General features: G+C 44.2%; 3 protein-coding genes across 11 annotated transcripts in view; all 3 read right to left on the bottom strand.

The window, feature by feature from the left end:
* The window catches only part of LOC104364287 (cystathionine beta-synthase), a 23,705-nt gene extending 10,708 nt beyond the window's left edge, over positions 1-12,997 (bottom strand). Inside the window, exons 1-7 of the mRNA XM_009970888.3 lie at positions 12,986-12,997; positions 11,039-11,193; positions 7,297-7,403; positions 5,174-5,308; positions 3,683-3,762; positions 2,346-2,477; positions 985-1,054 (exon numbers count right to left, since the gene is read on the bottom strand). Of these exons, the coding sequence (XP_009969190.3) occupies positions 985-1,054; positions 2,346-2,477; positions 3,683-3,762; positions 5,174-5,308; positions 7,297-7,403; positions 11,039-11,193; positions 12,986-12,997 (691 nt within the window). The remainder of the gene's footprint in view (positions 1-984; positions 1,055-2,345; positions 2,478-3,682; positions 3,763-5,173; positions 5,309-7,296; positions 7,404-11,038; positions 11,194-12,985) is intronic.
* A 9,082-nt stretch (positions 12,998-22,079) lies between these two features.
* LOC104364286 (cystathionine beta-synthase-like protein) lies at positions 22,080-51,834 on the bottom strand. Of its 3 annotated transcripts, none has more exons than XM_042788799.1 (18): positions 51,690-51,834; positions 45,657-45,777; positions 44,414-44,625; positions 43,716-43,822; positions 42,607-42,741; positions 39,915-39,994; positions 38,454-38,588; positions 37,826-37,895; positions 36,157-36,248; positions 35,169-35,294; positions 34,472-34,556; positions 34,176-34,281; positions 33,270-33,344; positions 32,454-32,588; positions 31,386-31,494; positions 30,591-30,620; positions 27,869-27,953; positions 22,080-26,171 (listed from the first exon to the last, which is right to left on the bottom strand). In XM_042788799.1, the coding sequence occupies exons 2-18, from the start codon at positions 45,690-45,692 to the stop codon at positions 26,062-26,064; spliced, it is 1,728 nt and encodes a 575-aa protein (XP_042644733.1). In that variant the 5' UTR covers positions 45,693-45,777; positions 51,690-51,834; the 3' UTR covers positions 22,080-26,061. The 3 variants fall into 3 exon arrangements, with proteins under 3 accessions (XP_042644733.1, XP_042644731.1, XP_042644734.1); XM_042788797.1 differs by having other exon boundaries at positions 51,695-51,834; XM_042788800.1 differs by lacking the exon at positions 30,591-30,620 and having other exon boundaries at positions 51,695-51,834.
* A 7,758-nt stretch (positions 51,835-59,592) lies between these two features.
* U2AF1 (U2 small nuclear RNA auxiliary factor 1) overlaps positions 59,593-71,169 on the bottom strand; it is a 17,937-nt gene continuing 6,360 nt past the window's right edge. For 4 of the 7 annotated variants that reach the window (XM_032994437.2, XM_032994444.2, XM_042788342.1 and 1 more), the window contains 6 exons: positions 70,887-70,953; positions 67,496-67,545; positions 66,789-66,887; positions 65,466-65,599; positions 65,034-65,126; positions 59,593-62,616 (listed from right to left, as the gene is read on the bottom strand). In XM_032994437.2, coding sequence (XP_032850328.2) covers positions 62,478-62,616; positions 65,034-65,126; positions 65,466-65,599; positions 66,789-66,887; positions 67,496-67,545; positions 70,887-70,953 — 582 coding nt within the window. In that variant the 3' untranslated portion in view covers positions 59,593-62,477. The remainder of the gene's footprint in view (positions 62,617-65,033; positions 65,127-65,465; positions 65,600-66,788; positions 66,888-67,495; positions 67,546-70,886; positions 70,954-71,169) is intronic. The other 3 variants (XM_032994445.2, XM_032994438.2, XM_042788341.1) reach the window with 1 other exon arrangement.

The raw sequence follows: 71,169 nt of genomic DNA, 5'->3' as shown, positions 1-71,169 counted from the left end.
GGGAGGCAGTATCTCAGCACTTCCAGACCTTTCAAACCGCACCATGTGGAAGCAAAACACGCACATGAATAACAACACCTATCAATAACAGGCACAGCTTTTCAGCTAGTGTCAGCATCCACAGTGGAGAGTTGGCAGAGCTCTGCCCTAGCACCTGTGTCAGTCAGGTGTAGCCTCACTGGCATCAGTGAAATAATACTGATTTAGGACTGGTAGGAGCAGAATCAGTCAGGCCTTCAGAGCCCTCTGCTCCAACTGCACTGGGGAAAGGGGACTTGTAATTCACTGCTGGCAGCCAGTAAGAGCAAATCTAAACGTTGTAGTGGAGGGAAGGCTGGGATTCTCCTGTTCCCATTGCTACCTAACTGCTTTACTGTTACAATAACTGCTCTCCAGTTAAAACCTTTGAGACCTGTTTACATTTTGCAGTGCTCCCAGTACTGGTAATAAATTTCACTTCTGTCTATCTGCACAGACACGGACTGGGATAGTCCTTTATCCTCCCCCAGCTGTCATATCAAATGTCATTAGTCTGTGAAGTTTCAGTCTATTTTGATTTGCAAATGAGTGTGCTGGATCAGATGCAGCCTGCTGTACCCTGATGGATTTATATTCCCCAGTGAGGCCTCTTGGGCCATCTTGTGTTCCCAGCTGACAGCTCGCAGAGATGTAGTAGCCACCAAGAGATGGGTTCTTCCTCCTTGGGTACAGCCTGAATTTGTTAAGCCTCTGGTCTCCTCCCTCAGGCTTTTGAAATGGGAGGCCATAGCAGGAAAGCCCTGCAGGCTCAGGTGTATCTGGAGTGGATTATGAGAAGTTGCTACACTCTGTGTGTCAGTATAATTAAGGGTATCTTCTTCTCCAGAGGCCCTTTTGGTTGTTTCTAGACATTTAGGTTAGTAAATGATGTAGAATAAGCCTCTCAGAGGGGACTATGGCCCTCTGCACATCCTTAGCACGTAGAAACAACAGCTCAGATGGTACCTTCACACTGCTCCAGGATCTCCTCAGCTGTGGTGTCGTAATGAGCCAGGGGGTTGCTTGGATTTCGGTACTGTTTATTTCAACAGAGAACAGCATGAGTTACTGTGTGAAGCATAGGTCAAATACCAAACTAGCAATAGCTCCTGACAAGCTTTACCCAAAGCATGCAACTGCCCCCTCCTCTCCCTGGCGAGGGGTGGACTGCAACCCAGCCAGGCCAGGTCACAGGTATTGCTCTTGGTTGTCACTTTGGGACAGAATTCCAAGGACACTTGGGATTTGTTCACACTGGAAGATTAAATGTGCCCACAAACAGTCACTCATTCTCTGGCACTTGGTGCCCATTTGGTGTGGGGAAGGTGTGGCTGTCCCATATATTGCATTGCCAGGTTTTGTGGGATCTGATGGCTTTGTTAAAGCCCTAGCTGCCATAGGGAAGAGATCTTCTCAGTATTTTAGCTATTGCTTAGATAGAAGCATTTTAACTTTTTCTGTTGCCTTGAAAAAGTTGAAAACACAGCCCCGCAATACTCCTAAAAAGCTCAGAAAACAACAAAAAAAAATCCCTTGTCAAAAACCATATTAGAAAACTTTTTTCAAGTAGCTCATAGATACCTAATTTTGAGAGCTGCTTTGTCATTTAGGGGAATTTGTTGTTGGCAGTGCAGCACGTTAGGTGGCTGGGGACTGTGGGCCAGAGTAGTTGTCCTACCTGTAGAGAGGGATTTAGCAGAGGGGGTACACAGGTACGGCACTGAAATGTCTGCGGCCCCATGTTCACACCTGTAGACCAGGCTGCTTCTTAAAAGCACATGCAGGCACTGAGCTCCCTTTTTCTTAAAAGCAAGGAGCTTCCCTGACTTCTCTGCACTATAGGGCCTTCCTACTCACTATAGGGATGTCTTCCTGCAGTGGGGTCAGACTGGAGGGAAAAGTGCCCTCCTCTACAAGACCCAGTGCTGCAGGAAATGCTGAAATGAATCGTTGGTGTTTGTCCTTTACAGCATGAAGCTTACTTTTGAGGCAGAACAGAGGCTGCTAGCCAGGCATAAAAAGCGATTTTTTTTTTTTCAGGTCAGAGTTAAATCTGAAGCAAACTGAGGAGTCTTTGAATTGTGCAAGAAAACCCAGCCTCACCCACATCCCGGCTTTGGCAGAAGTATTACAGGTTTGGAAGTGTCCCTTATTTTGTTTCTGTCACCCCATGATTTACAGAGAGGCGATTAAGTTTCAAACGCCGTAAAACACTGATGAAATCTGCCTCCGTTGCCAGTTTGAGCGAAGCCCCCAAACACTGGCACACTTGGAGCACTGTTATAAACAGTGTTTGGAAAGACAGTCAGAGAAGGAATGGTGTTTACCTGGTCCAGTATGTGAGAGTTTGGGATTTCATTTTTCAGCTTCCAGGCAACACGAATGTTAGACTCCGGGGCATCAAAGCGGGTGCAGGGAGTCCTCACAATTTCAACACCCAGCGCCTTCAGAATATCAACCTTTGGTAGGGAAGAGAGTAGATGTAATGCAACTGATCCCACGTAGCAATGGTAATCTGAACCTGCAGGCTCATGGCAGCGCCAGATGCCAGAGGAGCTTTGCATGTGGGAGACATTTAGCATTTGGAGATACAATGTCCAATTCTCGGTTATACTATCTCTGACATCCTCCTGGCACCCACGGCCTCCTGCCTGAAGCTGGCACAGGGATTCAAGCCTGGCCTTGTGCCCTGTCCTACTCGGAGGGCAGGCTGGGGACACGGCAGGGGTAGGTAACACTGTGTTGCTCCTTGGTGCCTGGGCAGAGGGAACCAGGGTAGGGAGCAGCGTCTTCTATCTGCATGCAGGGACAAGGTCCTAAAGCTGTTTTTGCCCCAAGTCCCTTCTCTCCTCTCACCAAGCATGGCGAAGGAGCAACTACAAATCAGCCCTAGGGTATTAATCCATGGGGAGATGCGGATGTCGGGGGCAGAATGGGTTAAAAAGAGAAGGATAGGTAAGTGTCGGGGCACCTGGAGATGAAGCCCATGGCAGCTGGAGGTAGCTTCTGATCCAGACTGAGCCTGAGATTTAGGTTAAAATGAGGGTGGTGCTTTGGAGAAAGGCTCCATTTTGAGCCAAGTCAGACTCCAGATCTGGCTTCACTGGCATGAGTTCAGCTGAGAAGTTTGTGAGACTTTAGGGTCCCCAAGGTGGAGTTTCTGCCATCTCTGGGACAGCAGCTTTACCTGATTGTCAGCTCTGGTGCAAGTGACTTGACTTCCATCATCTCAGGAAAGCAGCTCAGACAACCATAAATGTCTTCAGGTTAAAGAAAACCGTAAAGACAGAGAGACCAAGTTTTACAACAGTTGTCAGAGAGGAAGTTAGAAGGACCAGCAGCTGAGCCCTGGCACCTGCCTGCCTCTCCTCCACTCCATCCAGCCCTCTCCCTCGCAGACAGCAGATATTGCTCCATTTCTGTGCAGCCACACACCATGTTTGGCTAACACATGACCCCAGCATCACCACTGGCGCTAGATAATCAGCCAGGCCACCACAGTGTGCTTTTTTTTTCATCAAGAGGAAATCTTCTGAATAGCTACAAAAGTTATGTCAGTGTGTGCGGTGAGGCTCGTTACCCTTTAAAGGAGTGGGCACTCTGTGAGAGAGGCAGGAAAGGGGATGTTCCCCAGCTGTGGGGTAATACAGTACAGAGCTCTGACCTTCTCCATGCTCATTTTTTCCGGCAAGACGATGATGCAGCGGTAACCCTTCACTGCAGCTACCAGTGCCAGCCCGATTCCTAGGTGGTGGGGAGGAAAGGGAATCGGTTGACAACAGCATTTCGCAAGGCTGACTGACGTGCTTTGCTTCCTACCTTCCTCCCTCCCGCCAGCGAATGGAACCTAGAAATGTTCACCAATGAGCTACACGTGAGGGCACCATCCGCGAACCTCTCGGGATGTGCCAGGGAGCATGGTGGGGATGCACTAACCCGAGAGCCAAGCTGCAGCACCCCTCCTGCTCGCAGGAGTCTCTTAGGGTGGCACAGAGCAACTGGCAAGGCTGGGGAGCCTTTTATTCCCCTCACTGAGGGTCAGGCCAATTCCTTTGTTTTCCGAAACACAGGAGCAAGGTGATTTTGCTTCAGGAGTGCCTTCCCGTCCTCCCTCAACCGGTCTCACTTGGGGGACACACACACATGACATGTCACCCCGTGGCGAGCAGGCGAAGGGGACCTCTGCTCCGATGTCACTGGGGGTGATGGATGGAGCCAGCTGCTCCCCAGCTAGAAGAGGAAGGTGAGGCTGAAGCAGCGTGTCCCTGCAAGAGGCTGGACGGAGTGTGGTGCCGCCCTGACTGCCCCGGGTGGGCCGGGAGCCAGCGCAGCCGCCTGGGGAACAGCCCTGGGGGCACACGGATCCCCTCACCCCCGTGTCTGGGGGGGTGGCTGGGGCAAGGCGGGGGCTGGCTTTGGGATGCCTGCATCAACAGTCCAGTAAGGAGAAAAATTCCTAGAGATGAGCCCCGTTCTGCATGGCTAGAGAGGGGGAGGCGGCGAGCACAGTGAGGGACCTGGCCTCAACCCCGTCTAGACCCCCTTGGCAGTCTCCTTTTGCAGGAAATCACGCTATGCACACACACATGTCCCTGCCGTGGTGGGGCTGCTGGTGCACAGAGCAGCAATGGGACATGGAAACTTGCACTGGTGGTCCTGTGCAGGCTGCAAAATAGGGGAGAGGCTGAACTGTTTTCCCCCCTCATCTTGTACCCCACCATAATCTAGTGCCTGAGTATCATGACAGTTGGCAAGATAAAAAAAAAAAAACATGATTTATCTTCTAGCTCATCAGGGAAACTCTTTCTGGGAACCTCTGAATAATTCAAGAGCTTCCCAGCCTGAAAACACCCGGGGTTGCCCCAGCTCCTGAGGCTGTCTGCCTTGCCACAGGGTAACCTGCTGGACATGCCTGTGAAGGTGTGGGACCCCCATAGGACCCCAGGAATTTCAGCAATGAGGCATCTCATCACCCCAGGATGCCCGTGGCCACCAGGAGGGGGGCCGAGGGGACAGAGCCAGGGCTGTGGGTCCCCAAGCTGACTTTGTAACTGCACATGCAAGAGCTCCTTTTCTCCCTGCCCCTCCTGCAGCCCCTCGGAAATGCCACCCTGGCCGCGTACCCCGGCGGGGGGAGCATCCCTGCCCTTCCCACCTGTGTTTCCTGAAGTGGGTTCAATCAGTGTGTCTCCTGGTTTTATAATCCCAGCTCTCTCTGCATCTTCCACCATCCTCAGGCTGATGCGGTCCTTCACACTGCCCCCCGCATTGAAGTACTCACATTTTGCCACTGGAAATGTAAAGGGAGTCTCTGTCAGGGACAAGCTGCAGCCGGGAGCACCAGTTCCTTGCTCCCCCAGCCTTCATGGCAGTCATTTTAGGACACCCATTCCTCCTCTGAGGGACAGTCCTTTGCTCAGGGGAGCATCCACCACCTGCTGACAGGGTGCTACAGCTTGTCATGGGATTGCTCACAAGTGTAACCGCTCACAGTTCATCTTTCCCTCATGTTCCATCTACCTGCAGCACTCTGAAGGCAATGGGCAGGCCTAGTAATTCCTGGATGGGTTTAGAATCAACTGGCCATACAGCGATTGCTAGGTGTAAAGTCCCACACCAGTATGATACACCTTGCTGCCCTGCCTTGAGGCCTTTTCTCTGAGCAAGGCGCTGTCAGGGTTAACAGCAAGGTCTCACAGTCTTTTCTGGGGCATGGCACTTATTAATAGGTATCTAAAAATGTGCCCTTCTGTAGGGATGATCTGTAGTCCTGAATCGGGTGCCATAAAGAAAAACAAACAATAGAAAAGGCACTTTCAAGCGTCAGCCAAAATTATGCTTTCTTAGCTGAGCTACCAAAAGCCAAGTAACGGAGACTTCCCAAGGTTCACTCAAACTCTGTTCCTAATCGGCCCTCCACACTCTTAATGCTCAGGGCAGGACTCTTCACACCAAGGTTTTGATGAGCATCTACATCTGAACTGATGGTACTGAGCTCTGTTTTACAGACAGCAGGGAGAAATGGGTACTTTCAGGATGTCTTTCACTTCCTCCTAGCAGAGACAGCTACTTCAGGCTGACAAATCAACCCAATACCCAAACAGCCAGAGCAATGGGGAAAATCTTGTGCTCATCATTACATTTTATAATGCAAAACTGTCAAAACTTTGGCTACTCAGACATCCCTGGAGGCACAGAGGTTACAAGGCAATTGTGTCCAACTGTAACTGCTTCCTTGACACAGCACTGCTGCAAGCAGTTTCATATTTGCTTGGTAAGAGTCTCTGTGCTGACCTGCAGCTCGGAGAGGCCCATGCAGCTGCTCAGGCTGTCCTGCTCTCCTTCCCCTCCTGCGCCAGGGGAGGGAGACACCATCCCAGTAAACAGGGTCTCTTGGGCTTCCCCACTGCCTTTTGCACCAAATCCCTCCGCTCCCGTTAGGTGCTTTCCCCAGCAAGACATCCTCCAAGGGACAGACTGCTTCAGAGGGGGACCAGGCACTGCAGGCCTGTCCTCCCACCTCTGCCAACCCTGCCCCACCGTTCCCTGAGGCCTCATTCCATGCAGCAAGAAGCCATGCAATGTGGAGGTTGCAGGGTTTAGGGCCTGGGGATCCCAGATCCCGAGAGGGGACCTGGTCAAAGAGCAGAGCCGGCTCCGTGTGGCTGTGTGCCGGTGAGGACTGGCTGCCAAGTGGATTCCCGGCTGCCAGACAGGACCACAAGGTCCCGCTGTGCCTTTTTATTGAAAGTGAACTCTCATCGAGTCTCCTTCCTACCCAGCTATGTGGTGCTCGTGAGCCTTATTGCCTGAATCCTGCTGTCCTGCTCAATTTGGCTGAAATTAATCAAGTAGGGTTAAAAATTATAGGAGAGGAGACTGAAAAGTCCATATACACTGAGACAGCCTAGTCATATCATCCTTATTTCTGTAGGTGAGCAGGCTAAAAGAAACCTTAATGGGAGACAGCACCAGCACTGCGCTAATATCCCCTCAGGGGAGGACTGGGGTCCTGCTGGAAGCTTATGCTGCAGTCATTTGGGAGGAGAGGTGCCTCCACTACTATTATCCCTCTGCTCATTGGACCTTGAAACCATCCTGTTTGGTCTGACAAATGACTAGTGTAACCTAGTAAGCAGGAGTAACCAACACGTGCCACATCTGGCCTTCCACATCTATCCTTGCTTTCCACAGAGCCTCTTCTGAAGCCCCCCTCCAACATCGCCCCTCACCCTCACCTCATGGCATGGAAAAACCTGGTGCAAAGGGAACACTCACAGAGCTCACACTTGAGCCCATAGGACTTCCCAATCTTGTTGACTCGGACCATTGGGGTGCAGCCAATTTTCTTCAGGATGTTGGGCAAGATCTTTGCTTCTTCTGGCCTGAAATAATGCAGAGAAAGAACGACAACAACAACAAAAAAAAGTCAAATCAAAGCAACAGTTATGCAACATGAACCAAGATCAAATCCGAGTGAGGCTTCAGCAGCTTTAGCAAGGCCACTGAGAGACACCCCAACTCCAAGAGAAAAGGTCCCCATTGACAATTAATGGCAACAGGAGCTAGTTACCATTTTCCATCACTCTTACAAAGAATTATTAATTCTTTTTCATATAAAAATAAGGTAATTAATTTTCAGGGCTGTTCTGAAATGTCTTGTTCTGCAACGCCCTGGGCCAGGCCTATAACTAAGTGATGTGAGAAGAGCTGACAAGCTTCAGGACTTTATGTAGTGGGTGAGAAAGCCAGGAGGGCGTGCACAATACAAGGCTCCTGCTCTTTCCTGTGTCCTACCCAGAACCGCCTCTGCTTTTCACAGTTTCAGCTATCTCTGGGCCAACTGTTGCTTGCCTGGCCAGGACTCCGAGACTTGCAAGGATGGCTTCAAGTCATCAGAAAGGCCCAAGCCACAGAGGACTCTGCAGGGGTTTTTTTTGCAAATAATTAAACCGAGCTCTTGGATCAGTGCAATCCAGCCTCCTGGTTTTGCTCATCTCGGTCAGACTCCAGCAGAAGCCAAGAACCACGTCACAGTGATTGCAACCAGAATGAAAAAGACTTGTTTGTCCAACACACAGCTGAACACATATTGCCACGCAGCCAGGGAACTCGTGTCCTTGCACTTTTTAAAAGATGGAAGGAGAAGATTGATGAGGGCTGCATTTATTTGGGCCACATATGTATTGCCCCTGGTTGTTGGCCAGCACGTATCTTTCTTGAGTGTGGTGACAAAGCCCCACTCCTTCGCCGCTCAGCTCTCCTTTCCACAATGCTCACCTACTATCATCCTTTGAACCTTGAACCCAAGTTATCCTTGTCTGTTATCACAACCAGGCAGATGGCTGTCTGCTGACAGCAAGTCCATATGGTGCAGGGTTGACATGTTGATTTACTGAAAGACACACACGCCTCCTTCCAGGTTTTGCAAGCGTGATATAAACACATTTTTTGCTTTGAAAGAGTACAGGGGTAGTGGTTTAGTGCAGTTCTTTACTACCAAAAGGAGCCAGCCTCCTTACATCTCAAGTCCAGAAATGATGGAGTATTACACATGTGCTGTTACTTCTCCCTCCATGGAAAGTGTTACCATGCACATCGCAACCTCTATTGAGTGCTGATAAATGTGAGGCAATAACTCAATAAATGAGCTTCCCCCCACAGCTTCAGCCATTTTCCATCTGCTCTAAAAGCCACTGAAAATCTCAGGGATTTCAGTGGAGCTGGGCCATGACATGGGGAGACTCCAACTCCTTCAGGCAGCATTTAACTAGAGCCTGGCTTTCAAGCGAGTGACCTGCGTATTACATTACACATCTAGATTGCAGGAAATCAGCTGGAGAGAAGAAAGAAAGGGCATTTATTTACATTCAGCTAGTAATTGTGGCAAATGAGATGCTACTGTGTCCTTTGAACCCCAGCAAGGTGTGATGTGGCATGTCAAGGTGCTGTGCAGCTCCGGGGTCTGCAGTGGTGGAGCCTGGCAAGGGGATGGGGAGGGGGAAGCCAACCCATGCTGCCTTGTGTGCCGGGGTGAGCCTTGCCGGGAGGATGAAGATGGGAACCAGAAACTGGACTGCTCTTTTGCATTGCCACCAGCTACCACCCCCTAAAAAGAATAACCTTTCTCTCACTCTGGGACAAATTTTCCGCAGTTTCTATCCAACTCCTTTCCTAATCAATACCATATTTTGCTACAGAAATGAGAGTAGCATGGTCAGCTTCCTTCCCCAGCTGTGTGAGCTCTGTGTGTGTGCCTGAAGGCAACAGGTCTATGAGGATACAAGGTTCTGTGGCAACTGCCTTTGGTGCTTCTAAAGGATGTGATGGGGACACTCTAGTCCTGCAGCTGCTGGTGTTAGTTTGGGTTTACAGTGGACCAGGATGGCTTTTCTCCAAGATTCCTGCTTTTACTCCTGGCATTTTATTCCATAAGATGTCCTGGCAAACCAAGCAGTTCTTACTGAGGTTTTAGTGGATCAGAATTGGCTCAAGGGATATCAGAACTAGTCTACCTCTGTATCTTTGGAAAAAAATAAATCATTAATATTCTTAATTAAAATAGCATCTTGTATTCTCCCTCCACCCCCATTCACTGCTTCTACCTCCAAAACTCAATCAGGCTTCACATGGGAATCTCAGAAATTCCAGAGATTTTGGCTACATTGCCTGCCATCTGTGGTTTACTCAGAGCAGAGAAACCAAACACCCCCCTCCATGCTCTGCTGCAAAGTAAAAGAAACGGTGTGATGTGTCCCAGTGTATTTTCCTCACTTCTGTACAGTGGATTATGTTTCAGTCCCTGCCCTAGCGATGCTGCATGGGCCCCATCAGCCAGACCCCATCCCCAGGGAGGTGCCCGATGCCCGGGGTTGGGGCTGCCCCAGTGACCCCCTTCAGCTGCCCAGCTTCTGCCGGGGGGATGGGATGGGCCCTGGCACTGGACCTGCCTTGCTGCCTCATGTCACCCTGATGCTAAATTGCTAAAAACTAAGAATGTTATCCTGCTCAGCAAGGTAACTGAGAAAAAAAATAATAACAGTTTGACTAAAAGCAGCTGATCCTATCTTCAGTCGCTAGCTGCAGGGATTGCACCGTGCCTGCAGGATGCATGTTTGCTGGGTCAGCTCTGAGGCTGTGGAGCCCACTCCTCCCTCCTTCATGGCCCAGACGCAGAGGCTGTTCTGGGCTTCACGCATGCTGGTGGCTGTGCTCTGGCCATGGCCTGCCTGGCATGCCGAACAGATCTCCCCCAGGCAGGCAGGCAGGCGTCCACGCAGAGCAGTGACACACCTCCCATGGGCTCCAGTTCCTCACATGCTGGAGCTGAATTAATGTTTTACATCTTTAGCACAGCAGGGACGTGACCACAGTTCCCTTGACATTTATAGAACAGCCTTATCTTTAATAGCTTGTGTGGGTCTGGTTTGCTGGACCAATAAAGCACATCCCATCCAGTCTAGTCTGGACACTTTGGCAGGCTTACCTTACCCTGGGAGGAAACCCACTACACATGACTGCATGGCTGCTGCTGACCGTGCTGTACAACAAGATGGGTGCAACAGCTTAGGGTTGTACGCATGCAGCCGGGAGAGACATTACTGCATTTCCTCAAGTGCCTAGGCAGTTCTGTGCAGCACCAGATCTTGTGAAGTCAACTTTGCAGAAATGTACAAGTTCCTGGTTGAAATCTACCTGTAAATCATGTTCATCTTAATTCTTCTAAAATGAGATACCCCAAACTGTCAGATGCTTTCAAATGTGTGCTGGAAAACAAAGAGCTGAGTCTTGAGCAAGCCACATCTTTCTGCAAGATTAAAGGGAGTGAGAAAGTTCTTTGTGGAGAGGAGATACTAGGTGAGTTTTCCCTTCTGGAAAATAGACCATCATTAACAGAACGTATTGTCAAACTACTGGCTTCTGGTCATGACCATCCTGGTGTAACAATAGTACTTAATCTTCAGAAAAAGATACCAAGCTGTCTGCAATCTGAAATAACCAGCATGAAAAAATCACTTACAAGGGCATATAGGAGTGTGGAGACTTGGTGGCAGGCGTTGCAGCTGTCCATGTGCACTTACTGGGCAAGTTGGGAAGAATCCACATGCTGTCAGTTTTGCTTTCCTGACTTTCCACGCAACTGCCATTCATGAGTAGACACGTCTTGGCCAGCTCCTGTGATGTAGAAATACAGACCCATAGTCACCTGGGAGAACAAGTGAGCAGGCAGGCACCTGGGTAATAATTGTTGAAGGCAAGGAATGACTTCCCTGTTTGGGTGTGAAAGCAGGTTGGCCAGCCTGCATGGGGCATCCCTACAGCGGCATTTCAGAAACCCAGTTCTACAGATGCATCAAATTGCTCTTTTCAGAATGGCATACTAGACCACATACATGGCAAATCATCACCTAACCACCACCTCCCGTAAGTCTTCCTCTCCTCTAATGTACATTAAAGCATCCTCTCCACTAGGAAATTTGGTGCTCTGTATTTGATTATTTGGTCAAGAGCAGTATTTTTCACCCTAGAAGTGAAGAAACTGTAGAGAATTCTACCCAGCAATAATTTGAGAATACTTATATGGTGATAGTGTGCCTCAGAGGGCCAGAGGACACCTCTACCCTGGCATCCAAGTGTATTAAAAGGGAAAAGAGGGAATTGGTAGAAACAAAACAACAGGGAAGGGCAGCAAAGGTGCTCAGGGGTACAGGGCAAGTTCCACAGCAAAATAGCTTAAATAGAGGAGGACTCATCAGACTGGAAATGGCATAGGTCGCTAGTGGTGAGAGTGGGCTGTAAATCCTGGGGGATCTGGAGAAGGTGACTGAGGAACACTTTTTTGTTTCTCAGCATCAAATAATAAGGCAAAATGAAATTATCGGGAGCAACTATAGGAGCAGAGCAGGTAAAAGTGGAACCAAAAAAGGGTTAAACAAGTTTGCAAAGGTCATGTTCATTAGTGTCTTTTAAACACACTGGCCCTGGTGGTACCTGGGCTCTGTGAACGTAGTAATTTGCTGTGCTGGTTTCTCTGTATTGCTTGTGCATTTACAGACAAAAGGAGGGGTCTGGTTTTATAGTTTATTCTTGGCATCTGCTACTGACCAATAGCAGGAACAGGGGTCACATGGAGCTTTGGTGTGACCCTCTCTGGTGTAACCCTCTCTGAAATTCATCAGCCACCTTTTTGTGCTAAGGAAACCAGCCACATGGAGAAAAGACACATGATTTTGGCAGTTGGAAGTTTCTTTTCTGGCTTGTTCACAGAATTGATTTGTCCTGATTCAGCCTTTGTTGCATACAGGGACCTTGCAGCTCAGTAGGGTCATGATTGGAGACTTGTGTCTTTCTTCGATTGATGGTGAAAGTTGATGTTAACCTGCTTCTTGTAGCATAGCCTGCCCTATCTTCCTACACTACTGTGGTGGTGCATTTTGCAACTAGAGCAAGTGTAATGCTCTCATTAACTTTACTGTAGTAGAAAATCTCAAGGGGATGATGTTGGACCTTCTTTCTACATTTAACTTCAGATTGAGAGCAAAGACGTAATTTTGAAATTTGATAAAACCAAACCAGTGACACAAAGGAGAAATACCTCTGAATGTCTTAATGCAGATGACTGCCTGCAGGAATACCAGGCCTGATGCCACGTGGAGGGGAGGGGATGTGAAAAACCCACTCTAGCCACTTCCCCGGGGAGGGAATTCAGACCACCGACAGGAAGATGCTGGAGCCAACATGCGAGCGCAGAGAGCGGTGGCCAGCAGGTCTGTGGAGCATCATCTACCTCCCAGGCCATAAAGCCACTGCTCTGCACCCCCCCGGACACCCGGGCTGCCTGCAGCACCCACGAAGCCCAGCTGACCCACAGCGGCCAGGCAAGCAGCTAGCACGCTCTTATGGCTGGGACCTGATTATCTAATTAATTTGTGGCTCGACATGTGAGTCCAAGAGCAGTCTTAATTACCATTTCTGCCATCCTCCTTCTGCTCACTTGCTCGTTTCATCCACTTGGCAGGAGCTTCTTCAAAGCAGAGCGGCACAACTACCTGAAGCCTGCGCTGTGGTTTCCCCACCGGCCGGGAGGACGGGGCTGCAGTTCGCTCCCTGACTGTTGGGCTGTCCCTGAAACACAGAAAGACACCACACTGTTATTCTAACAGCAGCAGAGGGAAGAAATGACCTGTGGCGTGCAGCTGAGCTTTCTTCTCAGCCAGAGGCCCTAGGGCATCTCCGAAGATGAAGGTCAACAACCTCATGTTGCTGCCTGGCCCCGTGACTGGAGCTTGAAGCAGGACGGAAGGCAGCAACACTGGGCCACCTCCACACTAGGCGCTGAGCCACCTTTTCTCCTCCAGAAACACTGACTCCAGTCTCATGAAGCAGTGAGAGACCACCAGTGCGCAGGGTGGTCATGCCAGAACAGCTTGGACCCTGCAGCCGACAAAACCTCTCCTGGCAGACTTTGCCTCCCAGTGCTCTTCCCCACCACTGCCAAACCTGTTGCTTCTTGGGAGGGATTAAAGGAAAAAAAAAATAGTATTAATTTCTTTGCGAGACAGGATTTGTGTCGGCCTTGAGTAAATCTCCCCAAGCAAATCCTTGTTTACCTAATGAATTAACTGGGAAGGAACAAAAGTCACTTGTGGGTAAAGAAGAGATAAGCCACAGTGTATCAGAGGCAATTAGCATGCTTTCACAACTGAGGTCACCGTTTACCAACCAAAATGTTGGCAAAATAGATTTTACAAGGTTTGGTTGCTTTTTTTTTTTTTTTTTTTCTGGTGTTGCCCATCTCAACCATTTGGTGGTGGGGTGGAAAGAGAGGAAAGGCAGGAGGCTGAAATGATTAGGGCTACTTTTGCTGGTCTTTTCCCCTCTTTGCTGGTATGTGGCTCCCTGCCCCGGTGGGTGCCAGCCCTGAGGGAGGCTGGCATCAGCTGCGGGGCCCCGCACAAGCCCCCTCTCTCCCTTCCATCCCCAGCTGAGCACAAAGGGGAGCCAACACCATGCGTGGGGCTGCAGGGACAGCCACCTGCCAAGCCCTGGGTGAAGGTGAGCAACCTCCCCAGGGGCTCGGGAGCACCCTGACACCCCTTGGGCACCCTCCTGGGAATGGCAGCTTCCAAACACCTCCCTCACCGCTGCCAAGATGTGCCACAGGCCCTGGGAGCAACCGACCTGGCCCTACAGCCAAGGGTTGGAGGCAGCGTGTCGTGCTCAGGTGGCTGGTGCAGGAGGACTTGATGGAAGGAAAAGCATTACTAGCATTCTACCTACTAAAATAAGGTGGCATTCTGCTCATTGTGTCTGGTTTCCTTAACATCTGATATAAAATAATGACAAGAATGGAGTTTTCATTTGTTCGCTCACCTGAAGTGTATACTGATGTATTTTCTAGATGCCCAGAGAACAAAGAAACAAGACCTGGCCCTTGACTAGAGCAACACCTACTTTCCTCTCTGCTGGGGGATTTCTCATATATGTCCTCAAGGGTTGTTTAATTCCTGGCGTGGTGCTGCAGGACTGCAGATATCCTTCCAGTTACAAATCACTCTAAAATCTCTGCATTGCTGTGCCAGGGTCTGGATTCATACTTAAATTAAGATATGTCTAAAAGCACTGTGGTTTTAAGATAACCTTAAAAACTGCCTGAAGTGTAGGAACCTCAATACCATCTATACAAGATGGCAGATGACCTGAAATGGTACCAAAAGATGGGAAGAATCTGACTTTCCAGTATCTTTCAGAGGCCTTGACATGACACCAGTGAGCTGCTCCCCTGCTGACGGTCTCAGCAGTCACGTCCCATGAACACGCAGCCTGGGTGGGAAGTGTGGGCAGAAAGGGGCATGGGGCCACTGTGGGCAGTTTGACTGCAGACAAGGATGGTTGAGGGGAGCAAAGTCCAGTGCAAACATCTATCCGTGCTGCCTCCAGTGCAGTTTTAAGTCACCTTATATCACAAAGCAAAGATACATCCTCTCTTGATTACCAAAACTCTTAACCTATGTCCCAGTACTCCCTCTAACCTCTGCCTGAAGCTTCAGCTATCATCTGATCAGCTGTCAAATACATCTGACCTATTGTAGGTGTCCTGCAATGGCCTTGTTACTCTCTTCTAAATAGAGAAGCTTGAGACGACACAAGATTGAGCAAAGGATAAATGGAAATATCCAGTGGAGCTGGGAGGCAAGCCAAGAGAACGGGCAAGCTAACAGTTCAGCAGCTGCTGCCACTTACTGAAAATATATGACAAAGAGCATAGGCTAATGTTTATAGAGTACTTTGCAGATAGGAGATTGCAATTATTAGGTTATCAGACTGCACTGATAACTTCAAAAGGAAGAAAATCAAGACACTCATTAAGTAGGCTGAAGAAAAATAAGATTAACTCATCAGGGCAGAGTTACATGCAAACTTGCCCCAGTCAAAGCAAAATGACATTTTCTTGCTTTATTTTAAATAAATGGTATTGCTGTCACTGAATAAGACAAATGCAACATCACTTTAACAGAATCACGGAGTGACGCAGGCTGGAAGGAACCTCGGGAGGTCCCCAGTCCAGGCTCCTGCTCCAAGCTGGGTCAGCACTAAGTTCCACGCAGGTTGTTCGAGGCTTTGTCCTCTTGGGTCTTGAAAACCTCCAAGGATGGAGACTGCACAAGCTCTCCAGACAACCCGCTCCACTGCCCGACTGACCTTGTAGCGTAAAGCCAGAACCTCCCCAGTTTTCAAATTCATTCAGATCTTTCTGAAAGCACGAACACTCCCCAGATCAGAGTCAACTTTTGAACAGGCTGAGAAGCAGGGGCTACCAGATTCCTCCTCTTCTCGAGCCTCTCCACGACAACAAAGTTACCTGGTTAGTAGGCATGGCTCCCACGCAGCCTGCCGTGAGAAAAGCAGCGCATTCAGTAAGAGATAAGCCATACTCACCACCTTCTGTGCATCAGCCGAGTGCCTCCGCTGCGCTCCAGCACGGAGCTTATACGCACCTGGCGTCAGGGGACACCAATGAGCGGCGGTGAGCGCTCTGCGCAGGGACGCTGATTGGGTCCTGCCCCACACCTGATTATGCCCAGCACCCGATTGCTCTCCGAGCGTAAATGGTAGGGGTATAAAAAAAAAAAAAAAAAAAAAAAAAGATAAGTGATTTATTGATCGTTTTAATTCACACTTAACTCAGAAGTGCTCTCAACCCACCCCTCACCACCCCCTCCCCCAACAGTTTTGTGGTGGTTTTAGAATTTTGTTTCTGATCTGATTTTGTGTCTCATACTTAACTTGCTGCTTAAACCTGCTTCATCTATGTCAGCACGTGCCTTGCTGTATCAGACATCAAACAGTGACAGAAATGACATATTACATTAGATGCTGTCTGATATGGCCGCCCTGTGCCCTCTGGGCACCTAGGGTTAGTCTCTGCATCACCTCCAGCCATAAACCTCTTTCTCTTCCTCATGCTAGCTCTCGCTCCTCATGCAACTGCTTTACTATTAAATCACATGAAAGCAGCAAACAGCTTCTGCTCTGCAGTGATTCCCAAATGTCAGCTGGACAATTAGGAAATTACCTGGGTCTAGATTTACTGGAAGAGGAAACACCCAAGGGAATTTTGGTTCCCTCCTTTTCCCACTTCTTCCCACAGCCAGGGCAGTGCACAGAGCCACTGGGCCCAGGCTGGGGCCATGTTCCCCCAACACACATTCACGAAGGAAACTCCACCGCTGTTCAGATGATCAGGCAAGAATAAGGTTTATTGGAATGCTTATTTTGGAATGAAACCTTTGAAAGACACAACTAATGTAGGTATTAGCACAGGAATGACATTACCTTTGGTCTTTTTGCAACAAATGAACTCTTTGGAAAACATTGCCAGAGGTAATCTGTTGTAGAAAAATCTTGTGGGCTATCTGATATGACGCAGAGCATGCAGGTCTCTTGTAAAGAGGTTGCAAATAACCCTAACCCCGAGAAGAATTGTGTTTTCTGGGCATTGCAGTTACAGAATAACCCAGCCACCCCTTCCTGGCTACCTCCCGAAGCAGTGTCTGCTCGAAGTGAAGACACAGTAAAAAGTAAGATTCTTTCCTGCAGTGACCAAACTGCAAGAAATGGAGATCTTTTCAGCCTAAAATGAAACAGACATCTGGATACGCACTTGGAGAGATGGAAGATCATTTTGAAATCAAATAGTTGGTTGGACAAAATTTTTTTTTAGTGAAACATTTTCTTCAGAAAAGATCTAAATGATAAGTTTGGGGACTTTGAAAGAATTTCCCCATGCCCTTTTATTTGGGCGAGGTTATTTGGGCTGTTAGCTAAATTTTATCCAAATGCTCAAGTAGCTTGCCCACCCCCCCCCCCCCCCGAACTGCTATGCAGTGGGACTCTGGCATCAGCAGCCATTTGGGCATACACACAGTCGGGTTTTCCCCCAGCAGGTGAGGTTGGCAGATGTTTTGACACGGGTTTTCCTGCTTTGCCTGTGCCCGGGTTAAGGGCAGAGGAGGAGCTGGTCTGTGGGGGGCTGGCTAGGGTCTGCACAGGCACCCTTGTTGTGCTTCCACACCACACAGACACACCAGGCACTTCACAGCCCATTGCACCTAATAAAAATGTGGCCTGTGGGTACCTAATCTTACCTTGCCGCTCTGCGGTGCTTGTGTTTAAGAGTTGCTAAGTCGAAAAAACACATGAGAACACATTGCACGGCTGTTTATCCCACAGCAGGCTTGCACCGCCCTGTTCTTTATCTGAAGCTACCTTGCAGCTTTTACCCTGCAGGATCTCGCTGACTAAATGTCAGTGTCCTCGGGCCGAGAAGCAACAACCAGAGAGAACCGGCCAGCCGGCCATAAAAAGCGATGAGGGCACAGGGAGCGACGGAGGTGGCTGAGAGCACTGGGACAGCTCCTGGCTCTCACACAAAGGTGTAACGGGAAAGTTCATGCACAGGGAGAGGGCCTCTGCTTTTAAAGCATCATCGTCAAGACTCTTTACAGTTTCACAGTATCCATCGCGGCGGGGTCGGGAGGGATGCAGCAGTCATGTTTAACTTCTGAGTGCTTAGGAGGAGAAATCGTTCATGACCACAGAGCCATCCTTCCAGTGAATTCTTCTCCTAGAGAAGACAATCCCGTTTTAAAATGTTGCTCATTCTGCTGTTCCAAGTGGGAAGAAATCCATGTTTTTCTCTCCCATGTAACTTAGTAATCAAAATGGCTTCATTAAAGCAGTTGAAGCTCCATGGCAAGGCTTGATAGGATGTCAGGAGAAGGGTTAGCAATGTTCTGGGAAGGCCCAGCAGATAATTCAGGGCAGAACAGGCTTTCCTCAGCAATTGGCTTGATCTTTGGCCACCAGAGCAAGCCATTTTGCAGCGAGGACATGGAGTCAAAACCTCTACCGGTCATGCTGAATAGGACTGTGAATTGGAATACTGATCAGAATACCTGTTATCGGAATTACATGGGTCAAGTGGGAAAAAAGGAGGATGCTACTTGCTGTTAGACATATTTTTCACCTGTTCAACACACATGGTGTAAATTTTAGTGCAAAACTATTCCAGCTGAAACATGACATGTGCCATCTGTCCAAAATATGGAATTTATGAAGCTCTCCTCTCCATAATTTAAGTCTTACCAGAAACAGATAAAGAACGTAATTGCCTGTGGCTAGACCTCACTGACAACTTCTGAGCAGCACCATGTTTCGTGACTGGTCTCACCTCAGCAGGGATCTGTATGATGGAGCGAGATACTTGATGTAAGATGCGCTAACTCAAGCCTGTCACAGTCCAAGGCAGAAATAGGTTAGAAAACTTACATTTTTGTTACTACGCTGAGGAAGCCATTTGCACCCACCTGTTTCAGGAGAGGTCAGCATTTGCTTGTACAACCCACAGATGTTTTCAGTGTCTCTCATGCGCCTCCTTTGATGGTGCATCTACTGCAGGCGGCTGTAGGGAGAGCAATGCTCCGAGAGACAGTGGGCAAGGAGCAGACCTGCCAGTTTTTCTTAGGAAGAGACTGGAAGGAACCCAAGGCATGAGCAGCTCCAAACACACTGGGTTTCCCACCCTTTGCAGGTCAGGCCTGCTGTGGTTGCCCCACGGGGCTGATCAGCACGTTCCCGTGTCTTGGTGGGTCCAAAAGGCAGTGGTCTCACTGGGATGAATTAGCACGCTGCCTTCACTCCCTTTTCCCCATGGACACGGAGTGTCTGCTCCATGCCCCGCTAGGCAGGTAATACAGGGGCGGTTGGTGCACGCAGGCCACTTGCCCTGTTTGTTTGGGCATACAAAGCCAGCTGGTTACTGCTAGAAGAGGCAGTGGCTTTTCAAAGCCTGAGAGTTGGCAGGTGCGTAAGAGGGAGGTGCATTGGTTTGAAGAAGCGATGGTGTACTTTTAGCTACTGAAAGGGGAGCGTAACCTGCAGTGTAAACAGCACTTGGATTTGCCCCTGAGTAAGGGTATATTTTTTTTCTTAAGACTAAGGTAGGGGTGCACACGTGGTGGCAGGTGAGTTGGATGTTCTTCTTATTGCCATACCACGGGTCAGGTCCTGCAAGCTCTCTCCTCGCTAACTGGCCTCCAACGCTACAGCTGCTGGGTGACTCTCAGCATTTGGCACCAAACAAAGTGGTTGTACGTAGCCATGACACGTGGCCCTCCTCCATCGTTCCCCCCCAAACCTGTGGAAGGAGTGGGGACACTCCAGATTTGCAGGAGCCGCTGTTGGATGCAGCGGCCATAGCCAGCTGAGCAACTCCTGCCTGAAGTCCTCCGTCCCACCCCGCTTCTAGCCCTCCCTATCATACATCGCCCTCTCCATTCCACACCTAGAAAACCGAACCAAAAAAAACGATTTCACTGATGAGGTAACACGGCGTGGGGGGAAAGCTCCGTTTCAGCTGGACGTGGTCTGCAATGCAGCTCACTGTGCACAGCTCTGAGGCCAAGCCGAGGCCCCAGAAGGCAGGACGGCAGCGTGGGTGGCTGGGTGCAAGGGTGGGCACGGGCCTGGACGCAGCACAGCCTCGGCAGGGACTGCGGGAGAGGGCCGGGGCTCTGTGGGGCCCACAGGCAGACAGAGCATCCCCTCTGCGTGCATTTAACCCTGCGAGCAGTGGGCCCGGCCCTCTGGCGCAGGCCCGGCTCTGTGTGCCCTGGCAGGGGCCGTGCCTCCGCACGCCTGCACAGCGCCACTTCCCTCTCCAAACCTCCACTTCCAATAAGCCTGTACAGATAAAGAATGCCTTCAGGAGGATTTCCTAAACAGAGCTCAAACACATTTGAGTGTACCACAGCAGTGGCAAAAGGTAGTGGCGCTTCCATCGGCAACACACATATGAGTTGGTGGTGGTTTTGGTTTGTTTGGTTTTTTGTTTTGGTGTTTTGTTTTTTTTTTTTCCCCCCAAGGGAATTTATTGCTTCTGTAAGATAGCTTTCTAGACTGAAGTCCTCTGTTTATCTCCAGAGCCAGTACATCAAACTGTACCCAGTAATTTTCCCCTCCGTCGGTGACGCATGAGGAGGGACACCCGCAGCGGGGGCCAGTTCAGTCCTGGCCGTGCCATGAGGCTTTGCCTCAGCAGTCAGGAAAGGTCTTGCCTCCTGCAAAAACAGGGTGCACGCAACACTTGAACCTGGGGGCGGCTGCTCCCGGGACACCCTTGGGGCACATTGAGGAGCTTTGGATATTTCTCTCAATAGCTGCAAAGCTAAAACCACCCTGATCTACCTTGTCAGGGTATTATTTAACTGGTTCAGCTCCCCGTTTGTGACTGGGACTCTGGCCCAGCGGCAGGAGCAGCAGCAGGGGCAGGCATGCCTTTAGCCTGCTACAGGTGGAACTTGATCCCCCGTGGTGCCTGCTGCTCTCCGTGCCTGGTTAGCCTTTGGCCTTTCTGCTGAAACGCTCTTTCCTTGCCCGGGAGTGACATTGGCCTTCTGTGTATCAGACTGTGGCATCAGGATTCTTTCTGCCTTGGAGTAGACTGCTAAAAGGTAAGGGTAAGGGCAACGATCTGCAAATGCTGCCAACAACGACAGCATTTCAACTAATCTCACAAAAAGGTGTGAGGTAGAGGAAGTTTAGTGTATTGTTTGCCTGCTGTCTCAGCCACCCCATGCTGCTGGAGAGCTCGCTGGATCGGGAGTAAGAAGATAAAGTTGAGGAGGGAATACTCAGTGTGCATGTGAGGTGGTGGATGAACCGTGCCCTTATAGGAAAACCCGGCATGCAGACGCATGAGCCAGCACGTTCATGCCACAGCAGCGGCAGGGCTGGCTGCAGCCCCGAGGCAGGCAGAAGAAGCCCCCCTGCCCCTCTCCACCCACCAGCCTTCCCCCTGTGAGATGGAACAACGTCCCAGTGGGACTGGCTGACAGGAGCTGAAGCTGTTTGGGCAGGGCTGAGCAAGGACTGACCGCATAAGGAAACGGGGACCAAAAAACAAGGGATGAGGGGTTTACTCGCTTGCCTAGTGGATATAAACCACTCCCATTGTGGTTTAACTTGATCAGATCAACCAAGACACTGAGTGGCAGCACAAACACACTGCTCTGAAATAACACAGCCAGACCTTCTGGTTTCTCCCAGGTGCTCCTTATGCACAGACCACCACCCACACACCTGCACTTGAATTCACACACCTTTTAACATTATAGCTTCATCATAATTCCCCAAAGGCATTGCCTTCTCACAGAAACAGAGGCTGGCCCATACCCCTTCCACTTATTCAGAAATAGCCAATTGACCACACGGGCACCTGGTGCTCTAGGAACTTCACCACTGGCGTCTGAGCTCAACATCCTTCCTTTCCCACAGCATACAGAAACAGCGGGAATGGAGCAAAGCCAGCCCTGAGAAGCAGACTGTGGGCTGACTCAGCGACAGCCCTGCCGTACCAGCAGCTCTCTGGAGACAGAACTGCGGAGCAGTGCAGTCCACACGCTGAAAGCAGGAGGTTGTCCGCAGCTGATAGAAATTTTAGTCTGCAGTCTAATACACTGTCAACTTGAACCGTCATTAAAAAAAAAAAAGAGTCATTCTGCAATCAAACACTGTTTATTGAACTCTTGATATTGTATCTTTGTGAACATTTGTGTAATAAATACAGCGCATAGTATTGATTTTTCCCAGCTCCTTAAAGCATAAAGAGACTTCCCTTTATCAGGGTAGGGTGCTGACACTACACAGTAAGAAAGGCTGTTGGATGACAGTGGCAATACGAGGCAACACCTCAACGTGAGCACATTGTGTGAAATTTGTAACGGCAAGAAGTTTTCAAAAACCATTTAGCGATGAGCTTGGTGGGCAGATAGGACTGGTCTGGCTGCTTAGAGGAACCTCAGCTAGACAGAGTTTGGAGTCAGCCACAGCTTGTGCAAGACATGGGAAATAACATTGGATACAACAACTTTAAAATGATCAAGTTATTGCCTGATAACTGCTTGCAAAACATTACACAGATTTTACTAGATAATTGTCTTCAGGTAAGAAAATAAAAGTATTTTTGGAGACTCAACATTAAACCAAAAGGACTGACATTCCCTTACAGTGACAAACAAATACAGCATAAATTGTTGGTATAAATATCCATGTGCAAAATAGTTTTCAGGCATATGGCTAGCACTTGCTTAACCAGCACAGGTAAACAGAAAACACAGGCACCCGCTTCAGAAAAAAACACCACCAAAACCAGAAAACAAACAAATAGTTCTGTTCAAGCTCTGGACTTGAACTTCAGGCTAAAGACCAAACAAACAAACTACAACATCTTTCTTGGTCCTCACAGTGTTGAAACAAAGAGATGAATCCAGTGTTAATACAGCCCTACCACTACTAACCAGGCCCAGGCTAGTGACAACCTTCTCACATGTGCAAAAAAGCATCATGCTCATAAGCTTTTGCATCGGAGGAACTTCAACCCCACAGGATTCCCGCTCCACTTCTCTGCCACCTTCATCCCTACTGTGGGAAAGAGCTCTGGAAAGTTTTTCAGGCATTCAGCAACACCATCTATTTCCCCCCATTCTCCTGGTGAAACAGGGTTGCTACTGTGCAGACGGGTGGCTGGTGGCCACTGTTCCCTCCTCACAACAGTGCAGAACAGGAGACAGCTCCCGCTCTCACCAAACTGCACAGGCAGAACAGCACGGGTGGATTTCTTTGGATACTTTGGCTTACTTGGATTGCTTTAGACTCACATCCCCTCTTCCCTACCAGCTCCAACCACCCCTTCTTTTTCAGTCAGCAATACTACCTGCTTTTGTAACACTGCAGAGATTAATTTATGAACAGTAATCTGAAAAGGCAAATTTTTACACTTTCCTCTGTGTCACAGGTAAAGCTACCCATCAATCTGCTGCTGCCCCAACTTTAACACAGCAATCTTACTTCTCTCTTGTACTGCTGTTCTGAAAAGCAACTTTGGGAACCTCCTTCTACCCTCCTATTTCTTGCTGAATTCAGCTAGGCTGGTACATAGAGCTTTTACAGGCACAAAAAGAAAAGGAAAACCCCCAAATACTTAAGCACTTCCCCTCACCACCACTGACAAAGGTCAGAGGGAAAAGGGGAAATATCAGATAGAAGCAAGTAAATTTTCCAATGGCAACAGTAATGCCAAAATTTAGCAGCAGTAGCAGCTACGGTTGTAGCAAACGCTTCAGTTAGTAGCATCTAGTGAAGTACACAGGTTCTTTCAATAGTGTGGGAATCAAAGGATAGAGGGAAAAACACAAATATTCAAGTAAGTCCCCCTTGGCCTTCCCTGTAAACTAAGAATAGATATTAAAATATATCAGACAACAGTATTTGAAATAACTGTGAAAGTAGTTTAGAAGCTTGGCTGAAATACTAATGCCTTGAGGGATACAACCAACCATTCAGATAGTCTACACTAAGAAACACAGAGGATGTTAGAAAGTGCTTAGGGCAAAGACTGGGCCCTCTATCATGCAAAGTTATTTATGACCCCCTTAGGAAGTAGATCAAAAATACACTTTGAAAGATGAGTTAACTAGGCTCTGCCAAGCAGTGACAGGGGTAAGACAGAACCATTCAGCCTAGAAAAGCTAATCCAGATTCAAAAACGTTTGAAAAAAGTGTCTTTAATGCACAGGTACACACATCTGATACTCACACTAGCTAAGCTCTCCACTAGTCAAAGTGCCCAACCTGGGGTTGCTACTACACTGAGGGGGAACAGTGAGAAAGAAAACACTGCGCAGTGTAAGAATAAAAAAAAAAAAAAAAAAAAAAAGAAAAAAAATTAAAACTCCACCATCCTTTAGAACTAATTAGTATTTAAATTGCACGTTTTTAAGATTTATAGCAGTTTATTCCAGAGTCTTGGAAAAAGTTATCTTAAAGTAGCATGTTAATTTAATGGCTAAACCATAGTTTAATGTAAGCACGGGTCATGTTACTTCAGTAATAGCCATGATCTGAAGGGACAGCCAACATCTAAGGAAATAAACTGAACAAAGGCCAATCAAACTCAGCAATCGCCAGCTTGGCATTAGAGTTATCAGAAATCTGTCTGAGGCTTTTTGTTGTAATAATAAAGTTCTTAACTTTCACAAATCTAAGGTAAGAGAGAAGCAGCTAGAAAACAAACCAGGCTGTCACACCGCTGGTGGGCAGACACTACGACTGTGTCACTTCTTTGGCTTTGAGTGCTTCTCTCCATCGTCCATGGCAGCAGCATCCAAGGCAAATGCTCTGCTTGAAAGAGAGACAAGCTAGTGAAAGCGTTACCCCTGCTGATTAAAAACTTTATTCTTGGCAAAAGGCTGGTCAGAATGTGATTAGTCTTCATAAAGATGAAGAACAGCTAACTTTTCTACTGTAATCACAGGGTGATTCCACTGACCATTACCAGCAGCAGCAGTCAGCAGCCTGAGCACAGCAGTGCAGGGACGGGGCTACACAACTCAGACATTACTGAAGAATCTGTAGTTACAAAAGTGGTGAAAAGTTGTAGCTGCACACACCTACCGTACAGTTCTCTTGTGTACTCTTGACAGTGCCAGTCCACATCACATTTGGCAGTTACTTCCAAACTTGGCTACAGGGAATTCAATTAATAGTAGGGGTTTTCTCCTGGAATAAGGCACTAGAGTGTAGGAGCACCTGAACAGGACTTGAAAGCTTTTGAGAGATTACCTTTGGCTCTTCTAAAACAGGCATAAGAAGCAGCACTTTAAGATAAGTAAGAGGGTGGAGAGGTAAGAGAAAGGTACTAGATGAAACGGCATGATTTTCAAAAACCTTCAGACAGGAAGCTTGATCTTACTTTTTAATCTTTTCACTCGTGCTTACTTACCAAGGTACAATGAGAAAAAAAGAAAGGCCTGTCTTCATACTGAAAACCGGCACACCATGTAAAACAAAGTCACTAGTTTATGTTTGTCACTTCACTGTCAGGCTTCCACTCAAGTCAGTTTTTCCTCAGAGCAGCTAGTTGAAACAAGCCTCAACTCCAGCCCTCAGAATTTTCTCCTGTTTTACACTGATGTCACCAAAAGGAAGACATGCCTTTCTTCCCTCCATACCCCAATCCCATTTTTGTTTCCACACAGGTATTATCTAACTTACTCTTGCACAAAAAAAAAAAATTCCAAAACTTTCCAGAGCGCTCTCGGGCCTCTGCTTCAGTAACTCTTTATTTCAACACATTTTATGAATCTGAAACAATGTCTTGGAAAGTCAGACTTTAGACATAACAAGTAAGGAACATACCAATTAATTTAGGCAATATTTTTACAAATATATATATATAGATAAAAAAATAAACTGTTTTGATAAGAAATATTGTGTAACCTGATTAAGAAACAAGTCCCCTGAAGTTGTGCAACACAGCAAAATGCACTGGCTGTATAGCTGACACCAGGATAGCTAACTGTTTATTTTCAGAATTTGTGAAAAAACACCCTAAGGACAGACCATTCTACCTAAGAAATAAACCTGATTCTTTGTTGGAGATTGCAAAACATTGTTGAAGAAGCTCCACATTGCTACTTGACTTTAGTTGGACTTTCTTTCCCGTTCTCGTGCAGTCACAAAGTTTAGCAGGTCGATGGCTGTAACGATGCCAAACACCATTTGCCGCTTACTGGAGGAACCATCAGTGTGATCTACACAGAAACAAAGAGGGGATTCTGGCTTTAGGAGGCACAAAACCACACCATCCCACTCGGTTTTAATAGCACTGTTTGCAAAGGCAGGTGCCAGGCCATCCCAGCTCCACACATCAGGGCCTGTTGGTGGAGCTGGTTATCACTGCTGACCCTTGTACACTGAGGGGGAACCCAAATGGCATACTTGACCGACAGTCACATTGGAAGTGGCAAGGATTTTCATTTCAGAAAGGCTCCCAACAAAAAGGATTTAGAAACTGAAACGTTATGGAAGGAAGGGTAAGAGTCCACCAGATTTATTTTCCTTGACATAAAAATTCAAACCAAATCCTCTGCTATAAAGCATGTTTTCCTCATACATTAGTTTCCATGACTCTACTTGAATCACTTGAAACTGGTATTATCCCCATTTGAACCGGGGGCCACTAGAGGATGATGCGCAACACTACCACCCTCCTACACCACTGTCAAATACAGAATTAGTGTAAAAATCACAATACAACATTTTCCCCTTTATTTAAAAAAAACAAACAAACAAACATCTAATCGTTGCTGCATTAAGAACACAGGTTCAAGTGGTTTTTCACTGTCAGCATAATCCTTTGACCTGGGAACCAAGTGACCTCTGGCCCTTTATCTGTGTTCCAAGTTGCCTCTTCCTAAAGTCTGCCTGTATCAAGATGTTTAGCCTACTTATATACTCAGTTTGTTCAGCCAGCTGGATTGTCCTGGACTTTTCATTTGTTTACTCAATCTTTGTTCCATTGTAAGTTTTCAGTGAGATTCTAGATTTATAAATAGTCAGCACAGAGTCAAGAGCACATCCTTATGGATATTATCAGGAACAAGCCCAAATTTGATGGCTATCTTCATTTACAGTTATAATTGAGATAACTGTCAGATAAATTTATCTGGTGAGTCTTAGTATTGTTTTTAGTCTAGTTTCTCAGTGTTTATAATTTTCCAAGTTGCCTGCCATAGGGAAAATAAAATAGGAAAAAATATTATTCACATATAACAGTGATATACCCTAGCTTTGAAGATTTATTTAGTCATTTCCACTTCATAAAGAAGGCAGTGTAAAGAGTTTTGACAAGGATGATGAAAAGTAGTTTGGAGGAAAAACGTCAAATGAAGGAGAGTAAGTTAGTTTAAATAAACAGGAAAAAGAAACATTAAGCTGTTTTGAGACAGTGATATCAGTGTTGACATCTAGACCTTACTAAACTTTATGAAGTGGTAATAAAGCTTTTGCTTTAGAATAGCAAAAATTTGAAGTGTAATTAACCTGAGACACTCACTGTGGCAGAACTGCTGGAAGTTGTAAGACAGGAGTAGGAAGAAGCAAGGATCATTTGTACTGCAGGAGCTTATTCCCTGGCTTACTGCTACCAACAAAGCCACTGTACAGTGGAATAGACTTGGGCATTCAGTGCTGAGCAGTAAGTACTGTGCTCCAAAAGCACATACGTTACAGTATGTGAGGTTAAACATTTAAATCCATTTAAACGGATTCAACATTTACTCCACAAGAATTAAAGTGCTAGTGTCTTACTAACTGTTAGTAGCACATAGTTACACACACAGAAACAGGATCTGGCTTATGAAGAACTTGTTTACACATTCACTCTCGTACTTGCTGCTTAGGACCACTCAAAGATTACCTGTTACAAGGCATAGCAGATCATACTCACATTGAATTTGTTCATGAACCACTAGAGCAAAGTGGTCTATTTCCAGGATATGAGAGAGTTTCCCCAAGTTGTCTTTCAGATTAATCTGAGGAGAGAGTTACAAAACTTAAAAAGAACAGTCCTTTATATGTTTAGTGGTTGATAATCCCCATATGCTTCATGCAGTATTAAAACCAATACATTGGTATTTATATACTGCTCCCATCCAAAGTATTGTGAAACACTAACAAATCCAGGCCAACTTAGATCAGTTTTCTTTGCTTCTAATTTCCAAGAAAACAGAACAAAAACATGAAGCACTACATGAAGTTATGAATTCTGATTCTGTAAACATAACGCATATATGGAACACACTGAATATCTGAAAAATGTTAAAGATGGAAGAAGGTCAAGTGTTCCATGTGTCTGACAAAAGAAGTTACCATAAAGCTCATCATTACTTGGTGATTTTACTCTAGCAGGACTGGGAAGTGAATGAATCAGGCTGCAAATCACTGTGGAAATGAATATGATCTGCAAAGACAGCAGGGAAGAGAAAAGCCCATACAAGCCATAAATAAAACCAAGGGTGAGGATTGCTCAGCTAACACTGTATTCAGGTGCAAATCAAAGAACTGAGCAATAAGAAATAATATTTAGGACTAAACAAGAAAGGACCCTGTGTTGACTCTGCAGAAAGAATACAGATCCTTCTGAAACACTTAGCTAATCCATTTGAAAGAATCCATACAACTGTTCTTCCTACATGCTTTAGCATATTGAGCAGCAGCAACAGGTCTATTACCCAGGTGACTCTCCCCAGGTAACAGCAGCACCCACCATCCAACATACTTCCATTAAAGGCAATTAAAAGAATTTATAACACAGAAAAGTCTTGCACAGCAGGTTAAAAAAGCCTTTATCCTGCAGTGAGTTCAGCTTGTGACTGAGGAATAAATGCCACAACATGAACAGTTGGGCTGCACTGGAACATAGAGCTCTCATCTCCGTACTGTGAGCTAGAAGAGATCAAAAGGATCCCCAGCAGCCTGTGCTTAAGGGATCACCAGACTACAGCACACACTGAAGCATCAATCCTTCAGCTTGTGGGCCAGGCAAGGGGTGGGGGGAAACCTGGACCTACTGACACAGAGTCAGCTATCAGTCACCACCACTGACAAGCAGTTTTGTGCAAGCGTACGTGCAAAGCCTAACTTTTGAACCTAAGTTCAAAGCTCACTGAAGGGGTAGAGCCCCATGCCATCTGACTGTGTATGATCCATAGACCTGTTTTCAGGGACTGCGGAAGCTAAAGATGACCAGGACAAGCAGCCCACAGGCCACACTGGGACAAATACGAAGACATAAACATGTTTTGAAATGCTTAATGGAACTTTAAACAGAAACCCCACAGGGTTTTCACCTGTCTCACTGCTGCTCATTCAAACCCCCTAAAAATTTAAAAATTATGCCCAGGAGTTTCCCCACATTTAGGCTTGGGGTTTTTGTTTGTTGTTTTTGGTTTTTGTTTTGGTTTTTTTTTTTTTTTTAAAAAAAAAACCTACTAAGTCTAAGGCAATTAGCCTATGCATATGCTACTATACTACACATGATTGGGACTGCTTGTTTGGCTCTAAGGGCAAGTGAAATGGCACTGCTCATGGCCCTACAACTGAATTCCCTCCTTCCCCAGTAGTAGGCTCTGGTCCACTGGAGAAGCTGGGGACATCAGACCTTGCATTGTTTAGCAGAGCACTAAATGGTTTAGGACACTAACCAAAAATCACACCAGGGAACAGGCTAACAAACACTAGGTATAGTAACAAGAAGTGTCAGAGACTGTGCCACAGCCCTATTTTCTGGTAAAGGCAGACAAGAAGTCTGCTAAGGCCTTAATGTCTGCACCACATCTAACAGATGTTAGCAGTTGATGCAAGGATCCTTTGGGGAAGAAGGGGTAGAGAGACCTCAAACCACTAGAGCACATGACTCCACAAAATGTCCCTCCTCTCCACTGACACACAGCACTTGTTTGGATTAGCAAATTATCCTATGACTAGTGTTCCAAAGCCCTAGAGTACTATCCTACCAGAGACTTTAAAAAGGCTACAACCATTACTCTTCCATTGAAAGAGATCACCACAAAGTAATTGCGGCAACCATATCAAAGCAAGTTTCATGTATTGCCAAAAGATAGTTTTGCCTTGGTAGCCACAGGCTAAGCTGACCTCTTATTGATGCATGCTGTAGTACAGGTCGTAACTGTAGGATATCCCAAGTCATTTCAGTGACACACATGATCTGTTTTCCCAATTTCACCAGTAAACAAGCCACATAAGCTTGACTAAAGTAGTAAGAAAAGCAAAATCCACAATACTTCTGAGGTTATGTGCATTAAACCATGTTTCTCCATTAAATCATCAATTCAAATGGAAAATAACCAATGAATGATGCTTTTAATTGGCACATTAGCAATACCATCATTTTTGTGTCACTCCCCTTCCATACTCCACCAAGAAAAAAGTCAGAACTTCAAAAGAGAAATGGTTAAGCTGTTCTTTACTGAAGAAGCATGAGAAACCAAGCTGCCCATGGAAAAAAGCCACAACCTCAGAAATGCAGAGAATTGGCTACTACAGCTAACACCAGTGTAGCTTCAGAAGTGATTGCACACCACCAGCCCCAGAAACTCTTAAGGTGTCCAAGTGAGGGAGAACATGAACTAAGCAGTTTTGTTACGCACCACATTTCCACCTGATGCTTGATTATCTGTCTGTGAAGGAAAAAATATATTTACATTTTTCCATTAAGAACTAGCATCTTTTCTCAACCCCAAGGACTTGATAGTTTGTAGATTGAATGGAAGCGTTACACAGACTTCTAGAACACAGCACCTCATCTAATATGAGACAGTGTTGAAACTAAAAGCCTGGTGAAAACTAAGTCAAGCATTCCAAGTTAAAAACAAAATCCTTTTCCTGCAAGAGAAGCAAAGCATTAACAACAATACTTATATATTTTAGAAGAGCACCCATACAGCTGGGAAGTTGTGGTATCTTGGCACACCACACTGGACAGACAGGTGAAGCTGGCTAACATCAAAATTCACATATCTTGACAACATCAGCTTTCAGCAGCCAGCCCCCTGTTTCAGCCAGGTATCTGATACAAAAGGCAGCTGCTTGTTTTTAGCCAATACAGAACTTACTTAGAAGAGCTGTTTCAACGTCTCCCTGTCTCTTCCCCTCAACAGTTACACTGCTCAGATTTGTGCCATGGTTTTTGAGGAAGGGGGAAAAGACAAGCATGCTATAAGAAAGCCTGTTGAGTAATGGAACAGCACGATACAGAGCCACAACACAAACCTGGGAGCTCCTGAATGACCTACGATAGAGTTTAGAGCCCATCTGTGCTCAGTGACAGCTGCTCTGTACAGTCCCAGATAAACCTTACTCAGCTTGGTGCCACTGTAGTGTTAGGACACCTACAGTAGTACTTTAAACCAGAGAACTAGGAGTTGTACAATATACCTGCTTACCTGTTTGAATTGCTTGTAGATTACTTTGCCGACTTCATCAGAAGGCTGAACTTTTCCAGCAAGCAGTGAAGAAAGCATGTTACCCAAGGTAACCATGCCCAAAATCACACTGGGGAAGGAGAGAGAGAAGATAGAGCTAAACAACACAAAAGCCTCAAGTGTTCCTGTAGATAAAAGCATCCACTCTCGGCCAGCCTGGAGAACTCGGTTCAACTGCTTCATGGTATAAAGTAACAATATTGATGGTATACTTGGATTCGGTGTCTCTGTAGAAGACAAGAGCCCAGTTCTCAGAAGTTCTGCAGACTCACACAGAAGTCAGCAGCTGCTGTGGGTGCCTGGCCATTCTGAGCATCAGACTCCTTGTATCTCTAGCCCTTGTAACTGGAGAGCTTCTTGCAACCTGAGAGAGCTTTCAAAAAGCACAAATTCAGTGTTTTACACCCTCATTTGTCCTTTTGAAAGGTGCGACAGGGCCAGACACATGCTTGCCTCAATTTTTCTTATTCCCCTTCTCCCTGCAAGGATCTGGAACAATTAATCCCTTGAGTTAGCACTGTAACTGGAGAGTAACTCAGCAACTCTTCATTATTCAGCCTGTCCTACAGGAGACCTACAGGGTAATAAGGCAGACCAGCTTGCTGGGGACACTCTGGTTTATAGGAGTCACTACAATATTGCACTATAATGCAGTGTTCTGAAAAAAACTGGGTGAAAGCTGTGGTGGAAATGGGTAGGTTTGGGGTTGTTTTAAAGATGAATTTTTGCTTTGTGAAGTTAAATAGCTATTAGAAAAAACAGTAAAATTATCCTGCAGAAACACACTGAGTAAGTATATCATCATAATCACTAGAAGCTTACTATGTGAAGGGCAGGACAGTCCTGGCATGACAACATACTAAGTCCAGCACTGGTGTATTTAAGGTAACATTTCTGAACTGTGTTACTATAACTGAAGAAAGATGAGTGAGAGGATATTACACTTCTAGCAAGCATTTGAAAAACATCCCTTGGAACCTGGTGAGGGAAGTGATACATATGGATGAATAGTGATATATGTGGACATACCCAGATTCATCAACAACTGGTACCTGGTCGAATCCCTTCTCCCGGAGAATTTCAACAGTCTTTGCACAGGTAACAGTTGGAAGCACAGTCAGGGGAGCAGAGAGGCTTAGTTCCTGAACACTGATGTTCCACCACCTGGGGGATGAAACAAAAACCAAACCCACGCAAATCTTATGGAGAGAACAGAACCAGTTGTTCATGTACAGTGGCCTTTAACACAACAGGAATGGCAAAAAACTTCAAAGAAGAGTTGGGATTCAGTAAAGCTTCAAGGCTTTCAAGTTTTCTCCCCAGTATCAGAAAGTCACTGAAGTGTGAGAAGGCTTTAAGACCAAAACTCTTTTCCTCATTTCACCTGCTTTCTAGGATTACAGATAGTGGAGAGTACTAATCTCCTTAGTTTCATTATTTATATCGTACACAGAAAATTTTAGTTAGTCATGTTTACAGTCATTATAGGTAGCAATTTAGGGAAGATCCCCCTCCACCTACATAGACTTGCAATGCTTGCACTCAAGAACTCTGATCTCAGAAGGCTTCTCTGTATGCTACTTTTTCATTTCAGATATAACCCTTTTAATTAAGTTAAAAAAAAAAATCATTAATCACCATTTTCTTCACTGCCATGCAACGCAAAGGAAATCAACTTATTTAAGCGGATTTGATTAATAGCTGCAATTATACAGCAACACAATAGCATGAAAGATTAGATAAATCAAAGGAAGCAGTGTAAATTGAAATGAGCCTTAAATTAGCGACTGCCACAAAGTCAATTGAATAGAAACATGGAAATCCAAATTGATCTGACTTGCTTACCAAGGTTTTTTGACAAGGTCTTCTTCTTTCATGAACCCTTTCTGAATCATCCATTTGTCGCTCAAGAACTTGGACCTGAAAAGCATCAGGAAGTGAAAATCTGAGTAGCAGGCTGAATATCTGACAGCAAACCTAATAGCACATAGAGGCAACTATTTATGGCTCACTACCACTAACAACTAAAGTGCAATTGAAAATATATTGTCATTTGTCATCCAAGCTTACCAGTCAGGGACATTGAGAAGAAATACTCACGGGAAGAAAAAGGAACCCCATAGGAAACACTACATCAGTCCCTTGCAATATGACACACACAGCCTGGAATGGAGAAGTGCCAACCTGTACTCATGCAAGGTCTGTCTGCAGTTTCTAGCCACCTAGTATTGTGTTGGATGCAACAGAAGCCAGGAAACACAGCTAAAACCACCATGTTTTGGGATATGTTTCGATGTGGTAAGAGGGAAACTTCTCAGCACAGCTCAAAGCCCTCATACTTCCACCTGTAAACTCACCCCAACACTGGCTGCTGCTACAGTTGTGCTGTGTTCTGCTATGGACATTGGCAGAGGGAGCAGACAGCCTTACAGGGAGCCTCCCGGGAATGGGATAATGCCAATGGTCACAATAAATAAAAAAGTGAAAGCAAGTCTTTTCCTACAAAAGATGCTAACCAGTGATGGTTATATACTGAAGTCAGACACAAGGAGGAGCTCAGATTTCAGAGGGCTAAGCTCCTTTCTAATCTGTCAGGCCCTTTCTAGTTACCTCAGAAGTTGTGCCCCAAACACAGTCCTTGCTTGGGTAACTGAGTGCTGTAAGAAATACATATTCAACTCGCCACTGCTGTAAAGAGGTCTGAGGAACTGCCTCATTCTTTTCCCAGAGAGAAAACAAGCAGGTTCTTACATGTAGTTCCTGATAGAGTCAGGGAGGATAACAACACAGCGCTGACCTTCCTTCAGCTCTTTGGCTGCCTTCACAGCTACAGACATGGCACTGCCTGAGCTACCACCTGCCAAAATGCAGATCAGGGGCAAAATTGTTAAACCATAAGTGAAATGAGAAAGAATGAAAGAGAGGAAGAGACAGTAGAGAAGCCCAGGGTGAGGAAGACAGCTTCTAAAGAAGGAGGTCTCCCTATCCTGCACAAGGCTTCAGCCTCCTACATGCTATTCAAAGAAACCCAAAGAATTTGTTCTTACCACACAGTAGTCCTTCCTCTCGGATCAGCATGCGTGCTAAAGCAAATGACTCCTCATCATTGCTCTTGTACCACTGGTCCACTGTCTGGGAAGGGGCAGGAAGACAGACACAAGGGTCTATTTAAACGAGGAAGGCTAGGGATGCTACACAGCTAGTGTGAATTCAGCCCGTGCTCTTTGAGGTAACAGCTGCCCTACAGAGCCACGTGCCTGGGTTTCCATCCTCCAAATGCCAAGTGGGGTCTTTTTGCCAAGGTAAGACGATCACATTAGCACAACAGGCTCCTTATTGAAACCTCGCTGTTGGAACAGGCTGTTGTGAGACAGCCACAGACAGCATCAGTTCCCTTCCCTCTTGGAGGGCCTCCCAGGGACACAGGCTCTGCTCAGGACAGTCATAACCCTTTTTACCGGGAGGGGTTGGGGTGCTTTGTTGGGATTTAAAAGTACTGTGTTCTAGGAAAATGTTACCTGCTCATAGCATCTTGACCTAGCATTGTTAAAAAAAAAAAAAAAAAGTGGTCAGTGCAGAAGCCTTCTGATGACTGCTTTTGCAGGAATAACATGAATAGATCTGTTAGCCAGCCCTCCTCTTTCAGCTCAAAAAAATACTTCCCCAAGTTCTTCCTCCATCTTTCACCTCACTTCTACATCCCAGCAGAGGGTAAAGGGCAGTAAACCAAGAAGCATCACTTACAGATCTATCCAACACTGTGGGGACAAAATCATATCCGATTCCTTCCACTTCATACATTGTCTTGTCAGTCTTGTTCAGTTCTTCTGGTGTAGCAAGGATGGAGCCTTCAGGATCAACACCTATGATCTGGAGAAGCAGTTTCCACACTGGCTACCATGACACACTGCTTTTGAGAATGCAGCTACTTACTCAGGGCCGCTGGCCTTATTACAGCTGTTGGTGGCACACTGGCTGCACACACAGTCAAATTAACAGCAACCTAGTCTCCTATTCATTTCTTCCTGGCAACATTCAACTCTCCTGTACACAAAATGCTTTGCTGCTTCTGGCCCTTTGGTAACTCATCCTGCCTCCTCAGGCTATGGACACTAAGTGAGGGGCACCACTTCTTCTACATGGGTTTTGCTTGGTTTAAACAGAAGGCAGGGTTTCCCCGAGACATGATTATCCTCATTCACACGTCAGGCATCATTACAGCCAATACATTTTGTGCCAAGTGTAAGCAGATAAGTTTTGTTTACCACTCTCTGCCTATGTAGGAAAACATTCATGATTGAAGCACAATACCAACTTCTGTGAGGAAAACTAACACAGCACACAGGTAGACACACAGGTTGGTGTGTGCAGAGAAAATTTCACTGGGTAAAAACTCAGCAGCTCAACAAGTTAGTGAAGGCACAGTCAGAGGGGAAACACAAGGCTGCAGTACATGCCAGAAAAGGAATTTTCTCAGACAGCCCATGAAGGGGTCCGAGGGCCAGTTTTCATCTGCTGAGTGAAACCTGAACTCTGGTCACCAGTGAGACCAGAGCATGATGATTTCAGACAGTCTGAAAAACTTTCTTTGCTGCTCGGAACCACCTTCTAACTGAGAACATCCCAGCTTCCCACAGAGATCCAGGGCAGGCTGGCAAGGAAAGGGACATGCCAAATGGAGCAGTTTAAGGTTCACCCCGCTAAAGAGAAATGCTTTAGGTTTGAGACTTACTTTACAACCTGGACACTTCTCCTTTAGCTTTCTGGAGATGCCAGTGATAGTACCTCCTGTGCCAGCTGTAGCTACCAGCATGTCTATTTTTCCTGTTTAAAGGTGAGAGAGAGAAGGCAGTTATGAAATCTTCCCCAGAATGAATAAAAACATACTTTAATCTAAGACCTTTCTTTAACAAAAAATGAGCAGTATAAGACTCTTTGCTTCACAAGAGTTGTGTTATGAGACCTACCTTGAGACCACCTTGCTCAACCTCCACTTACTTCAACAATGGTTTTGAAATGTCCATCCAGTGGCCTGGCAAGGCACCAATTTGTGGTACTTTGGACAGAGCTGGAGGTGGTCCATACAGCTGACACCTGTAGCTTTCTTGTTACTTTATTTGCTGAAGTAAATAATCCATTCTTTAACTTAGAATGAGCAGCCCATTACATTAGCTAATCTACTGAATGAGTGCCAAGAGCGTGGGATAGGTATTCATTGAGAGAACTGTTAACACAACTACTCTCTCATTTTCATGTGAAAATTACTGGTTTGGTCATGAGCACTCAGAGTTCATTCTTCTGCCACCCCCTACAGTTTCTGTTGTGCATCCATATGACAACTCTGTTACTAAAAAAATACATTTTAAAATGTCACCAATTCACACACAAAAAACAAATGCTTACCAGTCAAAAAGAATAACATCCTGCCAAGCAGGGATATAAGCTCAGTAATATCTAAGCAGTGCCTGGCCTATGAGGAACAGTAAATGCAAACAAGAAGCCTAAAGCTAGAACTCATCTAGACTCTCAGTTTGTGGGATGGCAGTTTGTTAAAGTACACTTGTTTTAATTGAAACTTAAAGAAAGTTTGCCACAAAGACAAGCCAAAACTTCTGAACAGCTAGAGTTACTTTTGAGAGGGAGGAAGAGAACCTTTCGCATGGTCTTCACCTTAACAAGAAGGAATTTAATAGCTGATTTTCTTATTAGAGGGTTCCATCAGAAACTGTACTCCTATAAAGCAGGTCAGCAGCCCCCTATATGATTTCCTTCTACCATCTATGGCAAATGCCTACATGGTAGGCTGTAGCATCACACTGAATGCCTCCAGTAGCTCTCAAATCAATTCCTCAGCTGGGTGAGTTAGCCCAGCCAAAGCTCTCTGCTGCCACAGCTCAATCACTTCTAGTATTCCAACTCAGCTGCCTACAGCTAACATTGAAGTGACCTCTGCAGAGTAAATAGGTCTTACTGGTGACAACTGCAACATTTTGTACTCCTGAGGACTCCTAACTGAAGAAACATCAAGTGTAATGGAGTATTTGGTCTGAGAATGTAAAAATACCTATTTCTCTATTTGCAATCAGAGAAAAAAGACCCTGTTCTTTCATGCTACTCTAGCTATGTCTGTTTTATTTTAAAGCATCACTGCTTTCTCCACCTGATCACAAGCAGGAGTATAAAAACCAAAGCACCCCTCCTTAATGGAAAAAAATAAATTCATAACTACAGCTACTGAAATAATGACTAGAAACTCTAATGACACACAGCATATGTATTGGATTTGCTGTATCAAAATCCATGCATTTCTCAACCACCTCAGGTCCCATTATCCAAGTACCTAACAATAAGAGAATATTAGGGACTCACTGAAGAGGGGGCTAGTAGTAGAGCAAACATACCTTCACACTGCTGCAGGATCTCTTCAGCTGTGGTGTCATAGTGCGTCAGGGGGTTGCTGGCATTACGGTACTATATTGGAAGACAGAATAGCCATTAAGTAGACCAGAAAGACAAAATTCACATTGTGAGGCATTTGAAGAACATGACAAACATTCCACAAGCCCTACGACAGCTACATACATTCTTTCCAGACTGTTTCCTTACCTATTATCTGAACCTAGGCAGAATGCCTGAGGGGAGATACAACCTTCTGAAGTGACCTAATTTAAGGTTAGTTCTAAGGTGCCAGCACCCTCCAATGTCAAGATCAGTCCTGTCTGCAGGACAGTATCTTTTAGGAACATGACCCTTGTACCCATTCCTCTACACAGGACTGCCGATACAGTGGAAAAAGCCACCCCTGTGTTTTGCAGTTTCTGCAAGCACAGGCTCGTTGCTGCCCTCTTGTGACTATAAAAGCCTGCTGCCGAAACAGCACAGTGATGGCTCAGCTACAGCTCCAGACCTGGAACATCTTTTCCTCCAGAGACACACCTATGCTGTTGAACGGTCAACCAAGAACGAAAGAACAAGGCTGCAATACCCCCTCCCACACTACACCTGCACCTCTGACAGCTTGGCTCTTACCTGGTCTAGTATATGTGCATTGGGGATTTCATTTTTCAGTCTCCATGCTACTCCCACATGAGATTCAGGAGAATCAAATCTGGCAGTAGTTGGGGTCCTCACAATCTCAGCACCCAGAGCTCTCAGGACATCCACCTGTAGCAAACAAAGGTCATAAAACCCCCAAATACTCTCCCAGCACAGAGACTTCATTGGGATGGAGGGAAAAAGAAAACATCTTCCCTTTTACCTGGTCTGCAATAGCCACCTTAGCAGTTCTCCTAGACCCCAACCTCACATCACTGATCCATCAGTTCAAATCCTTAATTTCATTTGATCTTAATCAAGCTCTATTTGGGAGCTAAATGTCAGACTTCTGATTCTATTCCAGGCCTTCAGGCTCATAGGCACTAGTACTACACATTAAGAAGCCTCATTCAGGCAAAACACCACCTCCTTTCATGCCAGGCACGTATGCTCTGCACTCCAACAGTGCTATAGCCCAGTATTTTACGTTTAAGTGCAAAATATATAAATTTACCTCCTCCCCTGGATACAGGCAGCGAAGGAGATCCTCCAGGGCCCTATGCACCACTTGCTATGAGGGCAAGAAGGATTATGACACTGAGCTAAGGCAAGGCCTGTCTTCAGAGGGGAGGCCTTTGGTGCTGCATGGCACATGGCAATGGCCATGTGGTACCTCTCCCTCCAGAGCAGGTAAGAGCAAGTAATGGATATAGGCCTTCAGGGGACATTGCTCTCATTTGTGCCACTGCCTTCCAGTTGCAATGCTGGAAGTGTTTGAACCAAGACAAGTAGTTTTGCTGACAGCAATTTGCTGCCTCAACTGTGAAACTCAGGGGATCTCTTCTTTTCTTTTGGCTGCAGGTGCAGCACCACCCTAGTGGAGCACAGGACAAAGCTTGCTCTAGAGCTGGATATTTTGTGTTTTCTATAGTGAAGGTAAATGGACATTACCCAGGTGGCTTTTCCTTCCCCTTTGTTGCTGTGGTGACAACTCGGATACTTGCTAGTACCTGCCAGTGTAACCTGAGGAGCTCAGCAGGCTCCCTCATTGCCTTGCTCAGCCCAGTGCAGCACAGAAGAATATTCAAAACTTCAGCATCGCCTTCCTTTGTCCTTTGCTCAGGAAGTGACAACTAACCTAGGGGCAGGTAGTTACTTCGATGTGATAGGTAAATCTCAAGTTCCTTTGACATTTGTATTTAAAACAGCTATCACAGTTTTCCAAGTGACAATACTGTGGGGATGGGTCTTAAACACATTTCTGCCCATGGCTAGCCAGCCTGGAATTCTCTGGACACCGGCAATAGGCCCTCAGCAGAGTTCTGCTTAGCCAGTGACTTGAAAGTCAAGCGATTAAACCTCCATTGCTAAAGCCACAGCAGTCATCTGCACCAGGAACTCTGCAAGTGCAAACATGCTTATTTTTTAATTCTTGAAAATAAAAGCGTATCTGACCTTCTCCATACTCATTTTCTCTGGCATCACAATGATACAGCGGTAACCCTTCACTGCTGCAGCCAAGGCCAGCCCAATTCCTGGAAGCAAGCAAAGACATGTAGAGCATACAGTGAAGAGCAAAGAACAAAACCCACAATGCTAGCTTTGGCATGACCTGACTTTAATCAGATTTTCACCAGAGCCTTGAATACAATGTCTCTAGAGGGGTGGCAAAGTGAACATTTCTGGCTGCTGAGGAGAACTGGATTTACAGATGCTGCTAGTTCTTTGAGGATCACAGCCAACAGAAAGTTTAGCCAAGGGTGGGGAAACTTGTCATGTGCAAACTGCTAGCTTTACCACACGCACATCACCTTCCTCCTGTCTCAACCACTCCATTTTCACAGAAGTAATTTGGGAAAAGAATGAGCTTTAAGCTGAAGATGACTACAGCAATCATTTTGACACTGTCAGAAGAGTATTAGAGCCTCTATTGACTCATTTCTGTATGAAATACCTAGTTTGCAGCGTGCCAAAATTAAAAAGATGTGATTAGATGCTGTGTGTTGTTGCAGTTCTAATGCACAACTTGCTACCAAAGTACCCTGACTGTTAAAGACAGGTACCTCATTTCTACTTTAAAAATCTGTACCTCCAGCCTGATTTCTGCCTTCCAGCTTGTCATTGTCTGCCTACCTGAAGAGCTAAGCTCAGAAGTGCCTTCCCCATAGAAGAGAAGCTCACACCTGTTATCTGATCACCTCTCTCCTGGATAAGCTAAACAGATCAAGTTAGCTGATATGTGTCTGAGGTCAGGCTGCATGGCACCTCCCCTGCTGTTCTGGGGACCAGGCAAAATACCAACGCATGCCTATGACAATGCCTCACAGGCAATTTATCCTGCACAGATACTTGTTTATTCAAAAGCTGGCTCTGTTTCTACATTGTGCCAAATTGTGTAGGGTTTAGAGAGAGAGAAAAAAAAGTCTTTAACTGTTCCTGTAAAAGAAGCGTAACTCACACCTCAAGTACTTTAAGTAGTGTTTAAATATTTGGGAGGAGAGAAAAACCCCAAAACTTTTCCCAGTATACTATAGATAAATATGGATGCCAAAATTTAAAAAAAAACAAAAACCAAAAAACATACATAAGACCGCAAAGGCCTCACTAAAGACTGAAGAGAAGCCAACCAGCATCCTCCCTTATGATCTGTAACAAAGAAAGCATTTTGAGACCAGAAGTCTTAACAGTGTGTACGTTCTGCTACTGACCTGGAAATGCAGCAAACATTAAAACAGGACTTTGTGTGAGGAAGAAGTGGGATGCAGAGATGACAAGAATATAACATGTTAGCTCTCATGTTTAACATACACAGTAGCTCTGAGAATTAGCCTAGAACAAAAGCCAATTCTTTCAGGTTACTGTCTACCCTGGTCTTTGCTTTTAAATGAAAAAAGACAGCTTTCTGAACTAATTGTCCCATACCTCCTTGCATTCTGCCTTATTTCTATCTTTTGAATTCTGTGGCAAGGAGAACCATTTATCAGGTACTAACCCAGAAAGCAGGATGTCATAGTATGACCTCAGATACTGGAGAAATACAATGTATGGATATTTTCCACTACATGCCATTGTTCAGACAAGAGGTACAGCAGTCACAAGGGCTTCAGTTGCACTGCTCCCCCCCACAGAGCACCTGCTGAGCAAACAGCAACAGATATGAATTCCCAGTCTTCTGCTGAAGGCAGGGGAACTGGTCACAGATAGGCTCATCATCCCATTCCCTCTGTTAACAAAGGCTGGACTGGATTAAAAGAACAACAGAAGGATCTGCCTGGCCTGTGTTTATCAGAAGGTAACGGTGGATGGATGCCGAGGAAGGAGTTTAAGAACAGGACAAGATACATCTCTGGAGCACATAGGCAGGGAAAGAACTAGTAGCTCAACTCAGGAACCTCCCCAGAAGAGGCAGTATATTTTATATTTAACTAGCTCAAGGGGGTACATTCCAGGTACGTTTACTGCCCACCAGTAGAGCAGCTTAACAGAAGTATAGCAGCTGTGACGCAGGAGCCCAGAGTTAACTGCTTGGATCATCAGATGCTCTGCCCTGGCCTTTGACTAGTGGGACTCCTCCTTCCTCCAGCCTTCCAAGAAAAAGATGCTGACCCAAGTAGAATCTGTTGAAAATCTAGGTGTGCAAGGGTTGTGTTAGCAGATAGTGCTGCAGGGATGAAGCTTATCTCCCATCTCAGCTGCACCACATGAAAAAGGCTGTTTCTCAAACCAGGTCCACTTCACCTGACAGAGTGTAGGAACAAGGACCACAGGACTTCCCAAACAGAAGGGGGAAGATCCAGATCCACACTACTGTTTTGGTGCTTGATTTCCGACAATTTCAGTTGGACTTTAATTCCTGAATAGGACCTAGAGACCCCAGTGAATCTGGCCTAACACTTCTTTTAAAGCAAAGAGCACCTGCAAATTTAGCAGACCTCCTTCCCAGCAGTTCTGGTCAGTATAGCACAATGCAGAATTGTTCCTTGTGCAAGATGGAAAAGGCACAGTTTCCTACACCATGCAGGGAGGAAAAGATCCCTTTTCTTCCTTGCACAGGCAGCCTCCATACTTCAATCTCAAGTCTGCCTCTTCCAGGAAAACACCACAGCATTTTCCCCACGCACTTTTCTAGGGTATCTCCATCCCCTACCTGTGTTTCCAGAGGTTGGCTCTATGATTGTGTCCCCAGGCTTCAAGATCCCAGCCTTCTCAGCGTCCTCTACCATCCTCAGGCTAATGCGGTCCTTCACACTGCCTCCAGCATTGAAGAACTCACATTTTGCCACTGGAAACAAAGAAACCAAGCAGAGTTCTTAAACAGCAGTCATTTGCTAAACAGGATGCTGATCGCTAACATATCTGCAAGAGCAACTCTGTTAACATGTCTGCCCAACTCAACTCCCTGCTTTACAACTCCAGAGACAGGCATTCAGTTCACAGCACCTCCACTGTCATGGGTCACAACAACACATTAAGTTTGGTACTTGATGCTGGCCACAGAAACCAGGAACCCATACTCTGCCAGTCTCCTCAAAATATGACCCCTCTTTTCACTTTTCCTCTTTATTACACCCAGTTATCAGCACAAAAAGCCCCAGGGTTCTTCCAGCGCAATAGCATGGGGGAAGAGAACTCTACCAACATGCCTTGCCTTTTCCCTGCTACATTCTCCAGCCAAAGAGTTTCTAATCAAACTGAAAGTTTCTTCCCTTGTTTAGCCTACACTTCCACTTCAGTACTCCCAGCATTAATCCCTTCAATGGTGTTAAACACCACCTTTTAGGACTCTGATCAGAGCCTCTGGATATCTCCAGCGTGGCTGGGATTTAAAAAAAAACAACCAAAAAAAAAAATTCACTCAGCTTCATCCCTTTCATAATTTTCAGTGATCTTTAGTGGTAACTGCAAATCTGCATTTTACACACACTGATGAATACTCTGAACATGAGCAGCAGTCAAAAACTTCATACAACTTTTTTAAAGTTAAAAAATGATGTTCTATGAAAAAAGATTTACTTTTTCTATAAAAATGGAAAAGATGCAGGAAATGTCCTCATGAAGTACAACTTGAAAGATATTTTAGATGACCAAATCCTAAACCCCTGAAAATCTGCTGAAGAAAAAGAACAATTTTTCTCACCATTTTCTGCAGGGTATCTGCACTCCTCCTATGCCCAGTTTACATGACACTACTAACCAGGACTACCCATGTTTCTGAAACCATGTTTCTTTTGATTTTCTGCCTGCATCAGTACTCACAGAGTTCACACTTGAGCCCATATTGCTTCCCAATCTTGTTGATTCGCACCAAGGGCGTATTGCCGACTTTATTCAGGATGCTTGGCAGGATTTTCAGAGGCTCTGGCCTGGTACACATACAAGAAAAGTCAGTGTATTCACAGAAGGGGCCACAGGCAGGTCACACAAAAGCAACACTATTTCTGATGCTTTTTATTTCAACCAGCTTTCTCCCTCCCCTTTATCAGGCTACTTATTTTAGATATTTTGGTTTAAAAGAATGTCCACTGGATACAAATACACAAAACATCAAGTCCTTGATCCAAAACAAGGATTAATCAGACATCAAGTCAAGTGCTGAGGCAAGAATGAAGTGCTCTGCACTTCCTCCTGGCACGAAGTAGCTGAGCAGTACTCAGTCAGCTATTTTACAAGCAAAAGGCATTAACAGTGCAATCTTTCATCTAGTCAGGGAACTGCTTGCCAGGTTACTTAAAATAAGTTAGTTCCAGTCCATGTAGTTTCACATCTTTAGTGCAAGGCCCCTTGTATGCTTAATGTGGGTTCCTAGCTTTGCTTATACTTTGAAATTAAGAAGCGCCAGCACATTTACACATCAAACAGTATCAATTTAAATCAGTCATCTTTTGTTAAATCCACATGGCTCCAAGGGGACCTGGATTAGTGCTGTACTGAAAATCAACAAAAGTAATACTTACAGAGTGGTATGACGATGAGGGGAGGCCGAGAGGGGTTTCCCAAGCTTCCACGTGCATTTGCTGGGTGTATCAGGGCGGATCCACTCCCTTTCCTTCTCACTAGCCTTACAATTCTCATTGTCCATTCCACCAGGGAGAAAATATTTGACAGGTACATGAGGGCATGAGTTTGTATCTGGCTTCTCCTGGGAAGGAAGTGTAGGCTTTTCATCCTTGGGGGAGGGGATATGAAAAAACAAACAAACAAACAAACAAACAAGAGAGATTCATATGTTCTGCTGTAACAAGGTCAGAGCATCTTTTGAGACTATCAAAGTTCTACACCATGGGAAACCATTCACATCATTGCCTGCCTTGCAATAGCTAAAAATCATGTTACTAATGAGTCCTTATTCCTGTCTCTGTCCCTTCACCAGTGTATCTATTTCCAGTCTAGTGTTTCATCACGCAGTTCCTTCAGAGGGAAGCCTGAGCAGAAACTACCCTGGTGGTAGTTTTCAAGAGAGCAGTATTGCCTGTAAGCCAAAAAGGGGCAATGGCAACAAGTAGCTTTTAATAGCCAAGAACAGGTTTTGTCACTGACTAGAAGGGATCCTGTCACTATACCTAAGACCCATGCATTAGGGGAGAGAGCATAGTATGTCTCAGACAAATCCCATCCTCAAGTGTCCCAATCTTGTTTTTCCCTTATTTGAAAAAGGTTGTAAATAATGACTGGTTTAATGGTCAGTTATGTTTCCATAGTACTGTGAAGATGGGAAAGCATTTCAGCATAATTTTTGATTTGCCAAATCTTTATCACCAAAACCAGAATCCTGCACTGCAACAATGAGTGCAAAAGCTCAATACAGTGCCCTGAATGAAGATAATTTAAACACACTGAGCATGTGCTTGGTATAACTAGCCTCCCAAAATATCAAGAAACAGGACTACTCTCATGGGAGAATTATACCTCCCACATCAGAAAACCAGCTGTCTGAAACAAAACCTTCCCACTCCCAGCAGAGAGGAGCAGAGTAAGACTATTTGGTGACCAGTTAGAAAACAATGCCAAAAGACTCTGCACTGCTACTTGTGGTCACGAAGGACAACCCTCCCAGAAAATCCACTGGTTTCAATAGCACCTACCTCCACAGCATTCCAGCAAAAAAACCTAGAAATCCCTCTGAAAACAGATAGGGCTTTCCCAAGTTCTGGTGACAGAAAGGCAGGCAAACAGTATTCCCCAAAGAGCAATGAGTACCTTAGTAACAGGTCTTTCCAATAACAACTTCTCCATGTTGGTGAAGGTGACAGCACAGTAGACTGGACTTTCTTCAGCAGACTGAGTACTGTGGGTCACGAGACTGGAATCCTCTTCAAAGCTACAGATCATACAAGTTAGGAAAAAAAAAAAAACAAAAAACACAACAACAAAACTATCAGGAAAGTCTCTTGTACAGGCAAAACACGTCCCACTTCCATAGTGAAAAAAAATAAGCTGCAAAACAAAGTGAAGATGACTTGTATAAACAGGATTAAAAATATATATATACATAATCATGCAGCAGAGGTATTGCACAAGACCAATGGAGGGTCTCCTGATTCTGTTCTTCCAGCGTTACCTAATCTTCCCCCTGCCCTGCCCTTCACAGCTCAGATGGGGTAAACTAATCAGAAAACATCTCTGTTGGACTGTCTGCAATTCCATGAGCTTGAAAGCCACACAAAGTAATAGAAAATACTCCAGTTCACAGGATATATACTTCTAGAGACACCAAGGGTGAAAGGGCTTCATGGGGCCATCACCAGAAGACCCTGTACAAAACTTAGGAAAAGGCTTTTTATAGGAACATTTGCAGATGCCTCTCTACCCTCAAGCAGACCAAAGTCTCACAAGATCCTGCCCGAGCTGAATTAGTTTTGCATGTACAACTATAGTGATGCTGGATATAACACACAGATCAAACACACCAACCACAAGGAAACCTTTAGCAGGCTTTTTGTTTCAGAAATTAGTAAATATGGAAGGAATAAGTTAATTTCTCCTACTCCAGCCAGCTGTTCATACAGCCTGCCTGCTTGAAGACAAAAATCTGGCTGAAGTTTTAGAATGCATGGTAGAGGGGTTTTCCCCCATTTTTTTTTTTACCCTCATCACCATTTTGCAGCAAGATTCAGCTCTTTCCATTATTGAATTGTGCTAGGCCTGGCAATAGTCCCTGGCCTCATTCTTCTCCTTCTGACAAACGCATGCAAAACAGATACAGCTTAGATCAGGCAGAGTTGATGTCCTGGTGACACACTGGAAAAAATTCTGAATCACAGGATCTGTGAACTTTAGCATTTGATCTCGTAAGTTAACATGCACCACTAACCACCACTACTGCCATGTGCCCACCAATTCCTTTCTTGCATGATTTGAAGAAAATGCCCAAGGCATTTAAATCGCTCTCCTTTAGGAAAAAAAGCCTCTGAAAGCACCAACTTTCCAGAGTAAGGCTTAAAACAATTCTCCTTATGGATATAAAGACTTCCATGCCACTAAAATGATGCAATTCTATTTCATTTAGGTTAATACATACCTAAGAGCCAAGATGGACTACACCCTGACCAGGACTACACTGAGACACACCAGTCCAAGAAAGCAAACATCCCATAAATATATATAATCTAACACCAATCAGTCTTTGTTACCAGAAATTAGCTTACTTCCAGTTCCAGAGTGAAACCCAGCCTTCATTCCTATTTCTAGAAGATGCCTGGTTCACAGTTCAAAATATCAGCACTTTTTTTTAATAAAAAAAAAAAAAATACTTAAGAAGTTTCAACTATAAGCCACATCCACATGATCCTTCAGACAGCTGGCATGCAATACTGAACATTGACACCAACTACCTCTGCTCACAGGTAACACTGACAATATTTACAAAGTCCAACTAATAAGGGTACCTTGCTGCCAAAGGATCAAACCATTTCAACATGCAGGAAGAAAGCAGCAGTGGGTTATAGACAGGAAACAGCAGATTTTATTCATCTTCTAGTTTCTCCTAAAACAGGAGTGCAAAACATTTATATCACCAAGTCTCAGTGTCCTTCAAGAGGGTCCAAAAATTGAGGAGAAAAGGAGATGTATCTGTTGCGGTCAAAGTTCCAGGTTTCAAAAAAATAAGTACTTGTTCTTTGTATTGGTGGCAGGAAAAAGATGAATGTGGCCCCCTTCAGAGGGAATCCTCCAAAAAGTAGCTTTTGAACTGGGCAAGACAATACTATCTCATTTCCTCTATTGCAAGGCAAAAACACCGCACAATCCACTAACAGCAACACCCACCAACTCATGAACTAGAAACAGCAGAAACTGAGAAAAACCTATACTTATTGCCTTCAACTAAGCTGTGACATGCTCTTACATGTTTAGAATGGCAATAGCCTGATGTTTGATCAAAGCTTCAAAAATGGAGCTACAACTCTGAACAAAAACAGGAAGAGAAGGAAAAAGCTAATCATAAGCATTGCCAACAAAAATCCCGTCATCAAATACTAACCTTAAGCAACATCATTCATTGAAAGGAACACAAACTCCTGTTCAATAAATCCCTTCAAATCATTTTATTAGGCACTATTTTGAAGAACCCCACACCCAGCCATTCTAAAGTAAATAGATATGCTTCTATACATTTAGAAAGTCAAATTCTAATCATGCTAGTAGAGAATCAGTCCCAAATATGGTCAACCTAATATCTTCAGGTTTTGAAGGACAAATTCCTAGGACAGACTTGGTTGTTGTCCAAGGGGAATTCTTACTATAGCACTCAAAGGAGACAAAAGCACCTGCAATGGCTTAGTTACACCTAAGAAACAGGTCGAGAGCCAACGACTGACTTGTCATGTTCAGAACCAACAGGAAGAGCTCAGATCTTCAAACTCCTTCAGAGCTACTGGTAAGCTTCCTGACACACCACCCAGAACATCCAACTGGTGCTTACAGCCCTAGATGATGCAACTTCAGCAAAACAGGGGGAAGAGGTGGTCAGTCTAGGACATCCAAATCTCCCCCGTGATCCTACTTACAGGCCAAATCAGGCCATAGGAAGCTGGTGCATCCTTCTACTGGGTAGATCTTTGGGGAACAGAAATCACCAAAAACAGAGGATGACACCAATTCCTTTGCTAGACAGACCGTCTTTTTTCTGTGAATGCAGGCTGCAGAGACAGGAGAGAATGGCAACTCTGCTTCTCTAACTGCAACTGAATGCTACTTAGAACATACTGAGGGAGATGAGATGCAGGATGAGGTGCCCATCTTCAGAAAAATTTGTCAGCCCGAATTTAGGTTTGCTGTAAAAGAGAACACTCCCATAACTGGCTGGGTGTGTGGGCAGAGTCTAACTAGAAAAGCCTGACTAACTTCTGCCATTATATCTGCAGAGCACGAGGCAGAAAAATCAAAAAGACAATTTACAAAGTCACTTAAACCTAAGTCACGAAAGGGATTGGGACATAGACAGAGGTATGAGATCCAGAAAGCCTCATGGGCAGGGCTCACATCTCTGGACCCATCTCCACAGGGAAGCCAAGACCTAAACTATTTCTCAACTCCTACAGAACAGGCTTGAAGGCCAGTGAGTGAAATTAATCCTCAAACAGATAATGTTGGGGGCTAAAGTTTCTGTCAGCACTAATGTGGATATTTAAAGAGTATCATGTATGCAAGAACCTAATTAACCTGAGTCTTGTCTGAAGCAGAAGTGAAGCTGTCTAAAAGGCAGGTGTAAGAGGTGGATCAGAGAGAGATGCCCCAAGGCCTGACTACTCAGTAAGAGAGGAGATACAGGATTCCATTATGCTGCAGCCTGAGAATGGGAAACTTTGATGTTAAGCAGGTACTTTGTGAACAAGTAAACCACTACAAACCAGTTGTTCTGCTCACTCTGCGTATCACAGGGTCTTAGAGAGCCTTAGGATCTTCACAGGTTACCAGATGTAGCAGTACCCACACAGCCTTTGGAAGCTGTTTGGAAGCAACACAGCTATAAGTGATTCAGAAGACAGTCTGCCATTTGGATTGGGGTTTTTTTTGTTGTTTTTGTTGTTGTTTTGTGTATGTGTGTCCCCTTGCTACTTCCTCAGCAGCAGGCAGCCATCACTCTCATGTCAGGAGACAAGTGACCTGAAGTAACTGGAGTATGAATTAACAACACTGTGGATCTAGAGGAGTTCCTTCAAGAATCAAAAGTCTTATTTCTGTTTTATTCTACAGAGCAGATAAGCACGTGTGTTGACTCCAACTCTGGTCTGGACTCAGCTGATAAGTCTTCTGAGCAAAGACAGTCATCTTCAAGGAGCACAACAGAATGAGAAAAAAGACTGGAGAATGCCTTACCTGCATTTTTACCTGCTGCAATCAGAAGCTTTCATTACTTCTTTCCCTGCTTCTAGTTCCCTCTCCTTAGTCAGCACGCAAAGATAGACCAATGCTACAATATGATCAGTGCTCTTTATCTTCCAAGCTCACCAAGCACAGGGAGAGAAGCAGCACAAGCAGGATAACAGAGGCTCAGAGATTAAGTTGCCCGGCATAACAAAAAGAGGGAGTCGGAGCTTGGCTCTCAATTCTGACCAGGTCTATAAAACAGGTAGCAGCACAGCTCCCCTTCCCCAGCATTATGGTGCCTCCATGCAAGGCATCACATCTTTTGATAGCCCAGGGACCTCTGATGAAGGCTGGCAGAGAACTGCTGGCTACCACCACTTGGGCAGGAAGCCAGCTTTTCGGCTGATGTATGTTTTGTGGGAAAGACCAACTGCCACCCACTCTGGCTACACCTGTGGAGCTTTTGTCGGCCAGCCACAGTGCAACCACGAGCACAGTACACTGCCTAGTTCCTATGGATCTCACATGCAGCTAGCAGGCACCTGCCAGCAGCCACAGGACAGCCCATCCCAGCCGTCCTGGCAGCCAGCTATGCTGCTGGTGCCAGAGTAGTGACGTACCTGAGCCAGCAGGCACACTCCAGGACACAGGCCCCCCATGACCCTGCCTACCAACAATTTTTAGAAGTACTGCTCTGCCTTCAGGAAAGCAGTCTGGTTAACTCACACACAGAGGGTGATAATAAAGAGCCATCAGCTACTATCAAAAAGGATGACCCGTCCAAACGTTCTAAGTACTGGACCTAACCCAGCACCTAAACCATGCTTCACTAGTAGTGATCTCACTACAACTGTTCTCCTGCCAAGAAACAGCAGGTTCTAAGCAGGTCTCAGTTTCCCAGGAAATACCTTTCCTCTCTGACACAAAATCCTCAGATTTCACCCATCTCCATACTCTGAGTTTTCCTTCCTTTCTGCAGCACAAGTTTTACAGAACACAGAATTCTCATGCTTCAAAACAGCAAAAAGACTCGTTGAAAGGGCAAACAATCTGAGCAACTTTGCTGGAACAAAGCCCAGCACTCCAAAGCCTCCATGGTCGAAGACTTTAGGATTAGAGAGATACACAGAAGACTAGATACTCAGACAGGCAGAAGAGAAGTATCACTTGTCTTCCAAGTAGTGACTGGTTCAATAATATGCCAGCAGCATTACTAGTGCTGCCATTGAAGTAGGTCTCTCAGGTTTTAGTCAATTTCAGACCCTTCCCAATAGGGGAAGGGCAATATATGAAATAAAATGTAAGAAAAGAAGCCTCTTGGTCTGCTGCCTTAGCCAGACTTGCCAAAAAACACAGGCGAGACACACTCACAGTACTCAGCAGAGCAATGGATGACAGGCCAAGAGCGGCTGAAGAGCTGGTGCCAGACCCAGAGATAGAAAAAAAGACACAGTGTCATCTTGCAAGCCTGTAAAAGGTGCAGGCCACTCCCTCTTGCTGCTCCCTGCTCGGAGGGGGCACCCCGCGGGCACCCTCCGGCCTGCCCTGCGCACCCCACCCCGACCCCCCACCGAGGGCTGCGCTCCCGGCCCCGCCGCGGGAGGAACGCCGGCCCGGGGCTGGCTCCAGGGCTCCGCGGCTACCCGCTCCCATCTCCTTTCTCAATCACAGAAAAAAAAAAAAAAAAAAAAAAAAGAAAAAAGAAAAGCACAACCACGTTCTCCCACCGGCCCGCAGCCCTCCATCCTTCCCCGCCCGCCGGGACCGCGGCGAAGGCAGCGCTCCCGAGCCCCCGGGCGCCACAGCGACCGTTTAACGGCCACCCCCGGCTCTCCTCCCCCACCCCACCCCACGCCCGCGGATGATGCAACGGGCACCAAGGCGGGAACGGGAATGCAACCGCCCCGCCGCTACGGCCGCCACCTCACCCACGCGAGCCGGGCGCTCCCCCGGGACGCGGCCGCCCACCAGCGCTGCGGTGATGACGAGGAAGAGGATGAAGAGGAGGAGGAGGAGGCGGCGCAGCGGAGGCCGGCCGCGGCGCAGAGGTTAAGAAGAGCCCGCGAGTCCCCTGGCCCCGCCCTCCGAGGGGAGGTGGGGAGGGAGAGCCGACGACGCGCGGCGATTGGCCGCCACGGGGGCGTGGGTGAGTGAGTGACAGCCAATGGGGGGAGGCGGCGCACGGGCAGGGGGCGGTGCCGCCTGCCGCCGGGCCGGATCCCTGAGGGGAAGCCGGGAGTGAAGGGCCCGGGGGTTCCCCAACCGGCCTTCGCGGAGCCCCCCGGGGAAGGGCCCTGCCGGTGTCCTGGCCCCAGGCTTCGAAAGCGACACTTAACAGTGCGCCCGGGAGCAGCGGCCGTAGGGAGGGAGAGGCGCCTAGGCTGCTTGTAAACCCCGCGCACGGCCTGTCTTACTGGCTACTTGTCAAATTGGGAAAAAAAAATAAAGTACCCAGCGCATCAGACGGGGCTGCTGTGAGGGGAGTGTTATGGTTTGGGCTGCAGCCAGCTCTCCCCCGGCACCTGAACCCCCTGAAGAGGGCTGCGGGTGGTTGCACGGCAGTCCCCGTTTCGGCTTGCCCAGGTCGGCATCGGGGCAGAGGGCCCAGCTCAAAGCCTGGAAATACCCAGCCCGGGGCCGGGAGGAGCTGGTGAATCCTCCGGCTGGGAGATGCAGGCTGGAAAAGGTGATACAGAACGCAAGTGCAAGCGTGTCGCTGGAGCAGACCCACCCCAGTGCCTGTGCTGCATAATTGGGTTTATCCCAAAAGGTGGCAAGCCCTAAGCATGACTCTGGAAAAAAAAAAAAAAAAAACTAAACACTTTCTCTCCCATGTCACCTACAATTTGGTGCTCGTCTGCTGGGGCACTGGCTGGCACAGAGGCAGGCTGCGTGCCAGGAAGCCTCGGGGGCTGTGTCCTAGCTGAATTGGCTTCATCTCCCCGAGTCCTTATAGCACCAATGCAATGGATAGTTAATATGCTCTGATGTAATTGTTACACTTCTGATGGTGTCTGAGAATGGTGATGATGAGGTATTTGCCTGGGAAGCTGCTCAGTGTCACGGTGTCTGCATCTGCGCTGTTGTGAATGGAGCTTCACGATGTATAACACGGGGTGCAGGCAAATTTAAGACACTCAGGGCAAACTGCCACAGAGTAATTCTTGACAACCACAAGGTGCTCCAGATTATGCAGAAAGTTAAAAAACAAAACAAAACAGAAATCCTTGCATGAAAGTGTGAGATACCAAAAAGGCTTACCAGAGATCTTGAGAACTTAGCTTGTTGCTGTATAAAGGCCAAGCAGCAATTTCATCTGTATCTATAAATATTAACCAATAAACAGAAAAGCAATTCAAGGTAGCTTTATTTTAGAACATGATTCACCCTGAAGTGGTCCATGTGTTTTAGGTAACTGAAGGAGTGGAGACAACTGTATGTCTCCATCTGTACATATAGATACCATGTATTATAGCTATTTGGAGAGTATTATATGCTGTATAAAAATAAAAAGTAAGGAACAGGATGTTTTAATCAAGTGGTAAAATGACGGAAGAGACTTTACAACTGCATGTGACTGGTCTGAAGCTGAATGACTGACCAGTCTTAGGGTTACAAAGTTGAGGGTCTCTCTAGTAAGAAAATGGACCATGACTAGAATGTGGGGTTAAATTTATGAAACAAAAAACACAGGAAAAACACTGAAGAATTACAAACAAATCAAGATCCATGTATTTTATATTGTCCTTAAATAAAAAAGTGACACTGGGGCAGCTGTTTCATCATGTATGCTAAAAGTCCACACAAATTACAGAGAAAAATCCATGTTGATGATGAATTACATTGCTCTTTCCCTGCGCCCTTTCTGGATCAATGTAGATGTAAACCTACTTTGAATTCCACACTGTTATTTTCATTTTCCTAAAAAAAAGATTTACTAGAAAATACTGCTGTTAAACAGGACAAATATTTACTTTAAATCGCAGTTTGCCTAGCTAATTATGTCTGAAATATGCATGTAAAGTGGGGTTTGCCCAAGTAACCATTAGCCCCACTGGAAAAACGTCACTTGAAAAAGCATGTTGAATCAGATTATAGCTTGCCTTTGGTACAGCTAAATTACAGAATAGCACAAGAGGAATGCAGTGTGAAGATGGTGAGGCTAAGAATGCCTGACCCTTGAAATGGGTATCAGAAAAACCGTGAAGACACCAGAGCACACGTGAGGCCCAGCTGCAAAGCACAGCCAAGCAAAAATCCATGAATATTTGGAACAGAATGGGTGCAAGTGTTAGAAAACTGTAGTCATACCCACAGAGGGTAGCCAAGAAGGGATAACCGTACCTTTTATGCCTTTCATGAGGGACTGAGGGAAGAGGCACCGAGTCAGCTGTTCTGCCTGGAGAAATGCCATCCTCTCAGCAACCACTGCAACTTCAGGCAGATGGGCATTGAGATATGAAATCGGCAGCACAGGTGGATTTGCCAGATCCTGTAAAATGTAAACCAGATACCTCAGAGAAAACTTGCAAGACCAAGTGACAGCAGCAGACATGTTGGAAACTATCTGAACATAATGTGTGAGGCTAACGAGAGGGATTTGCAATTGCACCACAGCTCCGCACTCAAAATTCAATCTCCTTCACTCTGGCAGCAGCTAGGTGAAGGTAAACTCACAAAACTAACAAGAAAATGGGATTTTTGACTTAAAAAAAAACACAACAAAACCTGACTTAAAAGATATCCACAGCAACACCAACCCACACTGACCCATTGGCATTAGTGGCATCAAAATCATTCATGGTGGCTGGGAATGAATACGCAAAGCTTTTCTCTACCCCACTGGCTACTAATTAGACCCATTATGGCTGAGCCCAATCGGTGGGACACTTGCATTACTTTTCAACCCAGCCTTGCAAATAACTCCTATAAACCAGCAGGTCACTACCAGTTTGATAAATGGAGCTGCTTAAGCCATATCCTGAGATCTGACAACGCTTAGGACTATTTTTCTCCCAAGGAACAAGAGGAGTTGCAGTGAGGGTTGGTGTATAATCAAAATTATGATTTGATCAGCATAGCGGTGATACAACTCCGACTGGAATATTAACACAGAAATAAACAGCTTGCTTAAGAACAGCAAACATAGAATGTTGTTTCTTGTATCAGGGATGAGTAGATGTTCTGAAGCTGAAACGTTGAGGAGGAAGATCCCTCAGACAAGAGCAATTAGTGATCAAAGGGAGAGGAGAAAAAAGGTAAATGCTGTTGTGCTAGGATCACTGAAGGAAGATCAGGCGGAGGAGGCTTTTTTGTGAGCATCTAATGAAGTCACCCAAAGAACCAATGGTGCTTTGAGTGGTACGCAGAGCCCTTCTGGGAGGGGAGAGCACAAGGCTGTTGCACAAGCTCATGGAAACATTTTTATACAAAGGGAGAAAAAAGCAGCCCAAGAGGAGCCACTCCATATTTTAACTGTATGGGAGAGGCCACAAACAATTTGGAGAACAGAATCATAGTTCAAAATTATCTTTGACAGACTGGAGAAATGAGATGAGAAGGTAAAATAGGAAGTTGGCCATTAAGGACAAATGCAAAAATTTACAGCCAGGCAGGAGTAAACAACTGCTAGAGTAGCCGCTATCTGGACAGCAACTGTGTGGAGTGGAAGGTATGACTATAGTGCCATGCAAGCTCAATGTGAGTCAACAAGAACCTGCTGTTGTGAAAAAAGCAAACATTGTACAGGGTTATGCAAACAGGAATATAGTCTGCAGGATACATGTCACTCTCAGCACTGGAGCATTTTGCTGAGGTACCACATCCCATCTGGAATTCTGCATTTCAAAAAAGATATGGCCCACATCGGGCATGGGCTGAGGAGCACAACAAAAAAGTATAGAGAGAAACACAGCCCAGGCATAAAGACTGAAAAAAGTAGAATTGTTCAGAGAAGAGAAAACTCAAAAAAAAGGCAGAACTGCCTTCATTTAGCTAAAGGGCAATGAGGAAAGGGATAAACCATTTTTCATGTTCCTTCAGAGTAGGAGAAAGTGGAAAAGGTCAAAGTTACAGGAACAAGGATTTAGGTTAAACACCTGAACGACAGCATTGCTCAGGCTGGAAGGGACCTTTGGACGTTTGCAGTCCAGCCTCCTGCTCAAAGCAGGGTCCATCTAGAGATTAACTCAGGTTGCTCAGGCCTTGTCCAGTCAGGTCTTGAAGGCCCCCCAGGACAAAGACTGCACAGCCAGTCCAGTGTCTGACTACCCTCCTAAGAAAAATGTTTTCCCTACACCCAGCTGGAACTTCCCCTCTTTCAATTCTTCCCCGAGTCTGTTGGCTGTCCTTGCTCATCCCACCAAGGATGCAGCTGGCCCTCTCTGCTCCCAGGACACACTGTGGCCTCATGTCCAGCTTGCTGCCCACCATGTCCCCAAGGGACTTGCCATGCAGAGCTATGCCCTGCCAGGGCTTGATCCACCCAAGGGGTAAGACTTCATCCTTGCTGAATTTCATGAGGTTCCTGCGGGCCCACCCCTCTAGACTGTCCAAGTCCTCATGGATGACTGTCGTGTGTCAAGTGCACCACTCTAGTTTGGTGTCATCCACAAACCCTCTGAGGACGCTCTCGTTTTCTCCTCTAAGTCACTGATAAAAATACTGACACAGGACAGATACCAGCACAGACCGAGATGTAACTGATCTCGGGGGAGGGTATGAACTATTAATCACTGCCCTCTAAGCCAAACGGCCCAACCAATTTTTCTCTCATCTGACAAGCCACCTATGCGAACCCAGCTTGGATACCACAGTGGAGTGACAGACTCTGTCAGAAACCTTGCTTAAATCAGCTACTAGTACTACAAGGAAGACGTAATCTGCTGCTCTCTCTTCACTACAGATCTATTTGCTTTGCTGAAGATGTTTTTTTTCTGTAAGGTGTTAGAGCTGCCACAATATGTGTGTTTGAGAATCACAGAGTTGCCCAAAAGACCAAAGGCTTGCCTCCTTGGAGGTTCATCAAAAAGGGCAATTAGATGCCTTTTTGTTGTGGTCAACACAGTCACATGAAAGGGTCAAAAATAATGAGTCAAACCCCTCCAGAATTAAAAGGCTGGTCCAGGCATTAATGAGACTATTACTTGGTCAGATTTTGGCCTTAGACTTTGGAATTTCCCATGCCCATCCCCAGTCTACCAGTGCAACAATTAATGTTGCATGCAATCCTGAAGCCAGTAAGGCTGTCTGCAAACTTTCTACTTGTGCTTTGTCCAGAAGTTAGTTCTTCATGTCCTGCCTCAGAGTCTCTTTTATCAAATCTCTTCCTCCTGCAGCTCCAGGACTTTTTTCTCCACCAACACAAGAGGAAACGGAGAGGAAGTATCCTCTGTGTTTGCTAGAGAAGAAGAAGGAAGAGAAAATGATGGAAGATGCAGGACTGTTCTCACGCATGAGGGTCTCTCTTATCTTTCTCTTAAACACGAGCAGCATTAGCTCTCAAGGGAAATAGGGGTGGGCAGAAAAGGGAGGAGCGATTGCTGCCCCTGGCTCTTCCCACAGCTCTCAGGCCCAGGAGGCAGGCTGGTGTGCAGGCTGCAGTGGGAGCAGCTCCTTCCCTCCCTGCGCCTGGCTGGAATCCCAGACAGCTCCAGGAAGAAAGTGAGCAGGATCTGAAACACATCCAATATTCAGCTGCATAGGTAGCAAGACTTGAAATCAAGCCAGGTGCTGGCAAAAGCACAGTGGGCCTAAGCCTGGTAGACTAAACGCTTTACTGTGAAAAATGAAGAGGTAGGGAGATGGGCTTGATTGCTATCTGCTGTCTTTCTCCCCACTTCACCTTGTGGCTCACTGAATCCAGAGGAGAAACTATTTTTTTTTTTTTTTCCCCCCTCCAGATCTAACTACACATGCAGTTTTAGAAACTGAGAGCTGGAAGTGGCCTACAGCGCAATGATTCCATAGTGCTCCAGAAAACAGCACTCTGCATACCTTCGTCAAGCACGTCTGTCCCAAATGAATACTTGAATCATAATCATCTTCTCTTCCTAGGGGGAAGAGCTTGCAGAGCTCTAAGTATTTTGAAGGTACCTGGATCAAAGGGGCAACCATACTCACACAAGCTGCTACAGGGCTCCAGCTCACCCGAGAAGCTGCTGTCCCCAGCATCCCCATTTCACCAGAAGCTAGCACCTTTCTGCTCTGCTGGTGCACGAATGCACGTAACTTGCCTTTGGTCCCGTCAAAACGATCTTGTTAGGAAGCAAACACCAAAACTGGAATTATGGAAAAGTACTGAACCTGATGATTACGGAGCACTGCTAAGAAGCAGGCATTTGTGCCTCAACAGTTATGAGATAAGCACAGCCTTCCCCCTCCCACTTCGCGTATGTTGAAATGAAGCCACTGGCTACCAGAGCTAGTTTGTTGGCAGAACTGGTTTGTTAGCTTCCACCATTCAACCCGATTCCACAAAACCAATTTACAGTTGATGCTTTTGGTCAGTCAAATTAACACCTTTCTTGTCACTAACCTCCAGCAGGAAAACAAGGACCTTCTAAAGCTGTTCCGCTGCTGCTGCAAAAGTACTAACGGGGTGGTAGTGTAGGACAGCAGCATCCTTTCACCAGTGGTTCTGCTTGCTGGAGGCTACAATTTTGTAATTAATAAAACATGACATGCATTAACAGAGGATTAGATGTTTATGACTGATGAGCACCTTGCTGACAAGGAAGGATTGCCCACAGAGTTCGGGAGACATGCTCCATTTTCCATAGATGTGGATTTAACAAATTGAATAATGCAAAAAGAGAAAGAATTTGGAGACATTTCTAAAAAAAAAGTAACACTGGGTAATCGGATGAATTCAGAAATACTTGTGCACAGTTTTAGAATGCATCATGTATCAATTCAACATGAAGATATATCGATTTAGACCTTTGGCTGCCATTCTGATTGTTTTTTCAAAATTGAAATTCATGCACACCAAGGCAAAATTGTGCTCTACTGTAATACAGCTCAGCTTCATCCTTGCATTAAATGGCAAATTAATACAGCTACAAACATTCTTTTCTATGACAGCCCTTCCTATTAGGCATTAATTCCTCACCAGCTGGAGTGAGTGCATACCAACTCAGCTGTGGTTTTGAGCTCTGACTTTTCCTGAACAGGACCATTTTTTGGGGCAATCACCAGTGCAGCAGCAGCAGCAGTTACAAGCATCAGAACAGAGAGATTAAAACCCCCCCACCGACACTGCTATGAAAGCAGTTTCATTTCCAATATATTAAAGACAGTGTATTCAGTTTAAGGTGCTGTTGTAAGATAGCAACAGCGGACAGTTGTTAGCGCCCCAAGTTTTGCAGCTTGAGTGATACAACACTAGGGACCCCTCTCACTCATTTCATTAATTAAACATGCTCCTTCTGTCAATAATGAGCCACCTCCTTCTCTACAGACCACCACAACAGAAGCTGCCAGGATCTTTCAACCAGAAAGAACACTTACCAATTTAAAACCAAAACAAAACCCCAACTCCCAACCCCAGGTGCACTCTTTTGATACTTCATCAAGTAAATATGGAGAGGTTGGTGTGGGTTTTTTTTGTTGTTTCTTGTTTGTTTTTGTTTGTTTGTTTTTTTTGCCTTTTTTTTTTTTTTTCAGTTGAAGACATACTCCACCAGCTCTAAAAAACAGAAGACAAAGAATCACTCAAAAAGTAGCTCAAGACAAGAGCCAAGAATTTGAAAGTTGTAGTCTATGTCCTCAATAGTCATTTGAAGAGCAGCATCCCATCTAAAGGAAAGGGATAATTTTTGTCAGATTCTTATAAAAAAAGGCTTTATTTTGAACAAGTTTTCTCCATTTGGTTTTACAGTTTCAACATACATCATATTCATGGACAAGCAGCATTTTCACAGAATAAGAGCCAAATACAAAGAAGAGGAAGCCACTTGGGATTAACAGTTTCAACCTAATTGACTCAGACTTCAGAAAATACTGTATGCTGTCACTTATTTGAGGTAAAGGAATTCCATAAATTAAGATCCACTGTTTAACAGAAGAGTCAACAATGAAATATTTGAGAGAAGTAGATACCTTTGGGAAGAAAAAAAATTTTCTCTAAGACATTGTGAGCAACAATAGAAGGGGGAGGTAGTATTTCCACTTAGTTTGTATTGGTAAACCAATGCAGGTTGGACTACCATATATAAGTGTTTAACCGAATTTGTGGAGTTTAAATCTCAAGTTTGATGAATTTTACTGGTAGTATAGTCTTAAAGGTGAACCTAACTGAAGATATGTCATGAGCTTAATTTATATGCTGAATGCTGTCACTAGGTAATCATTACATGATCAGGTAGTGATCAGTGCACAAGTTTTTTTCCTTCGAGTATCCAGTAAAATCCCTTGCTTTCAGTGCCCATTATGACATATTCCAGTTACATGGTTAGTTTTTGAGTAGCTGTGCAATTAAGACCATAAAACGATGCATTTGGTGGAATTCAAGAATGCTTTAAGAAAAAGTGTACTGGGGGGAGAGGGAGAAATCAACCTTCTGCTATATTTTAATTAAAAAATGATACCTGCAGTTTAACATTGGTTAGACAAACAGATGAAAGCTGTTACAGGGACACATTTATACTAGTTTAAAACTAACTTGTTTATAGAGCAAATCAGCTTGTGTCATTAATCTGTGTAAAAATGATATGAAACCTTTTAAAATAGTATCCACATTATACTATATACTATTTTAAAAAACAGAAAGACTATCCTCACCTTTTTGATCTTGAGATTTAAATTATCTAATAATCCTAAATCTCACTGAAGAAGAAATGGAATAATATCCTGTAAACTGCAAGAACTAAATTATCAACGTTAAATTCCCAATGCCTAGCAGAAATACCACAGATTTCAGTTCAGCCATTTATTGCCAGGCATGGCTCAATTTCTTCCAGTGAAAAGAAAGCATAATTTCATTTATGTACTTGCAGCAAAACATAAGCAGTGAAGCCGTGTTCACATAGAGTGATACATTTCCTTAAAAAGCTTACTGGCAAAGTAAGTTCCACAATCTGGTCGGCCAAACCATCCAGTGTGAACAAAATAAATTCAAATTAAATTGGTGCAAGAATTTAGCTGTAAGAGGCAAAGCAGATTAATTTAGAAAAGCTTTTTTCGATATTATTTTGTTTGCCAACTCCAAATTCCAGTGAGCAAAATGGTTTTATACTTAGAGGCAGAGAGGAGCTGGTTTGTTAATCTGGCTACGTGACACTTCCATATCCTATTTCCTTTGTTTCTTTAATAGTAATCAGGGAACAGATTTATCATTTAACAAGTTATCTGACTCAGAACTAAAAACGCGCTCGTAAATTTTCTCCCCCCTTGGAAAGCTATATTGTATTACATAGCTTCATGTACATCAAGTTGTACCTTGGAGAAATGTGACCACTGACAAAAACTTCTTAGTATGTTACACTCTGAATAAAAGCAGACATGAAGTTAAACTGCAAGTCAGCCATTGTACAAATGGTCTCTGAGGATGTTCCAGCAACGTTCCAACTGGAGCTTTCACTCGAGATACACAATCTCTGATATATAGCTATTGTGCAATTCAATTAAAACTCAAACAGAAAGATGTCTTATTTGTGAAGAAACTGCCATCTATCCATTAGCGTTTATCGCATTTCAGAATATCAAAAAGCAAGTAAAGGTGGAAAAAAAAATTTTCCACTAGCATTCAATTAGTTTCCTATGACCTTGGATGCTAACAAAATGCTTTTCATTAAATGACAGGTAAGAGAACATAGACTGAAAAAAAAAAAAAAAAAAAAAAAAAAAAATCAGTCTGTTAAGAAATTTGGTCCTTGCATTTAGGACCTAGTATTTCCTTCAATAGAACCTAAGTATCATGTTGAACAGAGCACAAGTGTATTTTTTTTAAAAAAACCCTCACCTGCCTATTATGAATCATTCCAATAAAAATATTACTTTTTTTCCACACTGCACTAGGCAACTTTCTTTCCAGCCAAAGATAAGGAATTTAGTCAAGAGTCATAAAAAATTGAGCTATGAACTCTGGCACAGAGAGGAGTAGCAACTCAACTACTCCAGAGTGCTTAGAAAATAGGCTTTAGATTTTACACCAAGAAATTGGATTTATTGTAAATGCCACAGTCACATTGATAGACAGAGCACAGACTTCTGGTAACAAACAAACATACATTTTTGTAACTAAGCGTTTCTACTTGGTAAATAAATGCATTTTGCACAGCCTTCCTTTTAAATGTGCCTAAACTAACCTAAATAAGCAGACAGCATAGCAGAAAAGGGAAACTTATGTAACTGTTTCTTAAGCAGTATATTATTTTTACTATGTATATAATATTTTATATTATATACACACACATCTTCATCAACAGTTCAAATTATACCCAAATAAAAAAAAAAACAAAACAAAACCAAAACTGGTGCTCCTCCAATACATTTACCACCTTTCCCTCAGGCATAGTTAATCCAGGTATTTGTCAAGATAGAGGAATGACAGTTAAAAAGACTCCCCCCACAAGAAACAAGTTACACAAAGAATACTGTATCACTACAAATTTTTTATTCAGAAGCCCATCTTTAAAAAAAATCTCATTATGAACTTGTTTGGTCAAACTACAACACTTTCTAGCAGACATACAGTAAAAATGGCATGGCTCAGAATCGACCAGATCTTTCACGATCTCTTGACCGCCTCCTATCACGTTCACGTCCTCCTCCTCCACCACCACCACCTCCACGACCACGATCTCTGGATCTAGACCGACGTTCACGGGACCTCGACCTGGATCTATGCCTTCAAAGAAAGTTTGAACATTTTATTGTTTCATCATGTTCAGAAATTTACTTGCAGTACCACACAGTGGAACACTTAAGGATGTGAGTAATGAGGGAGAAGACAGACAATGTGGCATTAGAACAATTGGTAAGTTGGCACTCCGGCTGCAAAACCATGCATTTACAAACTGAACAAACATAATACTGAAGAGTCAACACATGCTGTTAAGAGACTCAACTGTTCACTGCCAGTCATCCATTACAATGGATGGGCAAACACTTAAGGAAAGGCATGCAGAGGAGCCAAATGCACTGTTACACAGATGTTAAAGAAGCAAGAGAAGGGGACACCTGCTTTTGCAGTTATGAATAGCTCTTAACAAGATACAGCAAAAGCCTACAGCTGTTTCTAAGTCCACTCCTATTAAATCAACTGCATTAATTAGCAATTACAATTCAGTTCCCTTTTTTTTTCCCCACCTCCCACCCTTCCAGAAGCCATCAGTATTTGCAGATAATCTTCCCTGCCTCTGAAAGCTGATGACTTAAGTTCAGAAGAAAGCTAAAACCACCCAGAATGTACTGCTAACACAGCTACTATGGATTTATAGCTGACATGGCATTTGTCAAAGAAAAAAGCGGTTTGAATGTTTTTAAACATTTTAGAAAAGTCTATTTTATAAAATAGGAGAACAGTACAGTTTTAAATAGATGTACAAATGACAGCAGAAGTAAAAAGCTCAGGGAAACAAATGCTACAAGTCTTAAATTTGCAGAATATTGTTCCATGGTGTGATGTTTTGGGGTGGGAGTGTGTATAGTGACGAATTTTACTATGACAGACACATGTACATAACTCTTACATACCACTGAGCTGTCCAGAATTATTATATTAACCTATTATTCAACATTTCTGGTTTACCCTCCTTTTTTCTACTCAAAAAACTTTTATGCATTTAATTCTGCATAGAACTACTTTCAGGTCAGTCTGGTTTATACAATCTACCTGTGAAACCCCAATGACAAAAGAACTGATTTTTTTTTTTTTATATCAAACCTTACTGCTACCCTGCAACAGCTTTAGTTGCACAAAGAATTTAAATAGGGCCAATAAAGACAAAACTGGATTGAGCATTCAGTTATTTTATTTGTTTTACCACAGACTGAAACTGGGCTATGGGTAAAACAATCATATTCCAAAGCCTAACACACAAGTTTCATCTTTCTTGCAATAAAAGCTAAAAGCTAATATCTTTTAATTAGCATTACTGAGATATTCAGATCCATAGAAGTGACCAAAAGACTAACACAAGAGCATACTTAGTCTTTTTCATAAATCAAACATCTTAAAAGCTTACATTTAAGTTTAAATTAATATTAATTGGGATATTTTAGGGAAGTATTGAGACACAAATACATGTGTCTAAGCAACACAATCTACATTTTCCAAAGTCAAATTCATCTTCACAAATTCTAAGACACTGCCAATTAAAAGACATTTATAGGAAAAACATGTTCATAATCCCAGGCTCTTTCTGTGATTGAAAGAAACCTACAGAATTGTGCTCTATATAAAAGGAAGCTCAAGGGTTTTATATACCTATCCTGAATAGCAAGGTCTTAAAAGAAAGCAAATTGAATCCAGCTCAAAATGAACCCCACAAGACAGCTGTCATAGTAGCAGCAGCAGGTACTTTCTACAAGGTACCTTAATAAATAATTTAAAAATATATTTATATATTTAAAAAAAAAATCAGCAAAATTACTATTCCTTTGCTCTGCTAAGAATTCCTATCAAGAAGGATAGGCTAGCATTAATAAAAAGTGAGCTTAATACAGTGACTGCCTGTTATTGACACAAGGAATGAATACGGGCTAGAAAAGTTAGCCATTATCTGATGAAAACAAGGTTGGATCCTGAATATAATCTACAGATATGCCTGCTTGTGCATAACACTGGAAGTGGCCAGTTGCTGATCCTGTCAAAAAGCCCATTAGCCAAGTAGCCTGCTTCTAACAGTGGCCACAAGCAAATACATTTAGAAGAGAATAAAAGAGAAGAGGCATAAAGCATCACATCCCATCACCTGTAACAGTTTATAGTCTGGAGATTTGAACCACAGGTAGGTCCTACGTACTCAGTAATTCAGTGAATATTCTCCTTGAACCCTGCCTTCTCTTAAAACCTCATCAACCTTCAGCATCCACAGCACCGCAGAGCAAGAAGCACCATAACTTTTTTTTTGTTTAAACAAAGACCTATTCCTTTTGTTCTGAAAGGGCCACTTGCCAACTTTACTTGATACCATTTCACTGGCATGTGTCATAATTGCACCAGAAAAAACAAGAGGACTGAAGTATAAAGATTTGCCTTCAGAGTTTTCAGCAACTGATCCTTAATTAACCTGTTTTAATCGTGTTTAAAAGCAAACTTACTTTTTACGACGCCGCCCATACAACTCGCGTCTTAACTCTCGAGAAATGGGCTTCAAATGCATGAAGTTGCAGAAACCTCCTCGTGTACACTCTCTGAAACAGAATTCAAGACATAGTGAAGACTGCCAACTCTACAGTGCACCTGTTTGCCCTAAGCCCTAATTACCTTTAGATGGCTAAAAGTCAATCTCCTCTATCATTAAAACCAGTAAACTGCAAGCATTGATTACTGACACTGACTCATTCCTAGATCAAAATCCTAAAACGATGGCAAAAGTCAAGAGATTCATTGCAGTTCCTCTATGTCAACATTACCCAAAGTGGTTTTTTTCCTACACTAAGCTACACATAAAAGCCCCACCCAAGCACCTGCCCTGTCCGTGCAAGCATTTCAGAGACACTGTCATAGGCAAACAGGAGGTCACTTTTTACCCCATTTCATATTGACGGCAACAGGCCTCTCTGAAGTCAGTCACAGGTGAAAGCTCAGCATGAATGGGCTGTCCATTAAACCAGCGATTGTTCAGGTCAATCACAGCCTTTTCTGCATCTTCTTCACGGCGAAACTAAAAGCAAAATTAACATGTTCTCAAGCTACAGGGAAGCAACAGAAGTAGATCAAAGATTCCTATCGAATCAGTTGTGTGGTATCTGAGGCTTAGGACTAGCAACCAAACTAGAAGCTACTTCAAAAGTTCCTGGGATGGTCCATCAAATCAAGGGTCAAGATTCTAGCTTTTCATTAATCAGGACTCAAAGCTAACCAAAACATTAATAATTTCTCTTAATTATGTTCTATTTGGTCTTTCAAGTTTTGTGGCTTGCATTAAAAAAATGATAGAAGATATTGTTTTCTTAGTACAACTTGAAGCAAAGTGAATGCTTAAGAGTACTTCTTAGAGCACCAGTGCTCTAAGTGTAATGCATTTTTTTTTCAAACGCCAAAGAGAAATCTGCAAGAGAACTGAAGCTCGTTTGTGTAAAGCAGAATTTACAAAAATCTGATTTTTTTTAAAATGATAAATATAAAACTAAAATTTGAAATTCCTTTTCATAGCTAACAACTTGGAAATTTTAAAAAACAGCTTTTATTTCTGATTATGACCTACACAGCTAAGAATTTTAGGCGTGAAAATACTTTCCAGTTAAGTGAATGCATAGTAAAAATATTCAAATAAACTCTCACACCTCCCCAAGACTGTACACATAGTAAAATTTCTGCAGGTGACAACTTTGTACTCATTATTCAAGAGATACCAGTGACTTAAGAGCTAAACCTAAGTGCTCCAGTTTATACCTTAAACCACCTAGCAACTGCCAAATGTAACTCAGTTACAAGATGTTTTGTTTAACTGGGAAGTTAGAAAATAAATGCACCTGTTGAAAAGAAACACACCTGTTGCAAATAAACCTCTGCCCATAACGAAGTGTTTAAAAGGCAGTGTGATGGGAAGACAGGCCCCAAATCAATCCTGGCAAGCTAAACAGTCCAGTAGTGGTGACTGTTCACAGCAGTGTAAATAGTGTTAATCTTTATGAAAATGACACAGATTTTGACTATCAAGAAAGCTTCTCATCATCTCTTAAAATTTCCTTCAGGTTCCATTCACATTTTCACTCTACTTTATCTTGTGAAATTAGAGAAGTGCTTACATTCTGAAGAGCTACTATCGCAACATCTACAAGCATAACTTAAAATTATAAATCAATCAATACCACCCCTATTGATTATATCAACATCTTTCTTTATCCTACCTTTACGTATACGTTTCCAACTAGATGATCTCCAAGGTTATCACAAACGTTCATCTCCTCAACTTCACCATATTTTTCTTCCATTTCTGTGAAGACCTCCTAAACACAGAGCAACCCATTAAAAGCTTGCAGTCCGTTACTTATAAGTACCCAAGTATTCCATTTAGCTGTTGGTTAAGTACAAAACAAGGCCTGCCTTAAAAAGCAAAAGAAACCCCTTTTTTTTACATTTCTGACTTTAAAATTAGTACTTGCTTGATCTATACTGTGTCCATATAAGTTCAGCTCTAACAGGATACAATAAAAAGCTATGGAAAACATTGTGCATACATTATTTACAGAATACATAAAATGCACTGAAAACACTACATAAGCCTTGATGCTACAGTTTTATTTGTATAGAAACAAATTAAGTAATTAAGTATATTTTAAATTTACAGGAAAGAAGGGGATTATGGAATCAAAATGCTACATCACTTGCTGATTTTTAAGCAAAGTGTATTATAAACAGTAAAGCTAAAGCCAAACTAACAAAGGCTATACCAGGAAACATTTAACCCTGAAAGTTGTAAGTTTTATATAAACATCTGAGGAAACAAGTGCTGTTCTCTGAATCCATCTAATTGTGCTATACACTGGAACCATCTAACTCATTTGCGTTGACAAATCCACAAACTCTTTAATGTATTTTCACATCTCTTACATACCTCAAAGAATTCATCGTAATGTTCCTGCATCTCAACATCGCTCACAGCACCTGTAAAAATCAAGAGTCATATCGATTAGAGCCTACAAATAAGGAAGAAATTTTGATAATACTACAAAACAACCTAGAGAGGCCACCTGGAGCATAAGACACCACATAGCATGGAGCTAACTAATAGGAATATTGAAAATAAGTATGTGTGAAGATCTTTTGAGTCCCCAAAGTATATGTCAAAACATTACATTGACATGATCAAATCAAAACAAGTTTTAATCAGAGCCAAACTTGTATGCTACAAATTTAAAGGAAGGGGAAAGGAATTACTTTGAAATATCACTTAAATTTAATGTACAGTCCCACCCTCTATCTACCAACAATTTTACCTAAACAGAAGGCAAGTGCTTTGTTATATTTGCATACTTTAAATCATGATTATGATTTAGTGTTCCTCTTCCTAAAGGCAGAATTTCATTTTAGTATGTCCACCTTTCCAGAACATACACTAAAATTTGAGAGTTCACAATATAATGTAGCCCAGAATTTTTTTTTAAGTTTGCTCAAAATAGTTATTGAAATGACACACTTTTCTCAGTGCCCTCAGAGTACCAGAATGCTTTGCAACAGAGAGCAATTTTCTAGTTTAATTTTGAATATCACTGAATTTTTCCATAGTCCTGCAGAACACCTTTTAGTGCAAGACAAGCCAGCCTTACATTAAGGTTAGATGGTTTTCATGCTCTAAGCTGGACTTTACAAATGAGCGCTGCTTGCCTGCTGCTATAAAAAACAACATAAGTTTGGCTGATTTTTCAAAGCATTAAGAATATAAAAGTGAATTTCATTAATTTCTTCCAGTCTACAGCATTCTAAACTGCATTAAGCTGTATACATTAAAGCCTAATGTATTAGCTTTTCAGCCGTTAAGTGGTTTATTAATCTTAAGCGGAGCAGTTTTAAAATGAACCCTGCATTTTATGCTAGAAAAATATTCTAGCCTTTAAATTACAAACACTACTGTTTTAGTTCATAGAACGTGAAAGACAAGAAACTGAGCCAACAAAGCTGAGTTTATTCACTTCAAGCTGCTATGAAAAAAATAGATGCTTTGGGCTCAGTCATTTTTTGGCTAATATTACTATTTGGACAAACTTTCCATTTTTCTTCTAAGGCTCTAATATTAACCAGCCACACTCTCTGGATCTGTAATTATTTTCTTCCACCCAGCTCACCGCCTGAAGAAGGCTAAGGGGCACTTGTTATATAGTTTAGGCTAACAATGTTTCTACATTTGAAGCATGTTTGCTTTAAGATCTTTCTTCTTCCCCATGGTTATATAGCAAATTAAGGAATATCAAACATTAAACCGGTATTTCTAGACAGTTTAATACTTAACTATATTCCCAAGGTTCTGCCAACACCACTGATAACAGCTTACTAGTACCTAAGGAATTTTTTTTTTTTTTAAAGGTATCAGACAGAGGCTCAGTGAGCCACACTGGGAATAACTACTTTTTACCAGATGCACAAGTGCTAAAAACTTAAGGAGAATTCCATTGTCAAATTAGGAGATCATAAGCAACAGTTAATAACTACTTGAAAGTCCTTCTAAAGTGGGAAGCATACATATGCACAGGCTTTACAAACATTCATATTCCAGGGCTACCGGTATCTGAACCTTGAGAAGCCCAATTACTAATTAAAATACTCAGGAAACTACGGCTGTTCAAAACTAAGGTTAATCCTCTACGACGGCAATAGAAAGGAAGACAGTTAAGCAACAACAACAAAAGCATTAAATAGCTACCCGAGTTATCCATTTAAAATACATGCAGTACTTAAGTAGGGACAAATATCAAAAACCCAGGGAGCCAGGAGTTTCAGCAAACCTACTGATAACAGAGCCCCAGCTCTACCACAGGAGGTACAGTTCGGCTCTGTTGAATAGCTACCCGCGTGTCAGGACAACTAGAGTTGGACACCAGCATTCAGAACGCTAGAGAATCTGTTCAAGACTCCTGCAGCTGTACAATCTAAACAGCGCCACAGACCAAACTGCTGTAACTCTGTGCAAATTAGTTACCAGCGCATTGAGAATTTAGGGACAGAGTGGAAATACCCAACTGTTCTTCTTTTTTTTTTTTTTCTTTTTTTTTTTTTTGGTTTACTGAAACAGCATTAACTACTAAGCATCTGCAACAACAAAGCCTACAAACCAGTAGAACTGTTTAAGCATCTAGACAAACTTACATAGCTCATTACGTATCTAGCTTGATTGTATGACAAAAAAAACTCAAATTACTCAATTGGGCCATTATTACTTTTAGAAGCAGAAGACACAGTGTTGACTTTTTAGTGGCTGATTTCACAAAGCATGTGTAATCAAATGCTGGTAACTAATCTGAACTAGTCTATAATCCAACAGTCAAAAAAAAAAGAATAGCCAAACAAAGCTTTATTACCACACAGTCAATATTCACTTCAACAAGAAATATTAGTTAGAAAATAACACCGATCCTTTTTGGTCCTAAAACTTTTTATTTTTTTTAAATCTTATTCTAATATTGATGATTCAATCACAATGATATATCAGTAATCACCGATCAACAATCCTGGTCATTTAACTTCTGCCAGTCTCATAGTAGGTGTGTTTTCTTATGTCCATTCCTACCTCATGAGGAGTCATTAGTTCATGACCATACCCAAATGCCTTCCCCTCCTCAAAAATAAAAGTTATATTTTCCTAGGTAAATATGCAACTTGGTTTTGGAATTTGAATTTTCAAAGCATGGAAGGAATTTTAAGCATGCACCTATCCAAAAAGGACAGCTGCCAGAAGGGAAGCGTTTGTCAGTCAAAGTGTATTCTTCCAAAGTAGACTCTAAATGGAAGCTGCATTAACCTAGGACAAATTTTGGCATGCAGTCTAAAAAGTTTCAAATTCAAGTTCTCTTATCAGAGCAGGGAATTTGTTCTGGATGATGTCAACGTGTCATTGTCCTGCTCTTTTAGACAGTGGAACCTAATAGATAGCACAAAACATACAGAAAAGCATTCCTAGGATGCAGGCAACTGGCAGGGAGGAAGGCGGCGGGAAAAAAGCAGAGCAACCAAGACTGCTTTATAGGGGAAGTAAAATTTCAACCCTTTTTGATTTCATAGATGGTATTCAGATTCCCCTCATAGTTTTGGGAGTAGGGAGGAAGGTGAGTGGGACAAAAAAGTCGGGGTTTTTTGTTTGGTTGGGTTTTTTTTTTTTTGTGTTTGTTTTCGACACATTTAATGAAACGTGGTCAGTTTGATCTGTTAAACTAAAATGGCAGACCAGCTTAAGTCGACACTGAGCTCTGACAATCAAGCCCAGGGAACCAGTGAAGGAACTTGTATGAACTTACAGCGCAAACCGTCAGCAGACTGGGAAGAGTTTTGAGGGTTACGGTAAATGTTCAAGAGGGCAATGGTCTGAAATACAAAACGCAACAACTTTATATTATGGAAAATAATTTTAACAAGAAACCGGTTTCCTTTAGGGTCGCTTTAGCCGAGTCTGTGCTGAAAGAGAGGTGGTTATTCTCTCCCAAGAAGGAGAACTTTCACTTAGCTGGTGACCTTTCTGAATCAACCTAACACTGTAAAGTAATAGAGATCTCATGATACTACATTATTGTATTTTTTTTT

The sequence above is a fragment of the Tyto alba genome, unplaced genomic scaffold (genome assembly GCF_018691265.1).
Source record: "Tyto alba isolate M040663 unplaced genomic scaffold, T.alba_DEE_v4.0 Super-Scaffold_14, whole genome shotgun sequence".
Lineage (NCBI taxonomy): Eukaryota > Metazoa > Chordata > Aves > Strigiformes > Tytonidae > Tyto > Tyto alba.
Note: the sequence above shows the minus strand (reverse complement) of the source record. Positions and strands in the feature narration are given on the sequence as shown.

Bases quoted from the DNA above. Each gene is read 5' to 3' on its own strand.
- LOC104364286 (XM_042788799.1), bottom strand. From the start codon at position 45,692: ATGGAGAAGTTGTTATTGGAAAGACCTGTTACTAAG. The intron at 31,495-32,453 runs GTATGTCCACAT...CTCCTTCCCCAG, and splicing joins CCAGTTGTTGATGAATCTGG to TGTGATTTTGGGCATGGTTA. The intron at 26,172-27,868 runs GTGAGTATGATC...GTTTCTGTGTAG, and splicing joins GGTTCATGAACAAATTCAAT to ATCACACTGATGGTTCCTCC.